Consider the following 72,089-nt stretch of genomic DNA (forward strand, 5'->3'; position numbering starts at 1 on the left):
GTTGTAAAAGGTTTTAATAACTATTTTTCCTGAATGCTGTGGAGATCAAGAGAGGTGGTATAATGAGCAACTCTGAGGTCCTTTGCAGCTCTAACATCCTAGAAGTCTCTGAGTAGAATGTGTTGGACAGTAAACTAGAGAGGACAGTTGCATCTGCAGGGCTGGGCCTTTAAATTGTTTGTTGAGTGCAGCAAAGACCATTCATTGTCTCTCTGGACCTGTTTTGCAGCTGAGCCTAAGAAGGAAAGACCCTGTTAAACAAGCTTGGACGCTTCAAGTAGGAAGCTGCAATGTGTAATGAACTACTGTCTCACACTTGGACTAAGACCAGCAGCCATTTAGCTGCTTTGTAGCTGGAGAGCTGGCAGAGTCTGGGCTGGAAGAAACACAGATGATAAAGCAGGGCTGCAAACAGTATGCACCTGGCCAGATGGCCATGGGTACTGCGGGAGGGAGGCTAGCCCACGTTTGTGACTGGTAGTATCATGCTTTTACAGATCGTGTATCACAGTTGATGGCAATAAACATAGTGTAACTACTGAGATTGATGGGCCTGCTAAAAATTTCGTCTGTGTGTGAAATGGGAGAATTTTGGACCTGATCTCCACAGCTGACTTCCAAGTCTTTTAATTGTAGTGCATTTTAGCTTCTATTATCATTAAGCTTTATACCCAAATTCAGCTGGGCCCCAGGTTGTTGTGGTTATTATTATAGCTGTCTTAGCCATTTGAAATCTTCATCTTCTATGGCACTGGCAGCTTCGGGCACAGAGCGGTTGCCAGGAGACAGCCCGAGGTGTATTATTGCATCATCAATGAGGAAGGTAGTTCTAACAAAGCTCTAAGCTCTTCACGGGCTCTAGACGGCAAATCTCTGATCCAAAACACAGTGCTTGAAAGTGAATGCAACAAATGGCAAGACCATGCTGTTATCAACTCCTTTAAAGGGTAAAGGGGCGACGGTTTTTAGGGGCTGACGGGGAAAGGGAACAAAGTTCTACGCTGTGTTTATGCTGTTCTATTCTGCCACAGGATTCTCCTTGTCATCCTGATACAGTGTGAGCAATATTGTATTTATTTGTGGTTTCTCTGTTGTTTACTGTCTAAGAGTATTTGTGGTGAATTTCAAGGTAGTTTTTGCAGTTTTGTCTTACGCAGTTTGGGAAAGTGATAGACAAATGTTGACTGGTCTAAGTTGGTGCCTTCTTTCAGGAATGGGGTAGTAGTTTTTTATATGGTGTTCATCTATATGAGTACTGCATTTTAGCTGGTGCACAAAGGGAAAGATTTCCTGGGTCTCACGGTAATAAGAACTGTTCCGTATTTGTATGGCATGTTATATTTTCCACTTTACTTATTTCATTATATTTTTATACCAATCCTGTAAGGTGAGCAAAGCAGGTATCATTTTCCCGATTGGGTAGATGAGGAAACTTCTAGTGCCCTGATTGAAATTCTGGTTTAGTTGATGCAGTTTGATTTAATGAATAGCCTTAGAGCTAGAAAGCTGGCTTCTTTTTCTGGCCATGCCACTATGAAACATTTATCAAAAGCAGTAGGTCCTTCCCACATTGTGGAGGAAGCTCAATAGATTTTCCCCAGTGAACTTAGAAATGTACTGTTCTTGGGAATCACCTACTTGGATCTATCTTATTTAACTTGGATTTGCTGTTCAACCATTCATTGCTCTTTGAAATTGAGCCGCATTTGCTGCCTCTTCTCACAGTATATGAGAAGAACCAAAATCTGTGATTCTACCTTCAGTCGTGCCCTTTCATTTATAAGGTGTGGGATGATGGCTAGAATGCTGGATTTGGGCTTAGGAAAACTTGAGTTCATATTTTGCCTCTGACACTTTGTAGTTGCATAACCATGGGCAAATCACACATCCTCTCTAAGCCCATTTCCTCACCTGTAAAATAGGGGTAACCTGGCAACGTCTCACTCTTGACTCATCACTCTTCCACACCCCATATATCCAATCAGTTGCCAAATCTGGTCATTTCTTTCTCCAGATTATCCCTCATACACCTCCCTTCCTCTTCTTTTACATGGCTACCACTCACGTTAGTTCAGACCCTCATTCTACTCTCACTTTGACTCTTGTGAATAGCCTACTAGTTGGACTCTCTGCCTCAAGTCTTCACTCATTCCAGTTCAGCCTGCACTCAGCTGCCAAAGTGACTTTCTTAATGTGCAGGTCTGACATTTTTACCTCCCTACACAACAAACTCCAGTGGCTCTCTGTTGCCTCTAGCATCAACTAAAGTCCTCTGTTCGACATTGAAAGTTCTTTGCAACTTGGCCCCTTCCCACCTTTCTAGTCTTATTATACTTCCTTCTTGACACTCTACATTCCAGCTGTACCTATCTATTCCATCTCTTGACTTTGCACTTGTCCCCCATGCTTAGAATATACTCCTTACCTCTGCCCCCTTAGAGTCCCTGGGTTCCTTCAAGACACAGTTTAAGTGTGACCTTCTTAATGAAATTTTCCCTGATTTCCAACACTGTCATGGCCCCCCTGCTCCCAAAATAATCTTGTATCCCTTTTGTGTGTATTGTGTATATACTCATACGTGTACATGTTGTCTCCCCCACTAGAATGTCAGCTCTTTGGAAATGGGGACTGTTTCCCTTTTGTCTTTTCATCTCTGGTACTTAGCACAGTGCCTCCTCATTCACAGTAGGTACTTAATGTTTGAGTAATTGATTGCCAATAATGATATTTGTACTTAGCTCACAGGGTGGTTGTGAGGCTCAAATTTTATATTGTTCGGATGATTTTCAGTTGTGTCCGACTCTTTGTGACTCCATTTGGGGTTTTCCTGGCAAAAATACTGGAGTAGTTTGCCATTTCCTTCTCCACCCCATTTTATAGATGAGGAAATGGAGGTGAACAGAGTAAAGTGACTTGCCCAGGGTCACACAGCTAGTGTCTGAAGCCAGATTGGAACTCGGGAAGATGAGTCTTCCTCATTTCAGGCCTGGCAGTCTATCCACTGCAGCACCACCTAACTGCCTATATGTATGTACATACAGGCCTATATGCACACATATGTATACATGTGTATATGCACTTTGTAATGTGTGACATTTTAAAGCCCTCTATAAAAGTCTTGTTATAGAAGCAATTTTCATAAAACTTTTAGGGAAAGCAAATGACTTAAAGACTTCTGCGTTCTAGAGTATCTTGAAAAGTGACTTGTTAGGGAAGAAATACGGACTTCATTTAGTTAACCTAAGGCTTCATTTCTTCTTACAGGCTAATCAATGTAAGAAACAATCCCTTTATGTATTATGGCTGAACAGGTTCCTGCTGTAGAACCTACACCCGTAATGAATGACATGCCTCTTCCACCTCATATGGTAAATGGGGACAACATGCAACAGGTGAGAATGAGTGGTCTTTGGTCATTTTCAAGCCTGCAAATATGTGGAGTCAAAACCCTTTCTTTGGCACTGTGTGTCCCAACAATTAGCTCATGTCTTTGGTTCTTCCTAAGTCATCATTACCAACAGTGGAATAATCATCCACACTAATTTTCAAAGACATCTCTTGGGTCCCATCTACTTGTGTGTAACTTTGTCCAAATATATAGAAAGTTTTGGTGTCCCAATGGTTAACAATTTGGGACTTTCTCCAAAATGTCAGAAAATGTTGATTTACAAACAATCATTCAGTATATTCATAGACAAATGTGTATATATATGTGATATTCACATATACGTATATATTTTTTAGCATTTTACTAACACTGATAAAGGTCTGATATCCAGCATATAGGGAATAAATATGCCAAAAGCTATTACTCATTGGAAAAGTGAAAATATAAACAAACTTCGCAAAAGAGGATCTCCAGGCTATTCACTGTATGAAGGACTGCTCCAAATTACTACTAATAAAGGCAAATTAAAACAACTCTTAGCAAAGATTATAAAATCTGGAATTGGTCAATGTTGGAAGGTCTGTGAAAAGACAGACACACTGTTGCTGGAACTGTGAATTGATCCAGTCATTCTAGAAAGCAATTTGGAATTATGCAGGGAAAAAAGTGACTAGAATATCCCTACCTTTTGACTCAGAGATCTCACTGCTAAGCATATAAGGAGGTCCAAGACAGAAGGGAAGGCTTCATCTATAGCACAGTATTCGTAGCAGCACATTTTTGACGTAGCAAAGAACTAAAAACAGTAGGTGCCTGTCAGTTGGGGAATGGATTAATCATTTGTGGTATGTGAATATAAGGGAATATCACCATGCCATAAAAGACATCCATAAAATAAAAATAAATTTTAAAAAATTGATTATTTGTAATAAGCTGACCAAAAGTCTTAGAGAAAGAGACATGTCTGGGTAATGTTTGTACTAGTTATCTAGATGGTACTCCAGTTCTTGACCCAGCATGGACCATTCATAGATTTAGAGCTCATACGTCATCTGATCCACTCCCTTTGCTTTATAAATGAGTAAACTCTAAGTTCAAAATGCTCTCCATTATTCTACAATGCCTCTTCTATAAAATTGCCTGGACATTGTAGTATCTTGAATAGATGACAAAGTAGATAATTTTATTGAAAACAAATGTTGTGCTTATAAAATAAAGATGCATTAAAAGGATGGTTTATCAGGGAAGTTTTTTGTTGCCTAAATAATAGGTTCATTCATGGAACAGTAGTGCAGTCTTCTGAAGCCAAAATGTTTGTAAAATAGCTCTTTAAGTGTCAAGTTGACTTCTAAAACCAACTTGTACTTGTCTAGAAGAAATTTTACTTTGAATAAAGGATAGGGGAATAACTTCCTCTCTTATCCCAATGCCCTCCATCACCTAAATAGTAAAATTAACTATGTTAACTGGTAAGATGGTCACCCTCTTATACCTGGCTAAAGATAGAGGTCTTAGAGCTTGGAGGTGAAAGGGACATTGGAAATCAACTAGTCTCAGGCTTTTTATTTTATAGATGAGAAAGCTGGAGCCCAGAGGAGTGCAATGTCCTCCCCAAAGTCACATAGCTAGAACAGAACCAGGATCAGTATCTCCTAACTCTTTCCACTGTATTTGATCCATTCTTTGGGGGACTCAAACAGATTGAACTTTATTCATAAGTGGAAGCAGTCTGATTGGGTATGAAGAATCAGTCCTTCCTGGATAGACCATTACTTCTGTCATCACCTAGATCAAGGGTGTTGTCAGAATGGTTGTGGCCTCTATATTCATTCTTGAAATTTCAAGTTGCCTTAACTTTCTTCTGACATCGTGGACATAATAATGATAGCAAATATCTATGTAGCTCTTTAAGGTTTACAAAGTGCCTTTCATATGGTATCTCATCAGATCCTCACAACAACTCTGGAAGGTAGGTGCTCTTACCCTCGTTTTACAGATGAGGAACTGAGATTCCAAGAGAGTAACTGACTTGCCCAGGATCACGAAGCTGGGAGGTGTCTGATGCAGGATTTAAACTCAGGTCTTGATTCTAAATTCAAGGCTCTAACCATCTAACTACAGAAACATAGCCGACTGACTCCAGACAATTTCATAGTTGTTAAGTTCAAATTTTTTATGTTTAAGGTGCCATTTTGAACAGCAGTGATTTTAGCTACTAGTACCTTCCAATTGTAATAATTTTACAAAAACAAAATACCTTAGACTTCACTTTTGTTGGTTTGATTAAATGATGAATTCAACTTTAGTAATCCATTGGTCTGTAACATAGCTGTCAAACATGCAGCCCAAACCAGATGCAAATGTTGTTGGGAAATACTTAACAAAATAAATAAAAACACAATAAAACAGAGATAATATTACATTTGAAAACTAAATCCATTTGCAGCCTACAGGACTCCTTATGTAGAGATTAATGGCCCCCATTTCTATTTGAGTTTGATGACCATTCCAGAGAAATCCAACTTTACACATGGAATGTCAGGCCTTTACTTCATATCTACAATGAAATGAAATCTCCCTCTCAGCAGAAAGGTGTGGGCCTACTAAGAGAAGATATTGTATACATTTTCAGATAAGGGTTTCTGTATTGGATGCTTTTGTTTAACTGATTTTCATTGTCACAAGGAAAGTTTCCATTGGAATGGGAGTGGGTGAGAAGGGATTCTGTTGTTAAAAACAAAAGGCCCCAATAAAATGTGTTTTAACAAATGGAAATGCTATGAAATCCATAGAGACTCCATTTAGCTTTTTACTTTGATAGCAGCTTGTTAAGAAGGCTTTGTTGAAATAGTCTTCCAACTTCATTTGTTTTGGTCACCAGCTGCACCAGTTTACATACGGAGGGCACTGTTAGTGTGCATTTTGTTGGTCATTAGTCACAGCTGCTAGCTCAGTACAGGAAATCTACAGGGTGACCATATAGTCTCCAGTGTACAGTTCATTGAGTATTCTGAGGCTCTGTAGCCAGAAATGAATTAAGGTTTTCTCTTTACACCTTTCATCACCTGTTTTCTCACGAGAAATTCTTATACGTTCACCCTGGATCATTATGATTCCAATTTTTAGCTGGAGAGGGGGTATGGTGAAAAAGTTGGGGGGGGGTGCTGTATGTACTTAAAGGAATTAATCTATTTAATTTCTCCTTTGGGCTAATTTAACTGGCCTAGCTACTTGTTCTTCTCTAGAGATCTGGATTGCTCCCAGTGGGCCCCCTTGACCATCCTGAGACCCTCATAAAATAAAGATAGACTCTTTTCTATTCATTAAGGACAACACACTTAACTATCTAACTCTTTTTTGTAGGTTATATTGGTACAAGTCAATCCTGGAGAAACATTCACCATTAGAACTGAGGATGGACACGTTCAGTGTATCCAAGGTAAGTGAAGGTTTAATCAAATGCGTGGTATTTGAATGAAACCAAATGTAGTGAATCAAAGAGCATGAAAAGATTTTAGAAACATTGGTGTTTTCGATAGCTGTATCAAACCTGTTTAATCATTCTTGGGTTAACACATACCTTAGTTGGAGGTTTATTACTATTAGCAGAACACCCAGGGCTTATGGTCCACATCTTGCCAACAGCTTCTGATAGATTAAGGTACTTAAGGTCAGTTAGTCAGTAAACATTTTTTAAGTACCTCCTATGTGCCAAGCCGTTAAGACACTTGAAATGAAATAATTCAGAAGTCATATTTCCAAGGTCTAATTCAAATGTTTTTCCTCTGCCACTCCTCCACAAGTCTCCATCCAGTCTTTCCTTGAAGGCCTCCATGAGGGGTGTCCCACTTCTTCCATAGGCAGTCCATTCTCCACACCAAGACAACTCTCATTGTTGGGAAGCATTTACTGATCTCTGGCCTAAATTGGTCTCTCCATAACCTCTGCTTGTTGCTCCTATTCTTGTCCTTTGGTGCCAAGCAGATCCAATCTAATGTCCCTTCTAAATGACCACCTTTCAGATATTTGAAGACAGCCATTATATTCACATCCCCCCCATGTCTCCGGGCTAAGCATCCTCAGTTCCTTCAAATGATCCCCTTATAGCGGGAACTTGAGGTCTTTCTCCATCCTGGACCCTCTTTACCTCCTTTGAAAACCCTTCAGCTTATCGATGCCCTCCCTAGAAGGTGGTGCCCACCACTGAAGCCAGCATTCTAGCTGGAGTCTGCCCAGGGCAGTGGACCTGTGGCCTCCTTATTCCTGGATGCTTGGCCTCTCTTAGTGGATCACATTTGCTTTCTTGGATACCACATCACTACCCTGACTCCACTAAAAACCTCAGATACGGTTCACATATGTACGTGACTTTTCAATTCTGATTATGAGTACTCTAGGTAATCTTTTCAAATTTGGTTGTAGGTATTTTACCATTCTAGGATTTCAAAACAAAGATCGAGTTCATATTCTTAGGGCTAAACACTAGTTTACTCCCTATTTCTGTTAAAGATGAGGATGATTGCATGTTTTAGTCTCCATGCTTTGTAACATTCTCAGGCATTTCCTTATATATATATTATAGGAATGTGTATATTTTTCATAATAAAATAGAATAGTAAAAAGTCAAATTTTCAAAGGGCTTTATAGTTTACAAATTTCTTCCCACCAGCCGTATGAGGTAGACAGTACAAGTACTACTCTCCCCATTTTAAAGATGAGACTGAGGCTCGAAGAACTTTAAGTGACTTGTCCAGGCTCAAATGGCTGATTAAATAGGCTTTGCATCTGGACTCGCACCCAAGTGTTCTGACTCCTAAGCCCAGCGTTCTTTCCATTTTACTACCACTAGTAAAGTAAGGGTGCATACAGTTGAAGTCTGGCACTTGTTATGTGACTAGCATTGGATCTTTATTTATTAATATGCTATTTATAAATAATAACATGTTAAGTTATAAAGTGGACTCTGGTGCTAGCAATGAAACAACCTAGGGTTTAAAGTCATTTAAGATATTATAGGTAACAGCACTGTCTCAAAGTACCATATTTTCTGTAGCACAATCCTAGCCTTCATTTACTTAAGTAGTTTAATAAGCTTAATAGGAAAAATAATGTGTAAGTATGTTATTGTAATAATGTGATCCTGTGTTGATTTGATATCAGTGTTTTTAATCATCCTACCGTAGGACCAGCCCACGTTCCTATGATGTCACTCAATGGCTCGATGCCGCCGATATTTGTTCCTCCTGGTTATATGTCTCAGGTATGTCATAAGATTTTATTTGGTACTTTGTGTCAAGGAATTTTTAGAGATTATTCATTCATTCAACAAATACTAAATGCCAAGGCGCTGTGGTGGGCCTTCGTGGAGTATACAGTAATGAAAACCAGTCCTTGCCCTCAAGGAGTATTTATAATCTCAATTTAATTAAAAGAAAAAGCAATTATGTAAAATATTTAATATTCTTTCTATTCTTATAATGAGTGAGTTTGGGAAAACCAGTTAGCTTTTCACTAAAACATTTGTCAACATGCTGCAGAACAGTAACCGTAGTGTTATTTGACCAATCCTTTAATAGAGCGTACTCAGTGCCTTAAATCAGAACTTTTTACATAGTGAGCTCAAAGCCAGTACTAGATCTAGGAATCTGAAGAAAAGGGAAAAGAAGAGATGTGCTAGTTAAGAAATGGTGCAGTATTTCTGTTAATGAGTCAATTCCCTTCAGGACATGGTATCAAACAGTGCTTAGAAAGTATGGCTTGAGCAATGCTGAAGATACTTAGGGGGGCTTCAGAGGAAAATTTCTCTAGAATTCTAAATAAAATGTATTGTTAAATGCAACATTGAGAATTTGGGGGTCCAATTAAATGGTTAACCATGAAAAGGAAATGAAGCTAATCACAATGTGCCCTTGCAGGTAGTAGTCCAAGTTCCCTAATATTTCGTGTGCCAGTATTTTTATTATGCTTAAAGGGCGTGTTTTGGTGTTTCCATCTCCCCACTGTAATGTTTCCTATCTGAAATCAGATTTGATTTTATGTTTTGAGTCTTCATTTAAAGCATTACTGGATACTTGGTCTTGTTAATCTATGGTAATAACTATTTTTTGATTTAAATGCTTTTTCAAAGTTTTACTAACATTAGCTATAGTGGTGGTAGAAGCCAGAGAGAGGAAGACGTCTGAGGGGATTAAAAATCCCCAGGAAAGCACAAGTAGGTGAGAGAAGAGGGTTCACAGTGGCTGTAGCAATTAGTGGTGGGGCTTAGGTTGCTGCTAAGAGTGCTGGATGCAGACATTTATATGATCTGCCAGGAAGAAGAAACCCGAGAAAACTGGAGAACTAGAGTTCAGAGAGTAGGAGACAAATGCTGCTACAAGTTTGCTCCTTGCAGTAAGCTTTGCAAAGCTCTTGGAAGCTGCACTTGTCCAAAAGGCTTGTGCTTCTTGATTGTACAGAGAATATTCCTGCTGAAAGTCCTACTTAGAAGTGAGGAGGGGGAAAGTGCCTGTATGTGGCATGTGAGCCAGTGGGGACGGGGTATCCTCCAGGAATTTAGCCCTGTGAGGTTTGCTCTTTTCATTCAAAAATGGAAGAGACAATCAGGGCAGTACTGTTGAACTCTGATCCATGTCACCATGTGGTTGGAGGGAATTAGTTTCTTGAAACATTTAGAACAAATTACACATATGAACAGCTTGAAAGTATTTTCAAATGTGTATATGGATAGTGTGTGCGTGCGCGCGCATACGCATCCAGAATTACATATGAAGTGTCCTGAAGGTCTCTGACCACTTTCATAATATTCTCTGAACTTGACAAATTGTCTTTTGCTAAACTTTCTCTGGGATCATCACACTTTTTCATTGTCACAAAGAATTTAAGACTTCGTTTTGGCATAACTACAATTTCCACATCTGTAATTTCTGTTTAGTTGAACAGGAAATGCTATGAGTTTTGTTTTACCTTAAAGTTAAGCTAAATATGCTTGCAGCTGAGGGTCTTCCAGGAACTTGGAAAACTAAATAAATGTTCTTTCTATATGTAACTTCTGGAAATTTCATGATTCATTGTAAATCATGGTACAATCTCATTTATACCTTATTAATGATAGTCGTCAAAACTTCCCTATGAGATAAGGAGCTTCATTTCTAGTTAATTAGAAAAATCTAACTTGATAAGGCTGAGAAAAAATCTAGTAAAATGATTGTAGTGATAGGGAAAGGAACTGCAGCACTGGTATAGCCAGGTGAGGAAGGTCCCTCCACCGAGGCCAGTGAGCACCTGCTTAGCATCTTATCCTGAGAGCTATCTAAAGTGGAGGCACCAAACACAGGCTCGGTTGTGGCCCCAACATCCCAAGTCAGCTGGAACCAGATTAAAATGTCATTGGGAAGCATTTAACGCAATCAAAATCCAATAAGACATAGATAACATTCGTTAGTATGCAGCCACAGGGATCTTTATATCCAGATTCTGCTCCCCCCCAACACCCCATTTCCATTTGAGTCTGACAGCCCTGGCCTAGACCACTAACAGGTTCAGCAACTTGATCACAGGACCAAAATGGATCAAAGGTAGGAATTGAACCCACTACCCTCTACCCACTACACTGTACTGCCTTTCAGTTTATTTATAAAAGAATTTATAGCCAGTTTTTCAGAGCTGACAGGTTTGTTGGTAATAATGTTAACCATTTCTTGTGATATGTAGTGATGTAAACACTGTTTTCCTTATTTTTCTAGCAGTAAATTTAATTTGTTAGAAATGGAAAGTGCTTTCATTCATTTTAATTCTGTGCAGTTTTAGAGAATGAAAGGAAATTTAACCCATTTTTAGCCACTGGCTACCAGAAACTACTGCTGTACATTTTAAAGCAGACAACTCAATCAAAAGCCTGTATTCCTTCACTGTCAGACTAATTAGAGAGCATTATCTTTATCTTATTCTTTCCTTAATAAAGCAGTATTGTGCCTAGGTCCTGTGGAGGGAGGAATGCAAAGCTCCACAAGAAGCCCCTGCCCTCAAGGACTCTGGCATCTAGTAGAGAAGCTTTGTGGTTGCTTGAATGGGCATTGCTCATTTCACAGAACTTGCTCTGTTTCCCAGCATCCTGATTCTGCCTTAATGACTTAGTCATACCTTCTATGTGGCAAATTAGGAATATCTCCAATTAAGTCACTGTATAATACATTTTGCTTTCATTAAGGAATTCTCTTTTGTCAAGTACTACATTATAATGTGGGCCTGAGATCTGTTTCTTTGACACCTGAACTTTCAAAAGGAAGAGAGCAAGTCCCTATGTGTTAGTGTCTACTTCTCATTAACAAGTTACTCAGAGATACAGATTATGTGTATGAGATGACAAATCTAGAGTTGAATAAGAAAAATAATGTGGAAGCATGCTATGTTATTCTGTTGTAGTAATACGATCCTGTGTTCTGTCTCAGGTGGTGGAAGAAAATGGAGTTCGAAAAATTGTAATTTTGCCACATTCTACTGAATACCACCCTCCCATGCATCCTCCTCCACATCTGCAACATTACATGCATCCACATCCTCCTATGCTTGCCCACCCTCCTCATCCAATGTATCCCCCAGTTCCGGGATCAGAATTGCATCCACCTCAGTATATGCACCAACATCCAATGCCGCCGCCACCACCACCACCACCACCACTGCCACAACCACGCATTTACCATGAATATGGTAAGATTGTTTGTTCTTAATAGAAAATGGTTTCAGTTGGTTGTAATCAGTCCCTTTTATCTTGGATACTTGTTCAAAAAAGTAAGGAGAGAGGTAAGACTTTAACAAATAATTATTGCATGATGTACATAAATCATAAGTGGTGAAAATGTTTATATCTGAAGTGAAAATTCCCATTGATTATGTACCTCACTGAAAGCTATACTTGGTACTACTTTTTTCACCTTATGATGTTACGAAACCATGATGGACAATTATAAAAACATTCTTATCTCTTAGAGATGTATAGTGAGAATTTTAAGGCTCTTGGAGGCCATATTGCCTGTTATCCTTAGGCCTTTCCTTTTAAAAGTGAGATCACATCTTGATCTTATAGGCGGTTTTCCCCTCTGTAATCCCAGCATGGAATCAAAACTGAAGCAAAATGAGAAGCATTTTAGAAGTTAAAGTACCCCTTCTGTCAGCCATGGGCCTTATTTGGTTATGTAAACAAGGGGTCTCAGACACTAATTGAACCCTATGAATTGAACACTATGAACACCTGGTCTGTTTCAGAGGCCCGTTCCCATGGAAGAACGCATTATATTCCTCGAGACGAAAGAACTGGCAAAATGCAAGAGCACTTGAAGAAGAGAATAAAGGACAGACATGCCATTGGGCATAACAACAACAACAACAAAGCCGGCGTCCCACCCTCTTCCCTGTCTAAAGTTCACAATTCTTACAATACTAATGTTGAGAACGGTTATGGAAAGGGCCATTATGTTGTAGAAGAACCTGTTAAGCAGAAACCAAGTGGGAAAGTGGTGAAGGACAGCCCAGCAGAAGATGCAAAAGCTGAAGGTAAGATCGGCCTTTTTACCTTATCGCCAAAGGAAAAAAACAACAGACTGAGAACCTCGGTGCATCTTAAAACATTTTCCCCTTTGATCCTTTTTACTGTCAGATTCCAAACGTTTTCTCTGAGCTGATCCATTTGAGCTGTAGTATGAACGCAGAGCCACAGTTCACCTGCTTTTTAAAAGCATAGGGAAGTTACTGTTCCAAAGTAATTGTCCTCTACTTTATGTGGCAGTGAATGCCAGCAATGAATACCACATGTGGTTTCTGCCACTTGTCTCCTGTTATTGACTTCCTGAAGTAGAGCCATGTGATAGAACAAATGGGCTTGGGTGACCACAGGATCCAAAGCTAGTTTGTTATGGGAATACATTCATTATGGGATTACTATTTAATCTCACACTTGCAAGGGAGAAAGAAATGAGGTCATTTTGCAGAACTAAGATACATGGGATTTTGTTTGCTTTTCATATGATTGAAAAAGTGTTTGGAAAATGTTGAAAATTGATTATGTCTCCATATAAAATTTTGCCAAAGGTCCCTAAGTGAGTCCCCATTTTTAAAATTTTCATCCAGTAAAATCAGTTCATATCCAGGATCCTAACCAATTCATTAGACAGTCTAGTTAATTTAGGAATTTCTGTTAATTTGCTACTATTAGGCCTCTTTAGTTTTTGTAGATTTGCTAATGTTTGAATTTTATATTTATAGCTGTCATTTCCCAAAGCCTTAATACATTATCCAGTTCATCAAGTTGTCAGTGCTAGAGTATTTCCTGCTCCTGGGAAGGACAAGAGATATGTAATGATAGTTAGCAGGACTGGAATGTCACACCCTAGAAGGTGCATACAGAAGCCACTTGGTTTTCCAACAAGAATTTTAAAACCTAAGAATGTTCTCTAATACAGCAAAGACAAAATGCATGGAAATTAAGCTTTTATTTGAAAAAAAGATACTGAATTTATATTACAAAGGGAGAACTGCTGTCTGGCATTAAGAGTGCTAGCCACAATTTGAAAGGTTCGTGGGTACAATTGTAGATGTAATGAGATTATGTGGCCTAAAAATGAGATAGACTATCACCTGAAGTGCACATGTGCATGTGTGTATGCGTGTGTGTGTGTGTGTGTGTGTGTGTGTGTGTGTGAGAGAGAGAGAGAGAGAGAGAGAGAGGCAGGCAGGGAAGGAGGTAGTGGTGGCAGTGAAGGGGCATGTGTCTGCTGCAGGATCCCTAGTAACTGTGCCAGAGACTACTATGGTTTTATAGAAAATAGGAGGCCAGGGGAATTCCTCATGCAAAAGTATAAAGAATCTCACCCCACCATCTCCTTGCCCTGCTTAGCCTGGTCTAAATAACACACATACAGAAAACCTACTCATCGTGTGCTATTGGCATGAATTCTCCATCCAGCATAAAAGCTTCCCATCGTAGGATCAGGTATCAACCCAACTGTTTCTGTGTCTTCCCAACCAACTCTGTGAATCCCAGGAACTTCTTAAATGAGGTGCTTTGCCAGCCACCAGTGTTTTCACTTCATTGCTCTCCCAGTTGGAGGTGGCTTCTCAGCATTCTTTGTAACATCGTTTTGTTTCCAACGTGGAGCACCTACTCTTTTCCTGTCATCTTTCAGTTCTGTCCTCATCAGGAGCTATTCAACCCAATTCGGTGAAAGGGAACCCTGTTTTAGGGATCGGGACTATGCCCCTGATACAGGTGGGCAAACAATCAGTGGTTTTCCATTCTCCATTTCAAAGTTCCCCTTCAGTAGTGAGGAAGATTGATTAGGCCAGATAAAAGAGCTTTCATCACTTTCTCTAAGCAAACTATTCAGAGTCTTTTGAGTGTTTGTTGAATCGAATGTTTATTTTTTTGAAATCAGTGGTTCTCTGGGGAATAAGAAGCCCAAATGAACATCTCATTTCGTTGTTGGTAGGTGCTCTGTCTCTCATGTCGGCTGTGGCTAATTCGCTCGTTTAGTTAGTGTGTGGTGTTAGGAGGCCATGGTCAGATGCTGGATTTGTATACAGGCCAGTTGTGATTTTGTACAGCCACAGTCTACCCTGACAATGCCAGCTGTCTCACAAATGTGTACAAAGGGCAACAAGCAGTCAGTATAAATCTAGCATTAGTACTGGGGAAATGCCTGAGAGCCCTGCTCTGCTGCCAGTGGGCCATCCCATCAGCCCCATACGTCAAAGTACAATGTTGTCATTTCTTGTTAGACTCTTCATATGTTGTAGCATAGACGTCTAAGACGTGTATCTTTCCTCCTGAGTGACGAAATATGGTCCTCTTTATTATTCTTTGCACCCAAACTATGTCTATTCCCATCAGTTTCCTTTTTTTTCATCTTTTTTAGCTCTAGCCTGTTTCTCTTCTCCAGGTTAATGCACTACTCTCATCAGTTAGCATAGACCCAGAGGCTTACTGCCTGAAAGAAGCCCTGATAGTTCACTCTGCATTATGCCATAACACTGGTAACTGTGTGAAGTTCTGGTGCAAGTTTTGTAGCCTCGTAAAAAGTCTTGTATCTTCTAGAGCTCATCCACTAAAGTCTAAACCAAAGGCAAGAATTGGGAATATGGTTCTAGAACATCACAGGCTAGAATGTAGATACTCATTTAGGGGAGAGGAGAATAATATTGAATAATGAGAAAGAGGGATTATCTTCTGCGTTTTGAATTCTTGACTAATCTAGGACAAAGATCTATTTGACTTTTAACCTTCTACTCAGCATTTGTGGGTATATTTCCTGTAGTGGACATGTCTTTTGTCTTCCATAAAATCTGTCTTTACTCCACATTTGAAGAATACTGCACGTGGCTGGAATGGCCAAGCTGTGACATACAGTACATGAGGGGCACTTAAGGTACACCACCATAATTAAATGGTCTCCTTCTCCTTTTGTGTCCTTTGTAAATTGACAACCTAACCATTTCCACTAAGTGGTTTGAAAATTTTCCATTTCAAATAGGCAGCTGGAAACAGGTCACAGCCTCCACTTAGTATATGATAGCAGAGGACCATAATTGGACTGGCTGGACCAGAGGATTTGTGCAGACACATGCAGGTTAATAGCGCTGCCTGTAAAATTGTATATCAGAGCAATTTAGAAAAGGGCAAAGAAAAAAGCCACAGAAACTAGATGTTCCAACAGAGTATATAAACCATTTATTCTAAAAAAGACCAAAAAACAACAAAAAAAATTTAGCCAGAATTTGCTAGGCAAGACTTCCACATCAAGAGTGAATGACAAAAGGGTTATAAGGAAGTGGTTCTTACCTAGCCACGGCTTGTGGCTAGAGAATCGACAGAGAGCTGGCCTTAGATCCAAGACTTGGGCTCAAGCCCTGCCTCTCACCTGCCTCGGCCCCATAACCCCCACCCCAAGCAAGCCACTTAGCCTGCCCCTCAGTGCCCTAGGCCATTCTGGAAACTAAGGTGCTGACTTGTATTGATAAAGGGAAGTTCTTCATTAGGGAGTTCTTTATATCAGTGAAATCTCAAGCTCTGGCCCTGTATCCTGTGGCCTAAAACCCAAGCATCAGCTGGGTATGGCCTGCAATTGATGGGGACCCTAAGTTACAAATTGAGAGGATAAGGAACAATCCTTAGTCTGGAATACCTGGGTTTCAGTTTCACCTCTGACACATGCTGTTTGTGTGACCCCGGGCAAGTTCAAGAAATTAGAGGGTAGGTATATTGGGAGAATGAGTTTCATCCTCTAAAGGTCCCTATGCCAATGAAATTTACAGGTTCGGTCCAAAAAGAATCTCAGTATGGCCTGGGGGCAGCTTGGAAATGGGAAAGCGTCTTTACAAGTTCCCAGTCTGGAGGGGGAAGGGTTTTTCTTTATAGAACAATTGTGATGTAAAACCAAAAGGTATCAACCGTCCCCACCTCCATTTTTAGAAGTCATCAGTTAGAAAAACAAGAGCTGAAAATACTTCCAGTAGAAGATAAGATACCTAGCCAGCTGGTGGGAATTTGGATCTCTTTCATATTGTCCAGAGGGATTGGACTGTCTGGTCTACCCTAGCCTATACTATGATTGCCACCAGGTAGGAAGCTCTGTCTCCCAATGCAAGCAGCAGTCTTGGAGAGTGGCCTGAGGGTGCTGGGCAGGTAAGTGGCTTCCTTAAGGTCAAGAAGCCAGCACTTGATAGTGGGGAGGACCTTGGATTCCATGGACTCCAGAGTTCATGGCTGGTTCTCTCTCCATTAAGCAAGCCTCTTGATCAGAGGGCCAGCAGACTGTGGCCTGAGAGCCACGTATAAACCCTTTTTAGCTGGGGCCAGTACAAAAATAGGCAGTGGCCTCTCCAGGATCCTGAACACAACTTCATAGAAGTGGAGAGCTGGGGTGGGAGCAGACCCCTGAGGAGGAAATTCACTCTAACTAGGCAGATCAGAAACTGTGCTGAAATTTATAGTCTTAGCTAACTGCTTAGAGTACAAGTAAGCAACCTATCCGGGGTCACACAGCCAGTACGTGTGAGAGGCAGGAATTTAACCCAGGCTGAAGAGTTCCGAGAGCTGAATCTAAGTGATGTCTAACTTAGGGTCCTCATCATTTTGGGTAACTCTGCCTGGAAGTAGCTCCCATGAATATTTAAAGATCAAACAAGATTCCTTGGTAGCTGTAAGCACTGGAAAGGACCTGGGGAAGCCATTAAGTCCAAGGCCCTCATTTTATGGAAGAAACCGAGGCACAGAGAGGTAAGAGACTTGCTAGGATAAAAAAACTAACAAGCATTAGAGGCAAGATTTGAACCCAGGTCTCCTGACTCTAGGACTCTATCCATTATACCACTCAGAGCCAGGATTTGACCCCAGGTTCTTTGACTCACTATCAAGCAAAGTATAAAATGGGGAGACAAATGTATGCTCAACAAAAGTGTTCTTAGTTGTTGCTGAAAATGTCACGTGCAAAGACTAAAAGAAAGCAAGTGTCCCTGTGGAGGGTGAGTTTCTCCCAGTCTTCCTTTGGGTTGATGACTTGGTCAATGGAAAAGGACAAGTGAGATTCATAGTTACTTCAGAGATTAGCCTAGCCATCTACACAGGAAAAAGTCCAGCTGATGAAGAAGGCCTGTTTCCCAGATCGGACAGGCAGCCCTTTGAGATAAGACTGCTACTTGGTGCAGTGTCCAGACCACAGTGCTGGACCTGAAGTCAGGAAAACCTGAATTCAAATCCCACCTCAAACACTTAGCAGCTATGTGACCCTGTGAAAATCACAACCGCTCTCAGCCTCAGTTTTCTCATCTGTAAAATGGAGACAAATAGCACCTATATCCCAGGGTGGTTATGAGGGTCAAATGAGATAAGACAAGTAAAGCACTTTGCAAACCTTAATGCTAGCTGCTCTTACCATCTTAGGCAATGCTAAGGGACGGTGAGCTGGTCCCAGAATCAAAGTAGTGGGCTGGTGCCCATTCAGGAATTTGTGTGGCACTCTCAGTGATTCCAAGGTGTCCCTTGCCATCAAAGCCCATCTTTTACAGAGCAATAGTCTTCCAGCAATGCTTTATGGCTGCAGATCTGGAAATGCCATAATCACTAAAGAATCAGATTTGCAGGTGCCCCGAAGGGCAATGGAAAGCTAGATGGTAAGCGTAAAGCTGGAGCACCAATGGCTTGATGTGAGAAATGGTGTAAAAGACATCAAGAGCATGTATGTCTGGAAAAGGAGATTGGGCGGTCATGTAGCACGGCTGAGGGCCCAGGTGCTTCCCAGATAGCCACAAAACACTCAGAGAACCAATAAGGAAGTTTCTGTGGAGTTCTCAGCAAAAGATGGATGAGAATGTCACAGGATAAGAAGGTGTAGTTGTTATGTGCCCACATCGAAGCGAGTGCCCACATCAATGAGATCAAAAATGTATTTCATGCGCACATATGTCTCTGTATAGACACACATGGGTATCTGGATAAGTATGAACTTGTAAATCAGATGAGGATGTGGTTATTCATTTGACAAAAGGCTCCTTCACTACAAAATAAGTCACGACAGGCTTCGTTTAAACAGATGTCATTAGTAACCATTAGACTGATTACAATACAGTAATATTTTCATTAAAGAGAATGTTCTGTCTTTTTTCTACCCAATTTTTTGGGGGTTTTTTTGTACATATAGGTCCTTTTCCTTTTTTATTTTTTTTTTATTTTTTTTATTTTTAGTTTACCACACACAGTTCTACATAATTTTGAGTTCCAGAATTTCTCCCCTCCCTCCCCCCTCCTTCCCCAAGACGGCATGGAATCTCATTTAACTACCATGTATAACTTCGTATTGAATTAATTTATATACTAGTCAAGCTGTGGAGAAGAATTATGACCAATGGAATGAATCATGAGAAAGAAGAAATGGAACCAAAAAAAAACCCCATAAACAAAAACAAAAGAGAAGCAAAAAAGGCGAGCATGTAGTGCGCCTCAATCTGTATTCAAACTTCACAGTTCTTTCCCTGGATGGAGATAGCATTCTCCATCGTGAGTCCCCTGGAGTTGTCCTTGCACCTTACGTTGCTGAGAAGAGCAAAGTATGTCAGGGTTGGTCCTCACAGAATCCATATATCTGTGGTTGTGTACAATGTTCTCCTGGCTCTGCTCCACTCTCTCAGCATTATGTCGTGTAGGTTTTTCCAGGTTGTTACAAAGTCCGTATCATCCCCATTTCTTATGGCACAATAGTGTTCCATTACCTTCATATACCACAGCTTGTTCAGCCATTCCCCAATTGATGGGCATCCCTTTGATTTCCAATTCTTGGCTACCACAAAAAGAGCCGCTATAAATATCCTTGTACATATGGGTCCTTTTCCTGCTTGTGTGATTTCTTTGGGATACACCAATTTTTTAAAAGATTGGAATGAGACTAAGAAAAATTGGTTTCAGAGAGTTGTTTAAAAAGTTATTTTCTCAGATTAATATACATTCAATCTACTTTTACACCTTTCTGCCATACTGTAGATTACTGACATTTCAAAGGACTGTATTTTAAGGTACATCAATATATATTGTATTTAAGAGGAGAAGAAAGCTTACTACTAAAGTTAAGAAATATTTTCAACTAGAATTGAAAGAAAAATGATTTTCTAGTTAACCTCCTGCCCTAAGCAGTCTGGTTAATGGAGTTTTTACTATAATTGGATGTGAAAATTTACTACTAATCTTACAAGTGTTCTTTTTCTAAAGGTGAAGAAATGTAGAGAGGTGAATTCCATTTTATAATGGGATACTTAGGGCCATGTATGACTATACTTCAAGCACTTCTTGAAAGAATTTTGTATTGTTTGTAGAATAATCTAGGATGATAACCAGTGGCAACTAATGTCATGTCCCTCCTCAAGAAATTCCTCCAAAGTCTCTCAGGGAATATAGGTTTGATGATATTATCCTAGAAGAGCCCCACCTCCCTCCTGTGTTTAACAGAACTGATAAACAAGCCCATTCCAGCACCTAGGAACCAAAGAGGGAAGCAGCAGGGTTCAAACACTCCATTTTCAAGAGTAGAAGAGAGAAAAGATTACAGAAGAAAAATGGTGTGTGCAAAAGAGAGAACCTAGCCCAAAATGCAGAATGTATTTATTACTGTGTACCTCAGACATTTCAAGGTAGTCCTGTTGGAAATGTTTTGTAAATATGTTTTATATTTTGTTGCCAAGTTGAAAATGTTTGATAAATATTTACCCCCAGTGAGCAGCACAGTATAGTTTATTGAAAAGATCACTAGACCATAAGTCGGGAGATCTCCATTTTCCTTTGAGTGACTTTGGGCAGGTTGTTCACCCTCTCTGGGCTGGAGGTTGGTCATCTGTAAGGTAAGAGAATTTGAATGGATGGTCTTTGAGGTCCCAAATAGTTCAGGTTGTTGAGGCCATGCTTCTCTGAAAGAGAACACGCTTCTATTGAAGTGAACTTCCCAGTGCTATGCTATCCTCTCATGTTGGGATGAGGCTAGTGGTAGAAAGACCAGTGGCCCGGATTTTGTAGCATGTGCCCTTTGAACCTGCCCTCTGTATTGTTTTGGCACTCCTGGTTAATCGATTTAGGAATAATCCAGTAGTGCTGAAGACTTGTATTGGTACTGTATGTTACTGGGCTATGAATCCTTGGTCCTCGAACTCCAGTTTGATTGCTTAATAGTGATGCTCAAGACCATCTTGCAAGAAGCAGGGAGAGGAAAGATCTTAGGATAGAAACATTCTCAGCAGAGGCCTTGACAAAATGTAAACATTGGAGAGTTATGACTGAGAAATAGGAAGCCTGGATTTAATTGCAGTATGTGGAAAAGGTCAAAGCAGGAAGGGTCTAGAGAAGAGAGAACAGTTATTTTAGAATGAATGTTGCTATAAAGCTTGCCGTAATAAAATTCTAATGTTTGAAACGACATAACATAATGGTTATGCCAATATTATGTTACACAAAAGTGAAGTGTTATTTCCCAAGGCTTACTCTTGCTCTGAAGAACAAATGATTTCTGAAAGTAGAAATGAAAAATAAAGTCCAGTAAAACAACAAATTCCTCAAAGATCAGCGTGTCCTTTGCTAACTCCCCGTGGAGCAGTAAGCAGAAGAAAGAGCTAATGTCAGTCAGAAAAAGCAGGCTCCTAGCTCACCTGAAAAAGGTGGGGGGAAGCTCTTCCCATTGCAGAGGCCCAATGAGTAGCAACTCCTCCCTTGCAGCTACTCTAGCCCTGAAAGGGTTACAAGGTGCTCTTAGAATACAGGACAGATTGGCACTTCATCTCTGTGGCTGCCCTCCTCTTTGCCCAAGTGTAACATACACTCCACTCTAACAATATTGTCAAGCAGGAAAGTTCCAAATAGCTTGGTGAGAAGGGCGACAGGAAACAAGGTTCCTCATAAGAATCAGAGAGAAATGAGTCCTTACTAGATATGAAGACATAAGTTTCAATACACGAGTGTGTCATGTCTATGACCATGTTGAGTTATGACAGGCTTGATACTGGGCTTCTCAGGGTTATCTGCGTTCACTGAATCATCTTCTCTAAGAATGGCATAATGGAAAGCAAGCATAAGGTTCATTTCCATCACTAATACCTTGAAAATAAAGCATCTGACCTTTTGGCCACTCGTCCAGTATTACCACAGGAAGTAGGAACTAAGCCGAAGTGTGTCATGGAGGTGACGGCTTAAGATTGGGATCATACAGCAAATGTCATGTCATGCTTGTCAGATCAAGACTTCGAGTCATGGCACGCAGGGATCTGTGGGAGCAATCAGCAGAGTGACAGAGAGGTGGTGCCCCTTTCAGTGTCTGACCTTTGCATTCCTCTGGTTTTGCTGTGTATTAGAAAAAGTGTGTTTAATGTTGAGTTTTAATACTTTGACAGCATAAAGTTGCAACTGTTGACCAGTATGTTGAGTATTTTCTTTTTCTTTTTTGGGGGAGGGGTGAACCATATAGAAAGTTGCTATGATAAAGAGGACATCAGGAACAGTGACAGTAACAGCTGTTTTCTCCACCTCCCACTCTGTCAGGACCACACCCAAAGGGCCACTTTATGTCTAGATGGAGCTTTCTTTTGGTTTCTGTGGAGGGCTTCCAGATGAGATTTTAAAGCACAACACTGCCCATAACTGTACCTCTTTGTATCTTCACTTATGAGACAGAAAATCAAGATACTCATTTTGCCCAGATTCTTCCTATCAGATCAGAGGACAATTTTTGAGCCCCTCTGCCCTTTCTGGAATAGCATGTGTTACATCCAGGCTACCCAGAGCCTTCCGAATGAGCACCTTTTCCCTTCAATTTAATTCCTCTGTTGTCTTATTATAGAGAATATTAAGGCTACCTTGTTAACACTGAAAAGTTCATCAGACTTTTTCAGTATGGTCCACCCTGGAGGCTTTTCAATGTTTTTTGAAATTGGAAAAAAATTAACGCTTCAGTGTCCATTTTCATTTAATCTTAACAAATTGAGGCCTTTAATTTCACATGTGCAAATTGGATGACTATTTTGATAGTGTAAGAAGTGCCTCCTGAAATAATCCTAATAGAAACAGGTAATTAGGAGGTTACAGGTGTGTTGCTTTGGCTTTAAAAAGCAAACCACTAATACCACCCAGAAAAACAAACCTGCCCCTGTTGTGCACAGCTTCTGCATTCCTGGATTTTTATCTTCAACGTGGTGGATTTGGTCTGTGCTTGGTTAGTTTTATGTGAAAGAAAGTCCTATTGGAGAACTGAATAGCAACATTCACAGAGCCTAAAAAAGGACTTTGGGGACTTAGGGGTTTTTTCTTCTGGATTTTGTTTTGGGTGTTTACAGTCCATAAACCTCAAATCCTCTGATTTACATTTATTTTTATACGATCTCCCTTAAAACCACCAATACTAATACCACCACACTCACTATTGGAAAGAACGAGGCATAATGAAGGGCAATAAGAAACAGAGGTGCTTTAGTTTGCCAGTTGATCTTCATGTAAAGGTTTTTGCTCAGCTAAAGTTAATTAGAAAAGATGCTCATATTGGAAAACCACACCCCCTTGTACTAAAAATGGTTTCCATACTATTATTCATTTAGCGTTGTTTTGGGCTTCTTAGACTATGCTATTATACTTTGGGCTAGCAGTATGACTGGCAATTAGATGATTAATAAAAGCCCTTTGGTGAAGAGCTCCTAATGAATCTGATTCCATCTTGTGGTTATAATTAGGTAATACACTACTATCTACTCCTTTTTTCCTTGTAATGATCTGTTTCTGTGTGTGTGTGTGTGTGTGTGTGTGTGTGTGTGTGTGTGTGGTTTTTTTTCCCTAGAACCTGAAAAAGAAATTAAAGAGTTGCAGGACCTCTTTAGCACTGGAAAACCCATAGTAAGTAATGCTAAATAGTTTCTCCAGACTTACTTTTCATGGCTTTTAAAAATAATTATGGTTTCTTTTTTCCTAGAGCAGAATGACAAACATGCAATCCAGTCGTGCCTTTTCATCAGTAAAATACAAAAAAATGTAAAGTCAGCGTGTGCTAAAGAAAGGGATAGTTATTATCTAATGAAAATATATAGTGTCTTCCGTCTAGAGAGGTAGCATTGATATAGTATAAAAATCCTGCCCTTGGGGTCAGAGGGACCTGGCTTTGAGGCCCCACTTTGGCCCTTACATATGTCAAGCACCTTCCCCAAACCTCAGCTTCCTCGAACAGAAAATGGGGATACTAATCCTTGCCTTCTCTCCCTCCCAGGTTTATGGTGAGGGAGCCATTTTGTAAACTGGAAGGCATATTATAAATGAGATGTTGCTACCTAGAACTAGATAACGCAGAGCTTCTCCCCCCAATCTCTTATGTCCTAAGGAGGAGGAGAGAGAGACCTGTGTTTTCACTGACCTAAGGACACTCCTAAGTGTGGAGACTCCATGTATCCAATGCAGCTTGGTCCCTTTTCTGCACCTTAGAGAGTCAGAGAATTGCCTAGAACACTGAGAGTTTGGTTAAGTGACTTGGCATGGGGTCACATAGCAAGTATGTGTGGGCTGGGGGAGACTTGACCAGCTCTCTATCCACTATGCCATACTGCCTCCTCTACAATGTAAAGAACAGGCAAAAAAAAATTGACTTTGATCAAGAGTGAGAAACAAAAATCTTTGAGAACTGATGATAATTATCAATTTTAAAAAAACCAACACTGAAGTTCTCCCTGACCAGACTATTGACTTTTAAATGTTTTCCCTAACACTTTATGGTTGCATGCATTAGAGAAGGGTTGACTTTCCACCTATGGGAATGAGCTGCTCCATTCCGAACAGACTTCCAAATGTTCAGATATATTTAAACAGTATAGTTACTGCAACCTGGAGCAAATCGCTTGAAATTAGTACCTTAATTTACTCATAATGACCTACTCCCCTTAAAAAAATTACACTTTAAGTATTCTGCGATCACTTATCAAAGCACTATTTAAATGCTAAATAGTAATCATACTAATGCCTTGTTAGAAATGATGTAAAGTGATGAAATACTGTACTCCAATTTAAATGGATAATGCCTTTAAATTAGTGCCCAAATTAATCTAGAAAAAAACTTTCCCATAAGTACACCTTTCTTCTATGCACAGGGGTGCCTGTTTGGCTTTTGACTCTTTTGCTTCTGGCTTTGATTACATATAGATGAGTTTTATTTAGAATTAAGTCAGATTTTTCGATCAGTTATCTGTGCTCGATGCTGGGGATGTGAGTACAAAGAATGGAACAATCCATACCCTCGTTCAGCTTACATTCTAATGGGGGAGATGGCAAGTACGCTCAAAAATCTATTCAGTGTGAGTAGAAAGTTGATAAAAACCAGCCTATATAACAAGGTGGTCTGGGAGGGCTGAGGCACTGGCGGCAGCGGTGGTGGGGGGCAGGAGAGTCAGGAAAGGCTTCATGCAAAACATGGTACCTGAGCTGCACCTTAAAGGAAGAGCAGCACTGTAGGAAGCAGAGGGAGGGAGAGAGGGCATTCCAGGCAGAGGAAAAAGCCAGTGAGAAGACAGAGCTGGCAGTGTCATGTGTGAGGAACAGAAGGGAGGCCAGGAGGGCTAGTAATGAGACTGGAAAGATAGGTTGGAGCAGGTCATGTAGAACTTTCAAAGCTAAACAGAGAAGTATATATTTTATCCTAAAGCCAACAGGAAGCCATTACAGGGAGGTGATTACACAGGGGTCTCACCTGCTCACATCTGCACTTAAGGGAAATTCCTCTGGCACAGTGGGTAGAGTGGACTGCAGTGGGGAGAGACTTGGGCCAGACCAATGAGGAAGCTCTTGTAACAATATAGACTAGAGGTGATGAGGGCCTGAACTCAGGTGACAGCTGTGTGAGTGGAGAAGAGGGATCCTGTACCAGAGATGTTGTGAGGATAGAAATGGCAAGATCTGGCAACTGACTGGACATGCAGGGTGAGGGGGAGTGGAGAGGCCAGGATAATACTGAGATTGAGAGCCTGAGACACTGGAAGAACGGTGGTGCCCCACTCTGACAGGGAAGTTCAGAAGAGAAGAGGGTTTAGGGAGAAAGAAGGAGCTTGGTTATAGACGTGTTAGACATGTCTCTGGTGTATCCAGGTTGAAATGGCAAATGGGCAACTGGTGATATGGTAATGAAGCTCAAGAGAGAGACTAGAGAAGGAGTCCCAGGAGAGAACTTTGGGGAACACCCACAATTGGCGGTACAGGGCAGATGATGAGCCCCCCAAGGAAGGACTGGCCAGACAGTGAAGTAGGCTTCTGTTTGTTTTTGATCAAGGTAACATTTTTTAGTTTGTATAACAATAAGCCTTAGTAAAAGTTATCTCAGACTACAAGTGTGTAGAAAATAAATAAGTGATTTCATATCCTTAAATATTGGAAAGACTTTTATAACTAGTACAATCAGCCTTCAGCACAATTTCCTGGCCATCTCAAGGGAGCACCCTAGAGTTGAGGGAGTTTAGAAATGTTGAGGTTTGAAGGAAGGACTTAGGTCAGATGGAGTGGATAGTACAAGCCCTAGGCATCTCCCTGCAAAGCTGGTCTACTGTGTGTATCCTCAACCTTCTGGCCACCCTGCAGAAATGCCTGACAATTAGGAAAAATTACTAATCTGGTATGAAGGTCTATCTCTGATCACTTAAGCCGGAGATAAGGGCTTCAATTTTCTTATCTCACAAATTGAGGACATGGGACTAATTAGTCTCTTCTTTTTTCATGTTGTCCCTCTCTTCCCTTCCCCAATGGAAGGTCCTGGGCAAGAACTCTTTATTTCTTTTGGTCTTTTAATCCCCAGCATCTAGCTCAGCACTGTACATAGTGCATACAAAGTGCTTATTAAATTAGATTGGAAAATAAAGGAATCTGGAAAGGAAAGATTGTATGACAAAGGAAGGGTTTCTCATATTTTTATTTAAGAAACAGAAGCCTGAATTTTCATTCCCAGTTTTCATGATTTCTATTAGGTTTCTAATATTCAAGCAAGATCAGCTGTCCTCTCTTGGAGTCATCTGGTAAATTCCCAGAATGAAGAAAATGCTAACCGTCCAGTATCATTTACATTTGAAGTGGCACTATCCAACTGTGGTAAAAGCGGAAAATTTAAAACTATTTACATGTAAGTCTGCCTCTTTTTTAGATTTCTATCACTCTAAGGATACTAAAATTTGACACAGTGATTGAAGCAGTTAATGACTTCATGATGCCATCTAAAAATTAATTTACTCAAGTTTGTCATGTGTAGTCTGAGATTCCAGTTGACTTAACAAGAACATTTGGATGGAGTTCTCCATTTAGTTGGTAAAAAAAAAAAAGCCACTGTTATCTCATAATTAGTGGCTGACATTTTAAAACTTCAAAAATTTCAAATAGAAACTTCTGAGGGGAATGGAGGTGAGAAAATTTTAAATTAAGATCCATTTTTTTAAAAAGTCTTATACATATTTATATAGTATACTTTTTAATTCCATGATACTTTTAAAAACAGATTTTCCCCTATGATACCTTTTATAAAAACAAACTTACCCAAATATACTGATTCAACACTAAAGCAGATTTATAGTTTAAGCAATACTTATCTGTCTACTTTTCTAATTGCCCTCCTAGCTCAACTCAGTGAATGCAAGAGCAGTTTCAGCATCTGGAATTAGACACCTTCTCATTCTTCTTCCTGTCTAGAAAGAAATGTGCCAGGGCCAGGCTATGGACATCAAAAAGTCAGGGCCTAGATCCAAACACGATGACATGCACCTTTGGGCACCTAGTACTGATGGAAAAGGGGACCAACCGCATGAGCCATTGTGTTTACTGCGGTAGAGAGGCCTATGCCCCAGGAAAACAAGGAATTATGCAGCTTCTTTAAAATACACTTATTATTTTTTGAAGCTCCATTTCAGAGTTATTTTCAATAAGCTAGGTAAATATAAATGTAATATTATGAGAAGATTTCACATTTCAACCCAAAATGGTAAAATTTTAATTTTGTAAAGCAGCATTAACTTGACCTTGGTATGCAAATGAAGTGTTTTCCATTACTACTAAAATTGTTTTCTTCATGTTTACAATTTGGGTTAATTACTCTAAATAACATCAGTGGGTGGTATGCTTACTTGGAAGAAAGGTTAATGTAAGCAATTAGGACTTGCTATTTGGCTTTTTAATCTGTTGAAGGTCTCATAAGTAATTTTAATTTTCACAGTGGGGATGAAGTGACAGTCAGCCTACCTGATCTCCAGCCAGCAACCGACTATCATGTAAGGTAGGTATGCATTCCTTCTCAGCCTGAGAAGCTTTGCCTCTTTGGCTGCCATAGATCATCATTAGGACGTTTTCTCTGAGGATAGCCCTAGCCCTCTTCCCAATAAAGCTACGGCATGATGACTCGTTTCATCCAGTGTAGAAGTGTGACATGTGGGGGGCAGCTTTCATCTGTTAAACTCAGATGGCTCCGTTAGTGCTAACTTCCTGGAGTTCACTCCTAAAATTCTGTCTGAAGACATGGGGAGGGGTGCTTTACAGTGTTTTCAAGCTCTGGGTTTAGAGTAGGTCCGAAATTCAATAGTGTAAGTTAAAATATTTTTAAAGCATTTTTATAATAACATATGCGTGTGTGTGTGTGTGTGTGTGTGTGTGTGTATATATATATATATATATATATATATATATATATATATTCAGAGTTTCAGCGACATACAGCTCTATAGAAGAATCTACTTCTGAAGTGATAAGCTTCACAACGGAGAGCTGTGAACCAGACCGTCCTGCTGTACCTAAGCTAGTCAACCGAACCAAGAACAGCCTGATTTTACAATGGAAGGTAAGAAACTTCCAGCACAACAGAGGCTTCAGCATGTCGTTGAACTGAAAGTAACCTGGATGTATCTTGAATTTCAAATGTGGCAAGTATTGGTTACTGAAGGATCTTTCTGGGTCAATGAAGAATCTTTTTATAAAAAATGTAATACAGAAGAGAATGGAAGACCTTTAGAAAGAATCACGGACAAGTTGGATAGCTTTGAAAGTTGCACGTTGAATTTATTTATCTATTTAGAAGAAAAGCAAGCTGTATATTATAGAGCCCCACAGCTTCATGTAGAACCTTGTTATACTGTATATATGGAAATACCATTTCATTTAGTGTTTAAGTTCAAGCCGAAAAGCATTTAAACGTGGCAGGTAGAATTATATATAGGGAGATAAAGTCGGCGTGCTGGAGGCACAACAAGGAAGTCTTTACAACATTCTTTTCATTAAAATAACAAGTGGCATTTATAGAAGTCTTTACAATTTGTAAATCATTTTACATGCATTATCGAATTTGTTTTATGATAAATGACTAACATGTTACAAAGATGGCTCAAAGCTACTGGCAGACAGCAATATGCCAGGTAGAACTTTCAAACATGGGATCTTATTTTCCAAACCTTGCCTAGGATATACAAAGCAATGCTTTTCACTGGCTCTTCTGGCAAGTTCTGTTCTCTATAATCACCTCTCCATGTCTTTCTTCCTCCTCCCTCCCATTTCCCCCTTCTCTGTGTCCCCCACCCCCAATATAACATCTTATATAAACTCAGACATGAAATTGAAAGTCTTGCCAGTGTATAAAATCACGTTCGTTTCTCTATAAAATGTACAAATGTCTTAACCTTTATTAACATGTTATTGCACTTTCTTGATCTTTCAGTGCATCTGCAAGTTCAGTAATGTGGGCATCCCCTCCATTAGTGCAGATCACGGCCTATCACATGTCTGGTCCATGCTCTTCTGTACATCTTATCTATTATCTCCACAGAGGAGCTATCCATTGTGCTGGAGGTCTTCCTCTAGGTTATGTTGTTTTTGGCTTTTTATACTTTCTGGGGAGCAGTAGAGCATTCAGGCTGTCTAGTATTGTCCCATTTGAGGATATAACTAGCCCTTTTCTTTTTCCAATCACACATTTCCTCAGTAATACCCCTTATGTCACATCTTGAGCATGGGTCACTACTGGATCACTACGTCTACCCTCCGTGTATCTCTTCAGTCCTTTTTCAGGTTACTCACAACTTTGATTCCTCTTCCCCTAATCAACTCAGGTCTCAGCTTGTCACCTATCCCAAATAAATGTGCCAGTGTACTAACTCAATGGACTAGGCATCCAACTCTATGTCATAGACTGGACAACAGAAATTTGTCCCATGTTATTTTTTTCCTGTGTAAATTGTTAGGCCCCTCTCTACCAGATCTCATTGTGGAAACCCACAAATATTCTGGGGCTTGATGCAGTCAGCACAATATTATCCACAAACAGAACCATCTGGAAGATGATTGCATTCTTGATAGCCTCAGTAATGTCATAGCATCCTGCTGTTCCATTCCATTTTTTAGCCCATATCAACCTTGTTTGCCTTTGGAATGTCTAAGCTGCCCTGTCTCAGCAGATTCAGCAATCACAAGAGCCCTTTCAATGAATTCAATTTAATGAAGGCTTTCTACCTAATTTGGTTGTTTTCAGATACACAAGTATTATATAATATCAGGTTTGCCAGTAGTTCAAGCTAAAATGTTAATCTTCCTCTTTAACAGAGGAGAAAATTAGACTTACTGGATGATTGACCATTTTTGAAAACTTCTGTGCCTTGTCAAGGGCTCATTTCTCCAACTTCAGACAATGGAGCAACGTTAGAGGAAGGAGGAAGTTCTTACAAGCTCACTAGGTGGGATGAGTCATGCACAAGTGTGAACTGCTTGTTCTCATCGCTCACCTGTTACCTATCGCCCGCCCGGCATTTTGCTTTTATATCAGCTTTTCACTCCTTTAAAAACAAAACAAGATGAGAAACAATATTGCCATCTTCTCCCAGACATCAGCGTGCTTTTTAAAATGGATGTGAGTGGGCTGGTGAGATGGTAACTTGGGGAAGACTACACAGGCTGGTATAAAACAACCACTTATTCCCTTTCAGATCTGTTGAAGGAAACCAGTAAAATCACACCATCCCAGAATGGGATGACAACCTTTCCTTGAATGCTGTCAACTGAATTTTTTTTAAATGGATATTTCTGCCTATTCCTCTTATTAGGTATAATAATAAAAGCATTGTGTTAGGTGCTGGAGGAATTACAAAACTTAGATAAGACAGAGCCCTGCCCTCATGGGTTTTACAGTCTAGTAGGTGCTATTATCAATAATGCTACATATGAATACATTAAAGAAGAATCTAAAAAAACCCAAAGTGTTCGATGACAACTCAAAGCGAAGGTTATTACTAAATAGGGGGATCAGAGAAGACTGTTAGCTTTCTGCTTTGTCTTCAGCCTAACTAGTAATTTTCACATTGTTTTTGGGGTGATGGACAAAAAGATCCCCCAGTTAGGATGAGAGTAAACAAGAGTACAAAAGGTATTTTATATGTTTTTATTTATATATTATATGATAATATATAATATATAATTACATAATAATAGATAACAATATATTTAATAACACTTTGTGCTTCCTATTTTTAAGTATGTTGCTTTCATTATAGAATTTTGCTTTCAAAAAAAGTACATAGCAATATAAACAGATTAACATATATTGTATATATCGTGACCTAGTGAATAGAGAGCTGGCCTCAGAGCCAGGAAGACCTGGGCTCAGGTCCCACCTCAGACACACATACTGGCTGGGCAAGTCAGTCAGCCTCTCAGCACTCCGAGACTCTAAATTGCAGAGAAGGGGCTAACGTGCCTTCCTAGGCCCAGTCCCTATCCCTACGTGTATGAATCTTTTATTACATATGCTATTAGTTATACTGTATATTAGTATATTGAATGAAAAAAGCTGTAGCCCTAATTTTATTTTTATGTATTATTTTAGGGATCTAATGATAATGGCTCCAAAATAATCAGTTTTCTTTTAGAATGGGATGAGGTAAGCATTTCGTGCATGTATTTTTTTTTATTTTTGTTTTGGTTTTTTTGTGCATGTATTTTATAAATGATAAAATGTCACTGAGATTTCGCAAGATTAAATGGAATGTTACAGAGAAAACAAAGTTGTAGCTGAGTGGAATTAAGGTTTAGTCAAAATAAATATTTCCACGTTCAGCATAGGGACCAAAGGGGTGATGGTGTATACCTTTAGCTCTCCCAGATAAGAAAAGAGAAGTGAGTTTGCACCATTTAAACTCCGGCTGTCATTACTGGGAGAGTATGTCCTTTGGACTGAGAACTATTCTGTAGTCACTGGTATAGTTGGCAAGAATTCCCATGGCCGGATGTCTGATAATCTGTTTGAGATCCTTAGCAAAGAATCTCTTTGGATTCTGTTTTATGTGACATGGGGTCAGATAACTTACAAATCACTGATCCACTATCTAAATGTTATCACAGTGCAAATACCTGAGCACTTGTAAAAGTCCAAGCGCTCAGATGTGCTGGGTTGTTTGACTTCAATTAAGTTTGGGCATCATCTCTGGATTTCATTGCCCTCAGCCACCCCCATCCCCATTGGCAAAGGAAATCAATCATTCGCTGCCATGACTTTTTATTGTTAGAATATATTAACTAATAGAGTGGTAAGATAGACTTTTCAGCTTACGTTCTCTAATGGTCTTTTGTTTCCTGTTTGCCTTTAGTTTCTTTATTATTTTGATTCAAAAAACCCACTTTCAGTAGCATAAGAAAATAGTATTTTGCACTGTAACGTAGATGACTATTGCTCAACTATGAATATATGGTAAATTTTCACTGATCCATGAAACTTTTACTACCAAAGGTCTTTATTTGGTAAAACTTGTACATTTTAACCAGCTCTCCCTTCTCAACTTACCTCTTTCTCTTCCACTTTTCCTTCTTCTTCCTCTTCCACTTCTTGTTCTTCAAGCCCCACCTTTCTTGCTGCATCATCTTCCAACACCCACCCACTCCTACCCTCCCTCCAGTAAATAGCCCACAGAATAGTTTAAGTTGGGAAACATTGTCCTCGATAGGAGGCTTTAAACACAGCAACTAATATATCATATTTGTGTGTGTTTCAGGGGAAGCCTGGAACCTTCAAAGAATGTTATTTTGGTCACCTTAAGCAGTACAAGCTAACCAAGCTGTCTCCTTCCACAAAATATTCATTTAGATTAGCTGCTAAAAATAACTTGGGAATAAGGTAAATTATAGGACTTGTAATTTTTTTCAAAGTTTATACTTGGGGAAAAAAACAACTACTGATTTTATTCATCAATCTATTTTTTCCAGTGAATTCAGTGAAACTGTTGCCTTTAGCACAACAGGAAGTGTCCCTCCACCACCTCCTCCCCCTCAGCTAAATCAAGCAGGAATTACTACTCTGTCCCTAGAATGGAGCCCTCCTCCTGGGGCTGTTACTGAGGAATCTCAGTTCACTTACACACTGGAGATGGAGGAAGAAGGATCTGTAAGTTGCCCTTCTGTATGACATATGATTTTTGCTATCTGTTTGGAGGATAATGGACCCATTGACACATGTGACCTAGGCTACTTTGGCTGGTCACTATAGCTCTTAGATCTCAGTCTCTTTACCTGCCTCCTAAACCATGACAGAGCTTTTCCAGTCTGAACTTTAAATCTATTTTTAATTATTAGTGGAAACTGATTAGTCACTGATAAGTACACAATTTTCTCCTTTCTAGGGTCATGGTTTCAAGGCTAAATATAATGGAGAAGAACCCTCATGCACTTTAAAAAATCTTCGGAGGAGCACTTCATATAAATTTAGGGTATGTGCCTGCAATTGTATATTTTTGTGTATTGGGGTCATTCATTTTTAATCTAAATATGTTTTTAAATGTTTACAAATAATATTAAAGATGAACAACCAATGAAATGTTTTTTCTGATGATCTGCATTTAAAAATTGAATTTCAATGCATAAAACGTCCTAACTTTGCAGTCACTTTCTCTAACATCCCCATTAGGAATCAGTTTGCCCACCTGTTCCCATTGTGTGTTCTCTCCTCTGCAAGTTCTCCTTTCTGTGCTTTTTTTTGTTTTGCATTATTTCATAGAGCTCTGGCCATGTTTCTTCATGTTTGTCATACTTTAAGGGAATGTTATTTGTATGATCACATTCCCTTACATTAATGTAACGCAAGTTATTCAACTATTCTGCTTCTGCCATCACACATCATGCTGCTATAAAAACTGTTGAAGGAAGAGTTCTTTTTGATTCTTCGTAATAGAACAGTGGAGCTATTGGGCCTAAGGGCAGTATTACCTCTGTAACCTTTCCTCTGTACAGCCAGATTTTGCTTTTCCAAAAAAAATTCTCCTAATCCACAATTCCGCCAGCAGTGGCTTAATGCACCTGTTTCTCTATAACCCCTCCAGCCCTGAGTTTTATTGTTTTTAATTATTCTTGTCAATTTGATGGATGTGAGTTGTTTTAATTTGCATCTCTTTATTAGTGAGGTAGAGCATTTTCACATGATTAATAACACTTTGTGCTTCCTATTTTTAAGTATGAGTTGTTTTCATTATTTTCTGTAGTGATGAAAATACACTTTTCTAATTACATCTTGTTTCCAAAGTAACCTCCTTTGTAAAATTTGGCAGAATCTATTCAGGTATTTGAGGCATATAATGAATGTTTCCACTGATCAGCCAATGTATTCTCTCTACTCAAACAGCTCTTTGCCCACAATAGTGAAGGAAAAAGTAACCCAAGTGAAGAAGTGGAATACACCACATACCCAGATAAGCCGGGGCCCCCAAGTAAACCATACACAAAGGGGAAGATCCGTGCATACAATGTGAAAGTCGCATGGGGTAATATTTCTATTTTTAACAATCTACCCTAATTTCCCTAAACAGTAACATTAATGCAATGAAAAATGTTTGGTCTGATTGTTTGTCTTTACTTTATTCTCTTAATCATTCTGACATAAAATGGTTCCTACACAGTGTATTTTAGTAGTTAATTACATTGTCATTCTCACATATCAAGACAACAAAAGTGGCAGTTTGTCTTCTAATTCAGATCATGAAATTGTTGTGTTTTATGGTGGACTGGGGAATAATTTTTCTCATAGAAAAGGCCCGATTAAGAGGGGAGACTTAGTGATCAGTGATTCTCGGGCTGACAAGCAATTATTGACATACAGATTGTTTTCTTTCTGTATCTGGGTCAGTGTTTTTGGTGTTCTCATATAAGCTTTTCTAGAGAGCTTAAAGATGTTACTCAAGCATCTTTTATTATAAATGTTCTGGATGAGAAGCAGTGGGGGTGTAACAGCTAGAGGGCTGGCCTCCGAGTCATGGAAATCTGGGTTCAGGTTCTGCCTTTGGACGGATGGCCAAGTCACTTCAACTCTCCATGCCTCTAGATGACCTGAGAGAATTCTAGATTTAGTGCTGGAAGGAACCCACGAGGTCACCTGTCTACCCCCTCCCTCATTTCACAGGTGAGGAAACTGAGGCCAAGAAAGTGAAGTCAGTTGGCCAGAGTTACCCAAGGCAGAGCTGGGATTTGAACCCATGTGCTCTGACTCCTAATCGAGCTCTCTTTCCTCCCCATCATGTTGTGTCAGTGGAGGGAAGGCCTAATACTATATTTGTTAATCACCAGTCATTTCTAAATAGTTACAATACTAAGCAAAGTTCCACATTGGCATTTGACAAAAATTTATGGCATTAACTAATATAGTATAACGATAAAGACTTTTTTGTTTATTTAAGAATAACTTGTATTTGAAAAATGTCATTTCAGATCCACCTAAAGATAATGGAGGAGCAGAAATTTCAAAGTATGTTTTAGAAATTTCTGAAGCTTCAAATGGTAAGGATGCTTTATGGTCTGTTTTTGATTATAAGGTCAGTTCTGCTCTAGAATTATTTTATTACATATAATTGGAATATATGTGTTATATTCATTTTCTAAGGTTATTTCTTAATAACACATAAAAATCATAGACTCACACAAAATTTTATTAAGTTATTTATAAATGGATTGGATATTTTATGTCTCTCCCATAGGAAGTATGTGGAATGTAATATATGATGGCACTTTAAGAGAACACGTATGTGACCATCTCCGACCTGGTACTTCATATAAATTGAGAGTATACTGCTTTGGAATTGCAGGGCAAAGCCAGGTAAGGAGAAAAATTAAAATATTTAAAGATTTAAGTACTAAACTATATAATTATCCAAATTCATCCCAAAAGAAATTGAACTTGCGTTTCAGTGTAGATGTAATGTGTTGTTTCCTTCCGTCAGGCCTCAGATATCCTGTCCATTCACACATCTGCTGTTCCTCCTGGGCCTTGCCGGTCTCCATACTTGGCTAACAGGGCTAAGCCCAGAGAAATCAGCCTGCATTGGGGTAAGATACCATTTAGTGACCCAATATTTTAAATTTAAATGGGAAAGTGGGTGGGGGAAAAGAGGGAGAGAAGAAAATTACCTTAGAGCTGTAAAGAAAAACATGAATTACTTACTGCATTAGGGTACAATTTTGGGTATAGTTAGTCTGAATATATTAATTTAAAATAAAAATTCAAACCACAGTGTAGTTACCCCTTTATAACTTGGCATTTAGGAAAAGAACAGTCTTTTATACAATGGTTGTTTATGTGATTCACATTTTTGTCTAGTAATGGAAGCAGGAGTCTTTTAGTGACTTACTTGAATTTCTTTCCTTTTACATTTTTCCTAAAAAAGTTTTATGTAAACTGAATCATATTCTTTGAACTGAGTCCCCTCATAACTTCAGAGCTGCCTTGTGATAGTCACTTGGCATTTTTTCTGTCCTAGCCCTTTCCATCCAATGCATTTCAGTTCACTAGGATAAAACTTTACAGGAATCTGCTGTGATTCCATTTGTGATGTGAATCATGGCTCCCTGATTCATCCATTTTGTAAATGCCGACATTTGATAATTGGATTTGTTCAAAATAAAAGCATACCTGTGTTGTTGTGTTTTCGATAACGATATTGGGTCTATATTTAAGTATTGAATAAACAGACCATCCCCTGCCCTTTAGCAGTAATGAATGTGACCTTAGCAAGTTGTTCTGTTGGTAAGAATTGTGGGTCAGACAGTGGAGGGTGGTAGGAAGCTGGGCGGCAGTTAGGAGACAGAGCTACTGGGCCACTAAGTAGTGATGTCAATTTAGGCCAGAGTTTCTTCATTTTCTTAAGTAAAAGGCCTGTCCTATAGATTTTTTTAAAGTCCTCCTGTCTTCAGTGATTCCTCTTTTGGAGGAAATACCTGGAAATGGTACAATATGTGCAGCTTTCTTTTATTGATTTCATCAGTTGTAGGAAGCTCCCTCCCCGTTATAAAACTGACTTTGGTAATGTGTGGATACCTTTTATTGCAATTCATAGCCTTTGAGAATTGCCTGGGACAGTGAAAGGTTTGGCCAATTCTCCGCACCAGGCGGGCATCCGAGGTACATTTGAACCCAAGGTCTTCCCACAGACACGCCGAGCTGCTTCTCAAGGGAACTAAATTGAATAGAATTTGAAATTTCCCATTACTTTAGCCAACATTTTAACAAGCTGTAATCACTTTTAGAATTCTTCCTAATGATTTCTCAGAGAGCCCTAAAAACTATTTTGTAAAATAAAGTGTTAAAAGTGGTTTCTAAATGCTTACTTTGTCATTTCCTAGCTCCTCCCGTTGTGAATGGGGGAGCTGAAATAATTGACTATGTAGTAGACATGGCTGAGTCCGACCAAGCTGAGTGCAGAAGAGTGTACCAAGGCCCAGGCTTGAGATGCACAGTGAGCAATCTGCTTCCTGGGAGGACCTACAGCTTCTGGATTAAAGCAGCCAATAAGACTGGGGTAAGTGCTCTGCTCAATTCAGACCTATCTGTATTCCTCTTTCAATTAGCATGAACTTTCAGTGTGTCTTTTAATGCTGTTTGTCCTTTTTGTAGTTTGGACCTTATTCAGCCAAGTCTCAGATCTCCACAGCCCCAGGACCTCCCGATCAGTGTGGCATACCTCTGTTAACCTGTAAGACTGCTACCAGTGTGGCTGTGAGCTGGGAGGTATGTTCTCAAGCTTTATTCTCTTTGTGTTGCTCATATAAAAGCTGAGTGGTCCTGTTAGTTCTCCTTGAGGTCTGGGGCTTTCTCTAAGGCATCACATTAAGGTCTGGAATTCAGGGTCTAGACTCTTCTTTCTAGAAGGCCCCCAGGATAAGGCAACCATGGAACCATTGGCACATGTCCTGTTTTCCAGTTCATGTTTGAGGTGGGTAATAAATTTGGAGAACAAACTCTGTTTTATCAGTAAATAACTAGTTGAAATTTTCATGTAATACAGCTATGATGATAAAATCAGATCCCTTTGCAGAATTTCATAGTACAAAGAATTAGTATAGTACCAAAAATACATGTAATTCTAATTTCGACATTAGATGAATATGAGATATGTTTTTTCTTTGTGTTGGGGGGGGGGGGGTTGTTTGCTTTTGTTTTGGTGGTATTTGTTGTTTCTAATAAACATACCAGAATGCATCCTGGATACTTATTCTAACATTACTCAAAACATTCTTTAAATTCCTCTTTTGGAGTTGCCTTCAAAGCCATTTAATTTTGTAGGAAGAATGTGGCTGGCTAGCAACAGCCTGGGGAAGATTGTGGAAGTAATCAGATTAGGGAGCAGTTGTTTGGATTTGGAGGTTTTTGGGGGGGTGTTAAACCAAATTAGATGTTTCTTTCTCTCCAGACTTTAGCAGAGGGCTCACAGCAAAGACAGGGTACCTTAATTTAATAGTATTATTGTGTGATGATTGGTAATCTTTAAAAGCTTAGGCTTGGAAAAAGCTGAGTCAGTCACATAAACGAGAGGAAAATTCATGTGCCCCTCTCATGTCCAGGCCATGTCAAGAGATATAGAGAAAGGCATTTTAGGTGGATCCCTTGTGTAGGGCATAGACAAGAGCCACAAAGGATGGGTCGCTATGAATGGGTCATGCTCTGCATCAACAGAAAGAATACCAGGTCCCAGATCCATTACATTACCCTCCCCCTCTCTCCTCTCTCTGGAGAGGAGAGAGGAGGGGAGGGGAGAAGAAGATTAGGGTTAAGGTAATAGTCTTCCTTTCTTGTTTTATCTCCTCCCTCCCCTGAGAGAGGAGGGGGAGAAGAGAAGACAGGAGAGGAAAGCAGAGGGAAGTTGGAGGAGAGAGGAGGGAGATAGGGGAGGGGACTACTCACAGGTTGTGTTTGTCCTTCCTTCTAGAAGAGGACCATGACAGGACCCATTCCTCTCCTCTCTTACCTGAGGGTGCTTTGCCCAAAGGAAGATACATTTATACTTCTCAAAGACCAAGCCTTAACCCCAATTCACTCTGAAGCTCATAGATTGGACAATAGGTCCTCCTAGCACAGAGTGATTGTAAATACCAAATAGTGACTGTTTCTCTTTTGGCCAGGAAACCTGACAGTCTTCCCCTCCCTTCCCCAAGCTGCTTCCAGGTATCAGGAGGGGATGGGCCCACTTCCCCAAACCACATTTTAAGAAGGACTCTAGGGGAGGGAATCCACAGTAGGAAAAGGCCTTGGCTGTGCCACATGAGGATTGTTGGAAGGAACTTGGGATGTTCAGCCTAGGAAAAATAACTTTGAGGAGACATAATAGCTGTCTTCAAGTATTTGAAGGGATGTCACCTGGAAGAGAGACTAGACTGATTCTCCTTGGCCCCAGGGGGCTAAACTAGGAGCAAGAGGTAGAAAATGCACAAAAGTAAATTGAGGCACAAGGTAAAAGAAAAGCTTCCTAATGCTTTGAGCTATTCCCAAATGGAATGGGCTGCCCTGGGAGCAAAGATCCCACTTGAGGGCTGCAACAAAATCTTGAGAATCTCTTGTTGAGGATTTTTTAGAAGAGATTCTTGTTCAGATAAAGATTGGATTAGATGGGCTCCAGGGTCCCTTTACACTCTGGAGATTCTGTGACTCACAGCCTCGTTTCTTGGAATATGACTGACAGTAGAGTTGAATCTTGCTGAAATAACTAGACGTTTCTTCAGATCTTAAATTTTGTTAGTGAACCCCACCCCCTTAGAAATTCAGTAGATGATTCTGAAAAAGATGATGTCGGTGCAAAATACATTCTACGGCAGCCACCTCGGTTCTTAACCTCTCTAAACTTAGCTAGGCTGGTTCTCAGCTGGCCTTCCTGCAGTCTGTCACTAGGCCCCTATTTGAGGCCTTTCTAGCTTGGTTGAACTTGGTACAGCCTCTGGGAATAACTGACATTTATGTACCCCTTAAAGAGACCCCAGGGTTACCTTTAAGTAGGACATTAATGGAGGCTTTACTGAATAGCAGGAAAAAAAATTAAATCCCTTTTGCTTCTAAGCTTAACAATCCAATTTAACAAGCATTTATTAGTTGCCAGGCACCACGCTAGGAGATACAAAGACAAAATGAAACATTCCCTCTGCTCAAGGAGCCTGTGTTCTATCAGAAAGAAACAGCATGTACACATACAGATACAAAATATATACAGAGTCATTTCTAGTGGGAGGATGTGTGGGTCTAGTCTAAAGGACTGTTTGTTAATAATAAACTTGAGATTCCTGATGGCAGAATGCAACGGTGAGGCCGGAACAGCAGAGACAGTGGAAGGATGGGGCAGAAACGGAGGGTTTGTGAGAGGGCGCAGCCTCTACAACTCAGAATCACCACAGGAAGGAAAGGAGCATTTCTTAACTGCCTACTATGTTCTAGACACTGTACTAAGCACTTTTTACAAATATCTCATTTGTTCTCCCAACAGCCCTTGAAGGTAGATGCTATATAATTATCCCCATTTTATGGTTAAGAAAACACAAACAGAGGTTAAGCCCAGGGTCCCATAGCTAGTGTCTGAGACCTGATTTAAACTAAGGGCTTTCTAAGTCTAGGCCCAGTGTTCTATCCACTGCAGCGCCTGCCTAGCTGCTTCTAGGGCAATGGATTGTCATACCTTTCACTGATTTGATTATCAGTCTGGAAAAAAAAAAAGATGTTTGGGGCCTGGAGGCGGTGGGCTGGAGTCAGCCACGTGAAGCAAGCTTGGGGTTCACGTCTTGGCCCCAGCCTGTCGAGGTGGGGATTTGGTGTAATCCTGGGGCCAGGCTAATTACAGACAGGTGGTAATGTGGTGAATAGAACTCTGGACTAGAAGTCGCCACCTGGGTCTGAGGCCCATCCTTACAGCTAATTGGCTGTGACTTTGAACAAATCATTTAATCCTTCTAGATTTCAGTTTTCTTATCTATAAAATCAGGAAATTAGATGAGATAATTTCTCAGGTCTAATGATAAAATGACTGTGTAAATCAATTTTCAACCATATTCATAGGACACAAACTGACATTTATATATATATACTTTTAAAGTTTACAAAGGTTTCCAAATCGTCTCATTAACCTGTACTTCCTTGAGTTGGATTCCGTTTTCAATTAAAAGCTTTCTTTCTCCCAGGAGTTGATTAGCCCATTACTCTACGAGAATAATTTGTGCCAAATGACTGCTCTCCAGCTGGGGTCAGGGAATCAATAGGGCTGGTAGCTGGCCTCCAACTCATTTATCACAGTTCAGGTCAGCCAGGGGAGTAGTCAGGTAATGTGAAATCGTTTTTCCCTCCTTCCTCTCTTGGCTCCCCACATCAAGCTTGTTAACGTATGCTGCCCGTTCTTCCTGTATATGATTTCTCAAACTTCACCTCTTTCTTCATTTCTGTCAGTCTTTTAACACATCCTAACCATCTCTCCTTATGACTAGAATAGCCTCTCTGTCCCAGAGAAGGTTAGCACTGGAAAGGCCCAGAGGATGCCTATGCCAAGCCCTTCATTCTACAGAGGAAGAAACTGAGACCCAAAGGAGGGCCTCCTGGCCTTTCCCTGCTCATGGTCACACTCCTAATTGGTGGCAAAACCAAGGCTAGAAGAGATCCTGCACTCCCACGTACATTTTAGCTGTCATGTTATTCATCCTCTAATTTGGCCTATATGCAACAAGAAGCATGAGCTTCAGGGGACCATCGAACTTTGAGCTGAGAGCCCTCAGGAGTCATCCAAACCAACTGCCTCATTCTTTTATTATTTCTTTTGATTGGTGCTTTTTGTTTTTATATCACCTTGATTTCTGAACGTGTCCCTCCCTAGCAAGCATCCTTGTAAACAATGAAAAAAGTTAAAAAATTAAAACTAGCTTTTTTTTAACTTCTTCAATTAAACATAATTTAAAAAAAAGTTCAGGCTAAACTAACCAACACATCAACTAAGCCTGATGGTCATGGGGGGATGTAGCAGCGCATACACACCCACAGTCTCCAAAAGGGAGGAAGCTGCATCTGCTTCTCACTTCTTTGGGTCCAAGACTGGTCATTCAAATTTAGAATCATCGTATATGCTGACTTCCTAGTTCTGCATTGCTTCATTTGGCCTCCCATGTGTTTCTGAACTCTTTACATTTAGGGGTGTTTTTTACTGCACGAGAATACTTCATCATAATCACACACCACGATTTGTTTATCCATTTCCCAATAATGGGATTCTATTTCCCATTCTTTGCTACTACACAAAGTGCTATGTGTATATAGGACTTGGCTTTTTGTCATTGGCTTCCTTGAGGTGTATGCCTAACAGTGAGAAGTATGACCATTTAGTCTATAAAGTCTATAACCTGAGGGCAGCTAGGTGACACAGTGGATAGAGCGCCAGGCCTGGAGACAAGAAGACTCATCTTCCTGAGTTCAAATCTGGCCACCAACACTTACTAGCTGTGTGACCCTGGACAAGGCACTTAACCCTATTTGCCTCAATTTCCTCACCTATAAAATGATCTAGAGAAGGAAATGGCAAACTACTGTGGTATCTTTGTCCATGAAAACCCCAAATGGGGTCACAAAGAGTTGGACACAACTGAAAAATGACTCAACAACAGCAAAAATCTTATTACTCCCTCCTCCCTCCATAGAGAGATGAGGAAACTGAGGCTGAAAAAAGAAAATGACTTGCCCAAGCTCACACAGGTAGTAAGTGGCCAAGCAAAGACTCAAACCAGGTTTTTCTGATTCTAATTCCAGGATTGTTCCCACTACTGCACTGCTTCCTCCAATTCAGTCATCACTTTGAGAATGTTAGAGCAGCTCATTTTAGATCAAAGATTAGTGCAACACACTGCCCCCTCATTTTACAACTTAGCCAAGAAACCTAGCCAGATTCTAGAATGCTTCTCTGCTGCCTCTTGAATCAACTAAAACCTGCCTGCTCAGTCTTTTCCTTGACCTCCCTATCCTCAGCTTGGCTAACAGGGGCCTGTCCCACGCTTTCATCGCTTCCTCAGGATGCTCTGCAGCTTTCTGCCTCTGCCACCAGCCAGTGCGTTTTTCCTTCTCGAAAATGCTCTCTCCTCTATTCCAAACCATGCCTATTTCTCCTTTCCTTCAAGATCTCATTCTAAAGGCTTTCATAAAATCTAAAACCCCCAAATTCCTGCCCTCATTTTCTCATCTCCCAAACTACAGCTGAATGCATAGGCCTGTGTAGAGAGCTAGGCTGGTGTTTTCCAGGCCCACTTGTTTCTGGCCACTTGGCTTGGTTTGCATTTATGTTGGTAATGAGTCTCCTAGTAAGTTTCTGGAGGGAAGGGAGTGCTGCTGCATCTCCTGGAGTGAACTGATGAGGCACTCAAATTTTGTCTTTGGTACATCTTTCAGGTTCCTATGTGCAATGGTGCCGAAATTTGTGATTACAGACTGGAGTGGGGCAAACTAGAAGGATCAATGCACGTAATATACACTGGCCCTTGCTTGAACTATGAAGTAAAAGGTCTTACCCCTGCAACTACCTATTTTTGCAGAGTCCAGGTATCTACAACCAAGTGACATTTTCCTCCCAAGTTAGAATTCACTTGATACCATGACCGTCGATGAGTACTAACCTATGTACAGCCTTCCTCTGCCACACTGATCTCCTACCAGAATTACTACTTGGTCCAGAAGGGCTTCTGAGGCATGTGGAAGCAGAGAAGAGGAACATGAGGAAGAATCCGTAATAATCTTGCTTCCCTGACCTCTAGTGTCTCCCCCTCTGGCATCTTCCCCAAATGACCTTGCACTATTCTTTCTATTCCCTGTGGTGTCTTTCCCAAGTAGATGCTCAGGAAATAATGAGAGGAATGAAGCTCACTTCTTTGTTCCAAACCCCCCATTAATTCATTCATCTAAGCTCCTCCTGAGCCTGGCCTCTACCACCCAGCCCTATCTCCCACATGGACACTCTACAACAGCCAAACCATGGCCCAAAGATGCCTCTCAATTGCCTGCTTCAATGTTTTGGCTCACATAGTTGCCCTGCCTGAAATACCCCCTTCCCTGATCTATCCAAATCCTACCGGTCCATCCTTCAAAACCTAATTCAGATCTCAAGTCCTCTAGGAACCTTCCCCACCCTCAGCCAGAAGCACTATCTTCTTTTTCTGAACTCCTATAAAGCACTCATTCAGGAGTTTTTACTGCTTAATTTTGTGAATTATTTATAGTTAGACGTATTGCAAGTTCTTTCAGGAACCATGTCATATACTTGTCCTATTCCCCAGCACCTAGCACAGTGCTTTGTATAGAACAGAGGCTTAGGAAATGTTAATGGGTCTGAGAAGAGGACATATAATTTGTGAGAGTAGCCTTTAAGAGTTAAGACCTGTTAGGAGTGTTCTACAGATCCTTCAAGTTCGTGTAAGGGTTAATTAACTCTGGTTGGGAGATGAAAGGTGAGCCCTTCAGTTCCCTGCCCCTCTTGCAAGGGGGGATCATAGCAGCCACCAAAAATGAGTGGGAGCCAGACAAACTAGCAAGAGGGGAATCCCAATAAAGTGGTGAGCCTTGGAACTGGAACCACTGGGAAACAGAGAAGATCAGAGTTTTTGGCCTAGAAGTCACGAAGCCACACTGTTCAGATCTCATGAGCAAAGAAAGCCATGTGATGTTAGGTAGCCATTTCAGTTTGGGCATTTCCTCTATTTGTAAGAGATGAATGCATTTCGAGTATAGACATCCAAAAATTTTTCTACTCAGTTGGAAGATCAAACTCATTACTCCTTCATTCCTGCTTCCACATGTCCACATATCTCAGGAGGTCTAACATGGCCCTGGGACCCTAATTAATCAGCATGTATAAGGAAAGACCATTTCCTGGCCATTCCTCTATCTGTCCAACTTAGAAACAGCCCCCTGTCATTTCATAATGGGGAGGGTTTTATAGGAAAGAAGAGCTTAGCTTATTCTGCTTAGCTTGGGAATATAATGATGGCTGTAGAATAGATCAGAAGTTCCAGAATCAGGCTGAAAAGGAAGTTTTTCAGCCTTAATTACCCATCTGTATGTGCTTCACTGAGCTAGCTATACAATCTGTAAACAGCTTGTCAGCTTTCTTCTGGATTCTATTTAGCACTGGGGATTAAGGGTTTGGGCTCATGGCAAGGGAATTTTTTTTTAATGTTGTAAGATTTAGGAACAAAAACCAGTATGCTGCTGGTGGACTTTAAAAGTACCTCCTTTTCAGGCCGTGAATATGGCTGGAATTGGCATGTTTGGGGGAACAGGCATAGTAACAACACCAGCGTCGGTGCCAGGAGCAATGGCACTGCCACGACTACTTGAAGGAAAGATCCCCCTTCCCTTGGCATCAACTTGCCTCGCTCTTCAGTGGGATGAACCCAACTGCCATGGGTCTGAGATCACTGGATATAACATAGAATATGGGGAAAGACAGATTGTGACTGTTGATCGAGTCACAAGCTATACCCTAGAAAACCTGCAGCCAGACACTGTATATAGGTAAGTTTCTCATGTTACTCGGGGCCTTACTATTTATAGATGCCATGGGACTGCCTGGTTTTGTTGTATATTTGTATTTCAATAATGTTAAGTACATTAGGCACCTGCTGTCACGTACAACTATTAGTCTCCTCCATTGTGGAACGCCATCTGTCTGGGATTCTGTATTCTTTGTTTTCTTCTCCCCATTTAGCATCTATTGAGGGAAAAGACCGCTCACAGCAGGGGGCGAGAGGGACAGAGCTAGTGGACTGCAGACTCATTATAATGAATGATGATGAAGAGTACTTGACTTGGAGTCAAAAGAGGCCTGGGGTTGACTCTTACCTCTGCCACTTGTGATCTCTGGGACTCCAGACCACTTATTTAATCTCTCTGAGCTTCGGTTTGCTCATGTGGAAAATGAGGATAATGTACCACCTACCTCCTAGGAGTGTTGTACAGCTCAAATAAGATAATGTGTGTAAAGTGCTTGGCAAACAACATCAACTATTCAGATCTATAACATGGGCTTCCAGTGTCCACACTACATAGTGCATCTTCAGTGTATTTTGAGTTGTATGCAAATCCATATATACTAAATTGATTAGAGGCCAATGTGGATTTCATTTCTTTGTGGATCAGTTAGCTTTGCTATACGCAGGTACCTTAGCCCTAGCTGACCTGCATATGCCATGATTTCAGGTCCTCTCATCCACCTATGAGACCTTAGAAGAGTCAGTTTATCTCTTTGGCCTCAAAGAGATGACCTCTAGGGTCATATGATGCTGTGACCATATGAGTTGTCTTCTGAATGTAACCGGTTTGTTAATGACCTTCCTAAAACATGGCATGCAGAACTGAGGGCCCCACTAGCCTTCCATTATAAGAGGATTTGTTCTGGGAACTTTGGGTTTGGTTAAAGGGCCGCACCCAAGGACCTAAAGGGCCACATGTAGCTTCGAGGCCATGGGTTCCCCTCCCCAGAACTAGACCCACAACTCAGAATCAATCCCCTCTGACTCTTCGCTCTCTCTCACCCAGTTGGTTGCTAAATCTTATTCATTCTGCCTTCCTAATATCCCTTGTGTCTTCCCTGCTTCAGAACACAAGTTATATTCACAAATCCTAAGCAGCTTTGGGAGCTGACACCAGGTCTCTTTCAAAGATACTGCTGTCTGGCTATAATTCCCCCCATTTTATACTTGGGTAATTGACTGCTTTTACCTGAGTTCAGGACTTTCCATTGGTCACAGGGTCATAGATTTAGAACTGGAAGGAACCTTAGCTGTCTCCACCCCTTGTTTTATGTACAATGCCCAGAAAGGTGAAGAGACTGCCCAACATCACATAGGCAGAGGCAGGATTTGAATCCAGGTCCTCTGACTTGGTCCAATGCCCTTTCCAATATACTGTACTGCCTCTCTCCCTACTCAGTGTATACTTCTTAGCCTCAGCCCATTTCACTACCCTTTCAAGATAATTTTGTATCTCAGTTCTGGAGAGTCATTCCCTGCTCTCTATCATTAAATTCGACTTAAATTTGTTTATATGAATTCAAATTCACAACAAACACACAAATACAAGAATTGCTTTCATTTTGCTAATATTTAGTCTACTTGCCAACAACTCAGAAATGTATGTGGCTTTGAAGAAAGGGGAGAACTGGTGTCCTCACCTACCTTGTTTCTCTTGCTGTCTCAAAGCCCTTGATAGAATGAGTGATCACAAAACCAATACAAGTATGCCATACCTATGTCATTTATTGTTCCTGAAAAAGCACAATTTCAGGCTAGATGTTTCAGGAAGCAGTTAATTCTATAGCAAGTTACCACCTAAATGATATTACAATGGGTTTTAATTGTAATGTATAAGTGACAGTACCACAAAAAACCCCGTTAATCATGACCGGATTATACACATGTATCTTGCTAGAGATTTGATCATAAAAGGTGTTCATTTTTAGAAGTGTGAAGAAAATCCCCCTTTTTACTTCCAAAGATTGGTGGGCTTTATCTGCCACTCATTCATCACTGGAAGAACTCAAGGCAAAACCTGAGCTGGATTTTCTCCTCTCTCCACTATGACCTATAAGTTTGTTGTCTGTGAGAGCGGTAAACATGATTATTCTTGAGAAAAATTTAAAACTACTGATGAAGAATAATGCTCACCAATGATGATAAAGTTAGTATTTTCCTTCATAAAAATTTGCCCTCCAAATTCCAGAAAGGAAAGATCAGTGGATTATAAATCTTTGGTACTGGTGAATTAACATTTTTTTCTCTCCTTCCCTATCTAGAATTAGAATACAAGCTATCAATAGTTTGGGACAGAGTCCTTTTAGCCAATCAATTAAAGCCAAAACAAAGCCACTACCTCCAGATCCTCCTGTCCTTGAGTGTGTGTGCTTCAGCTACCAGAGTCTAAAACTGAAATGGGGGGACGGGCCCAACAGAATTTCACTCTCCAACTCCATACACTTCAACTTGCAAATGGAAGATAAGACTGGCAGGTGAGAGCTTTCTTTTTTTAATATGTGTGAAAAATCTGTTCATGGATTCAAGCTTCATCTCCTGTTTTCTGTATGCCACGGTGGCTTTACAAACTCATCATGTCTTTTATCCTGTCAATATACTCTCTTTGATTCTCTTCTTACCTTTTGGGATGGGTTCTACAAAGTCCTCATACTCCCCTCCCTTGAGGGTTCCCATCTTGACTTCCCTTTTCCTACTAGTGATGCTGTAGGGATGAGTCCCCATGGGGATAAGGGGAAGTATAACAAAGTCATTAAACCAGTCCTTGGGGCTAATTTCCCAAGATAACCTGTGCTCGGAGGGGCTTCATCTTAAGTCTGTAAGGAGACCTTAATGTCTGTTTACAGACAAATAGTAGGCAACGCTTGACTGAATACTCTATTCTTGTAAAGATATTGGACCTTAAGGTCATGGGTGAGGAGAAGTGAATCAAGGCACAGTACATGGAGGCTAAAGAGGAAGAGGTGGGATCTGATGTTAACTCCTTGTGCATCAACAAAGCTGAGATGGACTCGAGTAGGAACTGACCCTTGATGAGACAAATAGCAAGTAGTGCCATCCAGCTGTAGCACACACTGCCATCATGCAGCATCCACAGGGAGGGGGAGAGCTCCCCGTAAGGTACCTGCCATATTGTCCTTCCAGTCACCTAGGCTTGAAAACATGGAATCATCTAAGGGCTCCCCAGTGAGTCACCAAGTCCTTTTCATTCTTCACAATCATCTCTCTTTCAGCCATTGTTATATTCCCATTCCCCGCCTACCACCCTTATGGCTTCGTGCCTGGCTTCTTCCCTGTGCAGTTCATTCCATGCCTCGTAATCACATTCGTCTCTTTTATCATATCATCTCACTGTCATCCTAAAAACTTTTAATGGTTCTGTATTCCCATAGGATGGAGTCCAGATTCTAAAGCTTCATATTGCAAATTCTCCTCAGTCATTATTCCCCACCTCAGATCCCCTACTCTGGCCATACTGTCTGTCCCTCAAATGTGCCATTCTCCTGTACCTTACCTAACACAGTGGCCTCCTGTCAGTGCCCCACCTCACACATACAAATCCTGCCCCTCATTTAGGACCCAATTCACGTCTTACCTCTTCTCTGGAATCTTCCTCTCCAATCACTCAAGCCTACAGAGATTTCTCCATTTTTTGAACTCCTGTTAACATTCTGTTACTTATTTTGGCACTCAAGTGTGTGTGTCCATTCCTGCTACCTCACTAGGCTGTAAGTTCCTAGAGGACATTTTATGATGTTTCTTTACATATTCCCCATGGTGCATTGTAAAACAGTTTACTGTTACAAGCATTTATTTTGTGTATAGATAGATACACACACACACACACACACACACACACACACACACACACACACCCCTACCGGCCAGATGCTAGGGATAGAAAGACAAAAACAAAACCATCCCTACCCAGAGCTGACATTCCACTGGGGACTGAATGGATCCAACATGGAGGGTCATGCATGTATTAAGCACCTGCAGTATGCTAAGTTCTGGGGATACAAAGGAAAAGCAAGGGGGGAAAGTGCCTAGTCTCAGGGAGTCGAAACGGGGAGCAAACATGAAAACAACTGCGGACAAACAAGACAGAGACAGAATGAGTCAGGGTAGTCACATAAAGAAGGTACTAAGGAGAACTGGGAAGGGCTTCTCAAAGGAGAGAGGTAAGCTATGGTTTGAAGGAGACCAAGGAAACTGGGAAGCAGATGAGGAGGGGGAGAGAGTGAAAACGCCAGGTATAGGATGGTGGTGTGTGAATGAATCCTATAGTAGAAGGAGTGGAGTAGAGTATGAGAAGCCTGGAGACAACAAAGTATTTGTCATCTCTGCCTTCAACATCTACCCTCCTGCCTCCCACCCCATGAGCAACAGAGAGAATCAGAAAGGCCTCTTGGAGGAGGTGACATTTGAGGTGAGTCTTGAATGAATTATTTTATAGAAACAATAAGAGACCCATAAAAGCTCATAAATTCAAAGTTTGATCCAAAAAAAACAGTTTTGAAGCCTCTACTTTGTGTTCAGAACTGAGAGTGAAGAGATGAAAGATAGCCTTCCAATCTACTGGGGGGCGGCGGGAGTGGGGTGAGAGAGATGGAATATGGACACAAATAACTGAGTGTGCTAAGTTCAAAGAAGAGGCCCACATAGAGATGGGGAAGATATTATGGAGGAAAAAACCCTTAAGCTGAATCATGCAAGAAGAGATTTAAACAGTTGCGAGGGGGAGGATACCTGTTCTAGGCATGCATTGCAAACCTGGACAAAGATAAAAGGCAGGACAAGAATAAGGGGAAAGGTGAGTCATCCAACTGGGCTGGAATATAGGCTACTTGAAGAAGAGTGAGCTGAGGTCAAGAAGATAATCTGTGGTGGGCCTCTGAATGCTAGGATAAGAAGTTGATACTTGTTACGGTAGGCACTGAAGACATTAAGGCAGAGACATGACGTGATCAGGGCCACAAACCAAGACAATTACTTGGGCAACAGTGTGAAGAATGGATTAGGGATGAGAGAGACTGTGTGGTGGAAAACTAGTTAAAAGGTTGTTGAAAATAGTAAAAGGAAAGTTCTGAAGGCCTAGACAGGGGGGTGGGGGTAGGAGAGGAGACAAGAGATTACTGAAGTACAATCGATAAGACTTGACGATGGATTGGAGATAGGAAAAGAGAGAAGAAAAAGTCAGAAAAGACAACGTTTTCAAGTCTGGGTGACTAGGAAGTTAGTGGGCCATCCTTAGGAATAAAGAAGGTAGGGGAGGAAAGCAAGATACTGAATTCAGTTCTAGGTAGGATTTTGTGTTGTGTTATGGACAGCCAAGTGGAAAGAGCCAGCAGGTATTTGAAAATGCAGACTCACGCTCTGAGAACAGGCTGGGGTTGGAAGTATTTGGGAGTCATCTACAGAGGGGCGAGTCCATTCATCAAAGGTCTGTTCGGTTCATTTATTCCCACGGCTAAGAGATGACAGGAGACAAAAGGATTTCAGAGTCAGGACCTCAAATGCCTTCTTGTCTCTTTGCCATACCCGACATGTCTACTTCCATACAGCCTGCTCCACTTTGGGATGGCCCTAATGGTTGGAAGTTTAAGCCCAAATCTGCCTCTTTTCAACTTCTATCCCTGTTTCTAGTTCTGACCTCCGGGGCCAACAAGAATAAGTTTCATCCTTCTATTTCAGATCCCTTCCAATACTTTAAAACAATTCTCATCTCCACCTACCCCCACCCCTGCCACAAAGTCTTATCTTCTTCAAGTTGCCAAGTGAAAGAATACAGAAAAAGAAATGTGAAAGACAGAGCCTTGGGAGAGACACCCATGTTGGAGGAACCAGAGGAGAACTCCAAGGGATGTGAGAACCATGAGAGGTTCACAGCCCCAAAGAAAGTGTCAGGAAGGGGAAGAGAGTAGTGAACAGTGCCCATTCCAATTTGGAAAACAAAAACTTTGAAAGAGCGAAGTCACTAAGCAACCTTGGAAGAAAGGGTCTGAGTAAAGTAGTGGTTATGGAAACCAAGCATTTAGAGTGGAGGTGTGTAGACTGCTCTTTTTAAAAAAAAATTGTCCATAAAGAGGAAGAATTATAGCTTGAGGAGTCAGGTTCTAGGCTGAGGGGAAGGAACTAGTAGAGAGGGGGTAATCGAAGATTCAAAGAGAAATAGTGTATTTAATGGAAGAAACATAAGAGGTATGAGATTCGAGGGTACAGGTGGAAGGGTTAGCTTTGACAAGAAGAACCACCTCATCTTCCAGGAAGACCGAGGAAAGGAACAAAGTCGGGGTGTGGTCATAGCTTCAGATGAGAGAAAAATCAGCAGTGACAGAGCTCCCAGGGGACAGAGGGCTCCACTCAGTGGGAGGGGAAGTCCTCAGATGAGAATGAGCAGGTGAAAGACTCAGAATTTATACACACACACACACACACACACACACTGACTTACAAATACTTCATCCTATTTTCTCCCCTCCAGGTCTGCTACTTCTCTCTAAATCTGTACATTTTTCATATGTCATCATGGTTCAATCAAATGTTGAATATCCCCTTCCACTGCCAAGTTTAACACCTTGACATTCACAGCTGGAGCCAAATTACAGGCCTGTTTATGTATTTATTATGTGACCCTGACAGTGATTTTCTTAAAACCAAACTCCATCGGTTTGTATCCCTAGTGAGTAAACACTGCCTTGTGTTGGAATAAAACCTAAACAAAATACCTGAAAAGCCAATGAGTAAAAAGTGGCAGGTTGCTAAATATTGTGACCCAGTCTCTATGAGAATGTCACTAATGTTTTGGAAGAGCGCTTTTAGAAGTTTTAACAAAAGTTGTGAATTTCAAGAAAGAATTCTAGTATTTAAACCTTTAGATAAAAACTAACCAGTAACTCATAGACCTAAGTTTGTATGAGCAAAAATGGGGGAGTGTTTAATTAACTAGTGTTTTAATTAATGAGAATGTTGAATTAGTGCTGCTTTCTTTTTCTTTCAGATTTGTCACACTTCTTAATGGCCCTTGTCACACATACAAAGTTCAAAGACTGAGCGAATGTACTACTTATAACTTTAAAATACAGGCATATAATGAAGCTGGGGAAGGACCATTTTCTGATGTTTATACCTTCACTACAACCAAATCTCCACCAGCCCCACTCAAAGGTAAATATTTTAACTGTCATTAAACGTTATCTTCATTTGAGCTTCTAGACCTAATATATAAAAAATTAGCCAGAAAGATTTAAGGATTTAACAATCTCAAGGCAATGTTGCCACTAGTAAGACCAAGTAGCTTAATTCTATGAGGTTCCTTAAAATAGGCTCTCATCTAGTGGGACAAAAGGCCTCTTCCAGTGACTCACAACGACATGAAAAGTGACTCTAGGTTTTCCAAAGCTTTGGCAGCACAAGCTTCAGGAGAGCTCTATTACTAAGAGGAAAAGGCTTCAAGTGTGGGGGGAACACCAGTCTATCTTTTGTCTGACTCTTGAAGACCATCTATAAATCAGAGAGAGGTTATGGTCCATGTCACTGGCAAGAAGACCCACAACCAGTGACATCACAGACCCAAGTAAGTGTCAAGGCTATTTGGAGGGCAATATCACTATCGAGAAGTAATTCAGTGAGACTCCTTGAAAGACAGCTTTGTACTATATAAAACAGATTCCTTTTTAACAACTGTATGTGGTATCTAAAAGGTCAAAAACTTGGCTGATGGCAGATGTGTAACTGAGGATGGTTATGGTCTGTTCTGTATTGCTGGAGGGAGTAACCAAATTGACAAGATCACAAATTGCTGAAGTATTTGAAAAGCTTTTTAAAAAAAAAAAAGTTATTCCTTAATAGATGAAAATGCCAGTAGGAGATGAGCTTTGAAGGCTTTTCCCAGTCATGAGCTTCGTTCAGTCGCTTTCTACACAGTCTTCCTGGTCATCCTCCTAACTCCTGGTCCATCTGCTGACCAGGGTTAGTAAAGTGTGACCATACAGATTTTTCCTGCTGTGCAAAGCCAAGTGCCTCATAGCACTAATAAGCCCTGCAGTCTGGTTGTGTCAGCTCCTTGCTCTAACTGGGCTGGACATTTGAGCAATAATTCTAGCGCACAGCAGGTATTCAAATGCTAATAGTAAAAAAATATATACAGACTAGACCTACAATTTCATTGGTGTTTAAGAGAACTTCCAAGTAAGGAAACACCCTCCACCAATGCAGGTTAGCACCTTCTCTGCAATGTATTGTCTTATCAAGTTGCCTAGAGCACTAGAGGGTAGGTGACTTGCCCAGGGTCACACAACCACTTTGTGTCAGAAGCAGGACTTGAACCCAGAGGTCCCTGGCTTGCTCCCTTTCCTCTACTATATGGGGATAATAATGGCACGTGTGATCTCCTTTGATCCTTGCTTTGGAAGATATGTAAATAGAATGTAGGGGATCTGTGCTCTCATTGGTAGGAATACTCCCTCCACTAGAGAAGATTACAGCCCAATTAAGGTAAGGATTATCCCAAAATCATAAAACATAGAAGTGCTACAATTGACTGGTCATGCCCTCAAAAACACAGATGACCAGAAAATGAGGGTGAGGGTTAACAACAAATGGACAAGCTGAGTGTTCCACTGGGAATAATAGGACCAGAGGAAGACCTCCAGCACATTGAATAGATCTTCTCTAGAGAATTTACCAAAAGACCTATGGAGATAAGAGTTGGAGGTATGAGAATGTGTGGCCAGATAACAATCTGCCCCACTGATGAGAGAGAGAGGGAGGGAGGGAGGGGCGGGGAGAGGGGGAGAGAGAGAGAGAGAGAGAGAGAGAGAGAGAGAGAGAGAGAGAGAGAGAGAGAGAGCGCACGGATCCATTGAAATCAATGAGATGGGAAATGCCAAGACCTTGCTGGATGACTCAAAACATATTTTAACTGACTTAGAATGCTTAAATTCCTGGAGTTTTCCTTAAACTATTAAGATCCTTGGATGTAGTATATTGAAAGGTTTTTACAATTAGAATCATAAAATTAATGAAGGTATTTATGGTGGATCATTTTTGAGAGGATCTGATAAATTTCAAATTCTCTAAGGAAAATGGAATTTAGAAGGTGTCTCCCTTTTTTTCCAGCACCCAAAATATGTCAACTGGGAGAAAATCTTTGTGAGGTTACATGGGAGCCTCTACCCCCTATGAAAGGAGACAGCATTGTTTACACTCTCCAGCTTCTCAGTGGGAGAGGAGCCGATCAGGTAACTTTGGGCAAAGCCTTGTTCTTGAGATTTCTATTATGATATTTTGTTGGTCTATAAGGTATTCTGTCAGGAAATTCATCTTGCCTAATTTTATCTCACCTATCCCTTTCCCTGAGAGATCTAGCCCCTATAGAGACACACAGGCCTCTGTAGAAATAGTTTCTTCTTTCATCTGTCTGGTCCATAGCTTACAATATGCATCTCTATGAAAGCCTGTTCCCCAAACGAATGGAAATTAAGGTATTGAACAGATATAATTATTTCAGTAAACAGAACTGCTTCAATAATAAATAATTTGGACATTAGAGATTTTGGTTATTCCCTGTGAAACTGGATCATAAGTATCTTCAAATTCCTTTTTCTTTAGGTATACAAGGGGCCAGATACCTCGTTCTGTTTCACGAATTTTCAAACCAACTGTGAATATCGATTCCGGGTGTGTGCTGGCCGACAATATCAACAAAATGGTGGATTACAAGAACTGTTAGGAGCATACAGTCCCAGTACAGTATTCTCATCTCAGAAGAAAGCGATAGACCCACCCCAGGATGAATCAATAGCAGAAAATAAAAACAAAAAGAGGTGTTTAACCGATGATCAATTCGCTTTCATTCTGGTTGTGGCATTTGCAATTATTGCTGTGTTGTGTGCTGTTGCCATTCAGTACTTTCTAATCAAATAAATTAGGTAAAAGTATTTAGCAGAGTCTGTACATTTCTGGTTATTTGGCAAATTCTATCTCAAATCATAGCTGGAGATGGTTGTGTAAGATTCATGTGTAGATTTCTTTCTCAAATGTCACCTAAAAGCTAGGGATTATCCAGCCAAAGCCTTGCCATGGATATGTAATTGGCATTAAAATACTCCTGGGTCTTTTGTAACCAGGTTTTACTGTAAGAGAACAGCAGAAGGACTGCCTTAATTTGTAACTGCTTGGCTCAGAACATCCAACAAGGTAGAAAAACAGATTTGGATTGAAGTCTTTTTAAGTACATTTGAGAAAGTGGTAGAAGTTTTTGGTTTCTTAAGAAAGATTTGATATAGTTTAGAATTCGTGATTCAATGATAAGTGTTTCTTTTGAGCATAGTATTGTTACATAGAACACTTCTAAATCTTTTACTGAAAATATTGCCTGCCTTGATTTGTGGTTTTGTGAAATGAATACTTTACAATTTTGTTTTAATGTTGAGATTAAATATTTAATATCATTTAAAGTACTATGCGAGGGTACCAATAATTTTGGAACTTTACTTATGACAAGACATAGACAGAGAGAAATGTACTGTATGTGTCAGACTACTTGCATTCTTCTGAAATATTGTAAAATGCGTCTTATAACCCTCTGTACTGTGATTTTTTTCAAAGTAATGTTTCCAGCCTTTGCTAATCAGTTTTGGCCCAGTGCACACTTCACTCTGCAATGAAGAAGATGGTAGCACTCAGTGCTTCTGACAAAATGTCTGCAGCAGCACTTGGGGTTTTTTTGGGGGGTGGGGTGGTAAGAGAAGGGGCACAGTCTTTCAGGAGTGCATTAATGGCAAATATTTTACTCTTTTGACTCAAAGTTAAGCAAATGATTTTGTACTATTCTTAGCCTAAACAGAAAATTCAACATTTGTGTATGTCCCTCTGACTTAATTAAAATAATGTTTTACATGCAATAACTCACGTTTTTACGGTAGCATTTACAAAGCATTTTTAAAAGATCTGTTCTCAAAAATAAATAGTTTTGTATCTTGATCTGTTACAATTTGTCATTATTAAACAACTTTGAGGACTTTGCAGAGAAGACACTGTGCACTTCATATGGCTGACTGGTCCTTCTCAAGCCTTTTATTGCAAATGTTTTAAAATTGTCCACTTCTGCAAGGTTTATTTTGTGAATCTGAAAGCTGGAAGCCCCAAATTTTGAATGTTTTATGTCTCAATTAACTTGACATGAGATCATATGTTACAAATATTTGCATATTCTGTGACATTTTGTATCTTTCTGTGTGCATCACAAGTTGCACCGGTTTGTAGCATGTTTTCTATAAGTAGTGTGCTGAACTTTAAATCTTTCAAAAGATAGAACTCAATGTTTTAAGAATGTTGCTAAGATGGCAGCTGTTCCAAACAACTAAGGTTTGAGATAATATATTTGAGGTGTGGAAAACATACAAGAATTTTTCTTTGAAAACAGCTTATGGTGCAATCGGAATTAACATTTTCCAAAATACATTAATTTTGTATTGTATTTATTTTTATCAAGTTCTGGAAAATGTACGTTTGAATGTATTAGTAGCACAACGTAACCATTTATCACACAATCGATGCCTTTTCCCCCACATTCAGTTTTATACAGATATTTAAGATTATGTTTGATGAATTTGTTCTGCCCTTTTTTCTTAAAAAAATTTATAAAATAATCTGCCTTCAGCAAATATTTATTTTTCCCTAAAAGAAAAAGGAAAAAAGCTGCATTGAAAACAGAACCTGCTTAGAGAGATTTTTTTGCAAGTAAGAGATTTTAGAGATTAAAAATTGGGCTGAGTACATACTAAGCAAAATTCTAACTTTATAGAAAATTTAAATGCTTTAGGATTGTCTCAGAAAGTATGTTTCACATAACTACAAAAAAAGTTGAGTAGATTTTGCAATGACAGACATTCCAAATTGATACATCTTAGTGGTATGGATATATTAGATCTCTCCTGCTTTTATTTCCCTTGTATTGCAATTGGTTTAAAGCATCTCAAACTTATGTCAACACTGCCATACATATATGTTAACTAAATTGTAACTATGAAATAGATAATATATTTTAAATGGCCAATAAAAATTATAAAAATTATCCAGGTGTGCTTATGGTGATTTTTATACTAAAAACCAGTCTTCCTTTTAAATCTTGAGGTCAGTTGTTCTGAACTTTCTCTCCTCAAGCCTTCCAACCCCAATACACTGAACCATACATGACCTTGCCTTCCTTTCAGTCAATGAGTATTAAATTCCAGGCATCATGCCTTTGGGGATGTGAGTACAAAGAATGGAACAATCCATACCCTCATTCAGCTTACATTCTAATGGGGGAGATGGCATGTACGCTCAAAAATCTATTCAGTGTGAGTAGAAAGTTGATAAAAACCAGCCTATATAACAAGGTGGTCTGGGAGGGCTGAGGCACTGGCGGCAGCGGCGGTGGGGGGCAGGAGAGTCAGGAAAGGCTTCATGCAAAACATGGTACCTGAGCTGCACCTTAAAGGAAGAGCAGCACTGTAGGAAGCAGAGGGAGGGAGGGAGGGCATTCCAGGCAGAGGAAAAAGCCAGTGAGAAGACAGAGCTGGCAGTGTCATGTGTGAGGAACAGAAGGGAGGCCAGGAGGGCTAGTAATGAGACTGGAAAGATAGGTTGGAGCAGGTCATGTAGAACTTTCAAAGCTAAACAGAGAAGTATATATTTTATCCTAAAGCCAACAGGAAGCCATTACAGGGAGGTGATTACACAGGGGTCTCACCTGCTCACATCTGCACTTAAGGGAAATTCCTCTGGCACAGTGTGTAGAATGGACTGCAGTGGGGAGAGACTTGGGCCAGACCAATGAGGAAGCTGTTGTAACAATATAGACTAGAGGTGATGAGGGCCTGAACTCAGGTGACAGCTGTGTGAGTGGAGAAGAGGGATCCTGTACCAGAGATGTTATAAGGATAGAAATGGCAAGATCTGGCAACTGACTGGACATGCAGGGTGAGGGGGAGTGGAGAGGCCAGGATAATACTGAGACTGAGAGCCTGAGACACTGGAAGAATGGTGGTGCCCCACTCTGACAGGGAAGTTCAGAAGAGAAGAGGGTTTAGGGAGAAAGAAGGAGCTTGGTTATAGACGTGTTAGACATGTCTCTGGTGTTTGCAGGTTGAAATGGCAAATGGGCAATTGGTGATATGGTAATGAAGCTCAAGGGAAAGACTGGGTATGCTGAAAGGTCCCACAGACAATAAACTAATATCAATATTCAGAATATGCACCAAGTGGTATAACATCTAAATTCCTAAACAAAAAGTGAAAAGTTACAGGGAGAAATAGGTAATAAAACCTAATAATGGAGGACCTCAATGTACCCTTTGCAGAACTAGATAAACCTAACCAAAAAAATAAGAAAGGAGTCAAGTACCTTAGGAAAATTTTAGAAAAGTTAGATATGACAGACCTCTGACAATTATTGAGCAGGAATAGAAAGGAGTATATATTTCACAACTGTGCATGGCATCTTTACAAAAATGACCACATACTGGGGTATAAACCCCCCAAAAAATACTCAAAAGCAGAAGTACTAAACACATCTTTTACTGAGCATAATGTAATAAAAATTGTATTCAATAAAGGTCTGCTGAAGAAATTATTTTCAAAAATTAGAAATGAGGGGCAGCTAGATGGTGCAGTGAGTAGAGCACCAGCCCTGGAGTCAGGAAGACCTGAGTTCAAATCCAGCCTCAGACACTTGACACATGTACTAGCTGTGTTACCTTGGGCAAGTCACTTAACCCCAACTGCCCTGCCCAAAAAAAAGCAAAAAAAATTAGAAATTAAATTATCTAATTCTAGAAATGGTGAGTCAAAGAATAAATCATAGGAAATATAGACTATTTCATGAAAGATAAGGACAACAATGCAACTACATATCAAAATTTTGGGGATGGAGGCAAAACAATCCTATGGGGAAATTTTGTATCATAAAAGGTTTGAAACATTTTCATCAATAAAATAAAGAACAGATCAATAAAGTGGGTATACAACTAAAAAAGTGAGAAAACTCATTTTTTTAAAAAAGTTAAACACCAAAGTAGAAAGCATGAAGATAAATGGATTAACAGAATTAAAAGCAAAAAAACTAATTGCTAAATAAAACTAAGCTGGGTTTTAAAAATCAATGAAATAGATAAACCATTAGGTCATTTGATTTTTTAAAAGAGTGAAACCAAATTATTAATATCAAAAATGAAAAGGGTGAATTCACAACAAATGAAATAAAGGAAATTATTAGAAACTATACTGCCTAATTATGTGCAAATAAAACTGATGAGCTAAATGAAGTGAATGAATAGTTACAAAAATATGAAATTCCCAGACTAACATAACAAGAAACAGAGGACTTGCTAACCCAATCTCAGAAAAAGAAACTAAACAAGCCATAAATGAGATCCCAAGGAAAAAAGGGATCAGATCAATTTACAGGTGAATTTTTTCAAACATTCAGATAACTAATTCCAATATCATATAAGCTGTTTGAAAAAATAGGAAAAGAAGGGAATCTGACCAAATTCCTTCTATGCTACAAATATGGTCTTGATATCAAAACCAGAAAGAGTCAAAAAAGAGGAAGAAAACCACAAACTAATATATCCCTAATAAAAACTAATACAAAAAATTCAAATGAAATAACAGCAAGGAGACAAGAGCATATCACAAAGATTATATATTATAACCAGCTTGGATTTATACAAGGAATAAAGGGTTAGTTCTATATTAGAAAACTATCAACATAATAGATCATATTAATAAGAACAACAAAAGAATCATATTCTATCAGCAGGTGCAGAAAAAGCTTTTGACAAGATACAATACTCATTCCTATTTTGAAAAACACCACCACTAGAAAGCATAGAAATAAATGGACCTTTTCTTAAGATGATGAGGAGTATCTACCTAAAACCAAGAGCCAGCCTTATATGTAATGGTGATAAACTAGAGGACTTTCCAAAAAGATTAGGAATAAAGCCAGGATGCCCATTATTACCACTATTATTTGATACAGCAACAGAAATGCTATTAGCTAAATAAGACAAAAAAAAGAAATAAGACTGAATAAGTTTAGGCAGAGAGAAAACAATATTATTGTACTGCTTTTTACAGATGATATGATGGTTATTTAGAGATCCCTAGACAGTCAGCTAAGAAATAAAGTGAAAGAATTAGTAATTTCAGCAAAGTTGTAAGATATAAAATAAATCCACATAAATTGTCAGCATTTCTGTATATTACCAATAAAACCCAGCAGGAAAAGACATAGAGAAAGTCCATTCATTTTATATAACTACAGAATGTTCAAAATACTCAGGAGTCTGCCCTAAGACATACACAGAAATTATATGAATATAACTTATAAAACACTCTATGCAAATAAAGACAGACATAAATAATTGGAGAAATATTCATTGCTTTTGGTTAGGTCAAGCCAATGTAATAAAGATAACAATATTATCTAAATTAATTTAGTTATTCAGTGTCATATCAAGCCACCAAAGGATTACTATGTAGAGCTAAAAAAGTTATTAAATTCACCTAGAGGAACAAAAGGCAGGTAGGTGGTGTAGTGCTAGGCCTGGAATCAGGAAGACTCATCTTCCTGAGTTCAAATCTGGTCTCATACATAAACTAGTTATGTGACTCTGGACAAGGCATTTAACCCTGTTTGCCTTGGTTTCCTCATCTGTAAAATGAGAAGGAAATGGCAAACCACTCCATGTTCTTTGCCAAGAAAACCCCAAATGAGGTCACAAAGAGTCCGACATGGCTGAACAACAAACTCCTAGCTGTAAAACAATAAATCTATGCTAAATCTTTACCATAACCCAAAGAGATCAAAGAGGAAAAGAACATATATTTATACACACAGACACACACATAAGTGTGTTTGTGTATAGCTGCTCTTTTTGTGGTGGCAAAGAAGTAGGAGCCAAGGTGGTAGCCATCAACTGGGAATGGCCGAACATTTTACAGAATATGAATTGATAGAATATTTTTGTGCTGGAGCCTGTTTGTACCTGCTCACCAATCATTAAATTTTCAGTGTGAAAATTTACATCTCATAAATAGGCAAATGCTACAAGTTAAGGTTTGATTTCTAGATTTTAAAAAGTAGTGGGACCCAGCAATAGCACTACTAGATCTATACCCCGAAGAAATCAAAGAAAGCGAAAAGGACCTATATGTACAAACATATTTATAGGAGGTCTTTTTGTAAAGTTGGAAATTGAGGGGATGCCCATCAATTGGGGAATGGCTGAACAAGTTGTAGCATATGCTTGTAACCGAATACTATTGTCCTATAAGAAATTATGAGGGGGGGGTAGTTTCAGAAAAACCTGAGAAGTTTTATATGAGCTCATGCAAAGTGAAGTGAGCAGAACCAGGAGAACACTGTACACAGTGACAGCAACACTGTATGATGATCGACTGTGAAAGACTTAGCTCTTCCGATGAAGGCAATGATCCAAGACAATTCCAAAGGACTCATGATGAAAAACGCTATCCACCTCCAGAGAGAGAAATGATAAACTCTGAGTGCAGGCTAAAGCAGACTTTTTTTCTTTATTTTTCTTGTTTTGTGTGTGCATCTACATGTGAGTGTGCGTGTGTTTTCTTTTACAACATGGCTAATATGGAAATTTATTTTGAATGACTTCACATATATAATCAAGAACATATTACTTGCCTTCTCAAGGGGTAGAGGAAGGGCAGGAGAAAAGGAGAGAATTTGAAACTCAAAATTTTTAAAAGTGAATGTTTTAAATTTTTTTAATATAATTTGGAAATATTTAATGAAATAAAAATATTTTTTTTAAAGTGATGACAAAAATGTTAAGATTAGAGATCAAATTTAAAAGTATGTCAATGGTTCCACTTTTTTTCTACACAGAGCCAATTGTTAAACATTTACCAGCACACCCTTGGCTAGAAGAAATAATTAAGGTAATGGTTTCAGAGAAACCTAGCAACAATGCATGAACCAATCCAGAGTGAAATACAACCAAGAGAACAATTGGCACCAATTTCGACAGTAATAACAATATTACGACCAACAACTTTAAGAGACTTAAGAACTCCGATCAACACAATGGTCAACGATGGTTCTAGAGAAGCCATGACAAAGAGGTGACAGACTCAGGGTACAGATGGAGACATGGGGTTTTCAGACACAGCCAAAGCAGGAATTTGTTTTGCTTGATTATGGATATGCGTTATTCTTCTATAAAATGAGGATGACAACACCCACCTCTCAGGGTTGTTTGTGAAGATAAAATGAGATAATGTTTTTGAAGCGCTTTGAAAACCTGAAAGCACTAAAAATGCTGGAGATTATTTTATTGTTGTTGTTAGGAGAGTCCTGTTTTTCTTTTCCTTTTTTCCAAGGTGGGGGGAGGGAGATGGGAAGGGACAACAGAGGTTTTTGTTCATTGAAAAAAAATAAATTGAATTTTAAAAAAATACATAGGCACACTAATATACTGTTGATGGAACTGTGAATTAGTCTAAACATCCTGGAAAGCAATTTGAAATTACATTGAGAAAAGTAATGGAAAAAATGTTAATAATGCAGATAAAACTTAAAAGTGTGTTTGCATACTTTTCTTGAGAGCCAGTGGTTAAATATTTACTAGCACACTCCTGTGTGTACCCCAAGGATTATATGGAACTCCATATTTATTTATATGATACGCATATATATACATACACACATGCATATGTATATGACAGACATCACTCCTGTCCCAAAGCTCATTGCTATGGGACTCTCTCCTTATAGGTGCAGATGAAGGCCCTGTCCGACATGAGGGCCAGGGCAGGGTTGGTTAGTGGCCATCATCAAGCTTTGAGTCTCGTTCAAGCATAGAATCCCTTCAGGAGCTCCTGGCTTCCAGCTTCAAGAGAGAAGGTACAAGAAGCCGATCCCACTTCAGACTCTGGGAAGACATGAGAGGAGCTGGCAGTCTCCATTGTGGCACTATCTCCAGCCCCCTACTCTAGAGATTTGGGGGAATCTTCCCTTGGGTGAGACCCAGCTCACTCTCTCTTGGTTGAGCCATCAATGGGAGAGTTCCTTCCCTCTGTATCGGCTGGTATATATTCTCATTTGTGTGTGCGTATGCACACACACACACATATACATACACATACACACACATTCTGTTTTGCCACAATGTAGATAAAAGGGTGTCTTTGCTATTCCCTATGTATTCACTGTGGAACTGGTATTAGGAAGGAAAGGGATCAAGCCTTGGATATAGGGCTTGGGGTCCCCTTCCCTCCAAAACGATCAAAAGTCAGCTGGAGCCTGATCATATGCCCAAGACTAACAATTGTTAAAGGGAACAGATAGACTTCTAGGCTGGTACCCCCCTCGCTGAGGAGAGCCAAGTGGTGGCCTCTGGCCTGGAATGAAAGTCTCCCTTGGAGAAGGGTGGAGGGAGTGGGGGGAGGAGAAGAAAAGAGGTTAGGGATGGCCTCTGAGCCACTCACATACAGGCACAACACCCTTGACACATGTGGAGCTCTGTCCCTAGGAATATAATTTGTGGTCACTTAGGGTTGCAAGATATGATTGATGGGGAGGGAGGCCTACTTTTTTCCCTACTTTCTATCCTGTGCTGCTTCAGTGGTTTGGTTTTTGGTTTTTTTTTCCTCAGAACTAGCCCATGGAGTTTTAGATGGAAGTTCAAATCACCTAAGGTTTTTACTGAACAGCCAATAAAAGTCCTCAGCCCAAGCCTGATAAGGCTCACAGTTTAGGTTTTGATGGCTTAGAATAAGTGTAAATAGGTACTGCTTTTAACTTATAGCCTGATTTATATTTTGTATTTGTAAGCTAACAATTTTCTGGGAGAAAACTTGGGGGAGCTTTCTCTCCAAGAATGACTTTTCTGCAATGGTAAATCCTAAGGCCATCTTTTTTTTTTTTGGTCTCAATTCTTACCTAGCCCTCAGTGATGAATGGGCACTACCTCAGGCAAACAAAGTGAGGCCAGGAAAAAGTCCTTGAGTTAGAAGAAAGTCTTTGCCATTTCCTTGTGGTCAGGTTTATTTCCCAAGTGGGATTTTGTCTGCTGATCCTGGGAAACACTTTCGTTTGCATTTTTTCTTTTATTTTTCTTTTCATAGGAAGTCGAATTATTTTAGAGCCACAATTTTGTTTCTTCCTGGTTATATCCTGGAAGTATTTTCAATATAATTTTGCTTTTGTTTTATTGGGTTTTTAAGAGGTACATCTAGCTTATCTTTGCTTGGCTCCATCCTACTGTGAACGCAATTGCTGCATTGATGGATAGGGTGTTGTTCGTGAAAGTCTGAATGCTACCTGAAAAAGTCATCGTGACTGTTCTCACAATTTGAATTCAGGTCTTATCGGTTCTACTGCATTGCTTTAGCATGGTATATAGGGCTTGGGGTCCCCCAATAGATCACTGTGGGTACAATACTGTACATTTGTTCATTGCCTTAATATTTGTCTATTAACGTGGGCACACATGGAGAGATCTCCAGAGAAGACAAGAGCTAAGCCAGCTTTTGCAGAGGAAAAGCATGGATATGTCCTAATGTCAGAAATAGCTGGGGCCCTCAAGAATGAAGACATTTTCAGGATTGGGGATTGGAAGTGTAGACAATCAAGGCCACTGATGTTAAGACAGGTGAAATGACTCCAAAATGTCTTCTAAGCCTGTTGGATAATTTGGACACTAGAGGAATAACAGCAGGAAGTTATTCCTGGGTTGTCTATCCTCTAAAGATAAAGAATTGCTTAAAGAAGTTGGAGCCCTTGAATCAGAGGAGGCATGCAACCCTCCAGAGACACTGAGGCACAATTATTCCCAAGAGCCCTACTTCGTCTAGAAGTAATGCAGAGGTCACATTACCTGCGCTATACAATTACCACAGGCTCCAAATTGGTATTTTCTCTGAGCATGAACCATGACCCCAAGGAGAACAATTGAGGGAGACCAATTGGACAGATAAGAGTGTACCTGGAATGGTTGGGCCCCTGAAGCAGACACAGAGTTGAGACTGTCACACAGCCTAAGGGAGAGACAGCTGCAGGGGCAGTGGATACTCTCACAGAGGCAAGGCCAGATATGTAAATAATATCTATAATATTTGAGGGAGCAGAAGAACCCAATACTAATATTTTCTCTACTCCTGGGCAGCACAAAGGAGAAAAGCCTATTTAGTTCCTCCTCGGGGTTGAACAACATGTGCAGAGACTGATGTAGAGACAGGCTCAGTGGCTCCTGAGAATGCAGAACGAAGGACACTGCCCACATCGTGCTAGTACATGACCTTCTGGCCACTGATATCATCAGAGCTATGGAGATGCAAAAACCACTGTCAACAATGGCGGAGGTGAGACAGATACTGCTGAGCTTCCAGGATCAATATAATCCACAGGGCTCAACTTCAGCAGCCTGTGGGCCACAGGAGCAAAGCAGAACGACAGCATCCCCAGTGACAATCGGGTGAGACAGGGAGCAGGGCACAATCCCATTCTCCTTGGAGAGATGGAAGCCCGCAGGAATGAAGAGCCTAGTATCAGATCTTCTCCAGCAGGTGACTGATCGTCAGAGTAAGATCTAGTCACCTTCGGTTATAATTGCAGATTAGATGGCCATACTTAGGTTGGATGTACTGGCAAGAGAATACAGTGTTGATCATGAAGAAGTTAAAATCTTCTGATCAAGCTTCAGGAAACCAGAGTGGGGCCAGGGAAGAAGGTCACCCTAAACCCCAAGGGCAGTCACTTTGAGCTTATCATCAATTCCACATGGATTCATAGGACCTTGTGCAGAGGTGATACTAAAAGTTTAAAACATGGACTGCAATGCATGGACAATGCATCTCAAGCTAATATCATTTTTCTAATCTTTTTATAACAAGTATTTGGGTAAAATAACTTTACAGCCTGAACTTAGTGATCTGAGTGATAAGGACTGGCCATACCTGGGATATTTTTCCTGAAGAAGCTGTTGATGTCAAGAGAAAAGTAGACAACCTGGTTCTGGTAGGTCCAGACCATCCAATGCTCAGTGGATGTCAGCACAGATTGGAACTAATTCTAGTCTTTTCCAAATTCCAACAGGATACTGAAAGTGACAAGCTGGGAGTCAATACCTATGTACTTTGACTACCCATGCAGACTGTACAGAGGTCTACAAGAGGACTGAGGCAAGGGGTTTCGGTTCTGGTGAACATCACACAAGTCCCAATTGTTCTGTGCTGGATCCTAAGGTATTTGACTTTGGGGACTCCCTAGTACCACAAGAGTGAAAGGAGAGCTTGAGGCTGAGACTGAGCGAGAGGAGTGTTTTCACTGCATGAGTGGGATGTGGGATGTGCAACCCACAGAATGCAGCTCCCCAATTTCCAACCATTCTGAGAAAGGTCTAGGAGAATTCCTCTCTCTGTGATGAAGGATCTCAGAAACCAGCTCAAAGAAATGTTAGTTAATGGCATCACCAAAAAATCCAGCAGCCCTAACACATCACCCATGGTGGCGGTACCTAAGAAAAATGAAAAGACGCGGATGTGTGCTGATTACCAAACTTTGAATAAAAAGACTAAAGTGAACCAATACACTCTGCTGTGGGTACACGCTGCATTGGATTGGTTTTCAGTCTTGGACTTGCACAGTACATTCTACCAGCTTCCTATGTCTGAAGAAGATAAAAGAAACGACTCCTTTCATTCATCCAGGGCCATACAAGTTAGCTGACTGTTGGAAAGCCAACCCATACAACATTATTAAGAGACTGAACAACTTGCTTGTTTACAAAACAGCCCCAAAGAATGGAGGGGACCCTGTCAGGACTCTTCACTGAAACTACCTATTGCCCACAAAAGAGACAGCTGGACTTTCTAACGAGCAAATGGAGAGAATCGATGGACATTCACCAACCCTTGACCATCTGGACGAATCCAGTGAAGGAAACAGAGTGGATTATTGCAGGGCAGGAGAGCTAACCCCAGGGGCAGCTCCTTCCAAGCCCCAAACTGCCACAGAGGGTCATAGGGTATAGATTCAACCCACAGAACATGAAAATGCACAGAGCCAAGCTAGCATGGAAGCCAGTCCAGTTGTAGACACACAAATCTACAATGATCCTGATGGTCTGCCCATGGTATAGGAGCTGCAAGATGAGTGACAGGAGAATGAGGCTAATATGATGTTACAGATAAGCTGGGAGATATATGTCTCTAGTCAACAATACCAAAGACTGCTCATGTGAAAAGTGACTGGCATATAATTCCTTATGTTTCCTACTGTACATACGAATTACTGCATGCTTGAAAAGGCTTGTTTTTATTTTGCTGTTATGTTTATTTGACTACGTTTCATGTTATGTTCAGGCTACAGCAATGTCTGCCAATTGAATTGGTTCATATATAAGCTGCTGCTCAGAGTTAAGCTGTACTTTATCTATAGGCCTAATGGTATTGGTACCATTGCCACTGGCTGGCTTTGCTCTGTTGATCAGCCACACTATGTGCTATGGATATGCATGTGCTTCCAAAATGTGTGTGCTAGATATCCTGTATGTAGTTAGACATGTTGTCACTGAAGTGTCCTTGTAAGTGGTGCTCTCTATAGTGCCATCCATGTCTACTGCATGTATCGTTCCAATGCATTTGTTTTATTTCGGTTTCAACAGGACCAAAGGAATTGTTGCTTGTCTGTGATGCCAGGATAATCATCCTTCTTGTTTCAAAGTCCTGATGTTTGTGTTCATGCTGTATATTTACAGGTTTATGACCTGCCCCAGCTGATCTTTGCAAGGGATTGCCAGAGTTTCAGCCCAGCGGAGGAACGTAACCCCTGTCCCAAAGCTCATTTTTCTTGTAATAAAGATGATGTTTATTTAGAACGACAAAACAAAAAATAATTAATTCACTTATCAAATATAAATAGATAAAACAAACAATACCAAGTAGAAAGAATAAATAGAAAAAGGCCGAGTACCAGAAAGATGGACTGCTCGTCTTCTTAACTAGGCCATGATTAATTCTGCTCTAGTTCTTTCTCTTTCTTTTTTTTAGAGGTATTTCCAGCATATCATTTATTTATTTTTTTAAATTAAGATTTTTTATTTTTAGTTTACAACACTCAGTTCCACATAATCTCAAGCTCCTGATTTTCTTCCCACCCCTCCCCCCTCCCTCCCCGAGATGGCATGGAATCCGATATATCTTCTACATATAACTTCACATTAAACTTATTTACACAATAGTCAAGTTGTAAAGAAAAATTATAACCAACAGAATGAATCATGAGAAAGAATAAACAGCACCAAAAAAAAAAAACACAAGAGAAGGAAAAAAAAGAAAAAGAGAGAGAGTAAATTGTTTGCCGCAGTCTGCATTCAGACTCCACAGTTCTTTCTCTGGATGTGGATAGCTCTTTCCATCATGAGTCCTTTGGAGCTGTCTTTAAACGTTGTATTGCTGAGAAGAGCCAAGTCTATCAAAGTTAGTCATCACAGAATCAATATTTCTGTGGTTGTGTGTACAAAATTGTGTACAATTTCTCCTGGTTCTGCTCCTCTCACTCAGCATTATATCATGTAGGTTTTTCTAGGTTGTTATGAAGTCCGTATCTTCCCCATTTCTTATAGCACAATAGTATTCCATTACATTCATATACCCAACTTGTTTAGCCATTCCCCAATTGATGGGCATCCCCTTGATTTCCAATTCTTTGCTACCACAAAAAGAGCTGCTATAAATATTTTTGTACATACAGGTCCCTTTCCTATTTGTGTGATCTCTTTGGGATAGAGCCCTAGAAGTGGTAATGCTGGGTCAATGGGTATGAACATTTTTATAGCCCTTTGGGCATAGTTCCAAATTGCTCTCCAGAATGGCTGGATCAGTTCACAACTCCACCAGCAATGTAACAATGTTCCAATTTTCCCACATCCTCTCCAGCATTTATCATTTTCCTGTTTTGTCATTTTAACCAATCTGACAGGAGAGATGTGGTACCTAAGAGTTGTTTTGATTTGCATTTCTCTAATCAATAGTGATTTAGAGCATTTTTTCATATGCCTATAGATATCTTTAATTTCTTCCTCTGAAAACTGCCTGTTCATATCCTTTAACCATTTCTCAATTGGGGAATGACTTGTATTCCCATAAATTTGGCTCAGTTCCCTGTGTATTTTAGAGATGGGGCCTTTATCAGAGACACTGGGTTGTAAAGATTTTCTCCCAATTTTCTGCTTCTCACCTAATCTTTGTTGCATTGGCTTTGTTTATACAAAAACTTTTCAATTTAACATAATCAAAATTATCCATTTTGCATTTTGTAATGCTCTCTATCTCTTATCGTGTCATAAATTCTTTCCTTTCCCATAAATATGATAGGTAAACTATTCCTTGCTCTCCCAAATTGCTTATAGTATCAGCCTTTATTCCTAAATCATGAACCCATTTTGACTTTATTTTGGTATACGGTGTAAGATATTGATCTATGCCTAGTTTCTGCCCTACCATTTCCCAATTTTCCCAGCAGTTCTTGTGAAATAGTGAATTCTTAGCCCAGAAGCTGGATTCTTAGGGTTTATCAAAGAGTAGATTGCTATAGTCGTTGACTGCTGCATCTTGTGTACCTATCCTATTCCACTGATCCACCACTGTTTCTTAGCCAGTGCCAGGTAGTTTTGAGGACTGCTTCTGCATAGTACAGTTTAATATCTGGTATGGCTAGGCCACCTTCCCTAGCATTTCTTTTCATTAATTCCCTAGATATTCTAGACCTCTTGTTCTTCCAGATGAATTTTGTTATTATTTTATCCAGCCCTGTAAAATAATTTTTGGTAGCTCGATTGGTATGGAGCTGAATAAGTAAATTAATTTAGGCAAAACTGTCATTGTTATTATATTAGCTCGGCCTAACCACAAGAAATTGATGTTTTTCCACTTATTTAGATCTGACTTTATTTGTGTGAAAAGTGTTTCATAATTATGTTCATATGGGCCCTGGGTTTGTCTGGGCAGGTAGACTCTCAAATATTTTATACTGTCTAGAGTAACTTTAAATGGAATTTCTCTATCTCTTGCTGTTGGGCTTTGTTAGTAATGTATAGGAATGCCGAGGATTTATGTGGGTTTATTTTATATCCTGCAACTTTGCTAAAGTTGTTTATTATTTCAAGTAGCTTTTCACTTGATTCTCTAGGATACTCTAAGTAAATCATCATATCATCTGCAAAAAGTGATAATTTAGTTTCTTCTTTGCCTATTCTAATTCCTTCAATTTCTTTTTCTTCTCTTATTGCTACTGCTAACATTTCTAGTACCAAATTGAATAACAGGGGTGATAATGGACATCCTTGTTTCACCCCTGATCTTACTGGGAATGCATCTAGCTTATCCCCATTACAAATAATGCTTATTGATGGTTTTAGGTAGATTCTATTTATAATTTTAAGGATGGCTCCATTTATTCCTATGCTTTCTAGTGTTTTTAATAGGAACGGGTGTTGTATTTTGTCAAAGGCTTTTTCTGCATCCATTGAGATGATCATATGATTTCTGCTAGTTTTGTTGTTGATATGATCAATTATGCTGATAGCTTTCCTAATAATGAACCAGCCTTGTATTCCAGGAATAAATCCTACCTGGTCATAGTGTATTATTCTGGTGATAAGTTGCTGCAATCTTTTTGCTAATATTTTATTTAAAATTTTTGCATCAATATTCATTAGGGAAATTGGTCTATAATTTTCTTTCTCTGTTTTGACTCTTCCTGGTTTGGGTGTTAGTACCATATTTGTGTCATAAAAAGAATTTGGTAGGACTCCTTCTTCACCTATTTTCCCAAATAGTCTACAAAGTATAGGAATTAATTGTTCTTTAAATGTTTGATAGAATTCACATGTCCAAAGGTCATTTTTCAAGCATAGAGTCACTTCAGGCTTTCCAGGCTTCCAGCTTCAAGAGAAGATGGAAGAAGCTAACCCCACTTCAACTGTCCCTGAAGTAAAAGACTCTGGGAATATCTGAGAAGAGTAGGCAATCTCTATCATGTCCCTATCTCCAGCCTGCTGCACTAGAGACTTGGGGGAGTTTCCCCTTGGGTGGGATCCACAACTCTCTCTCTTGTATCAGCTGAGTTACCTCTCTACCAACGAGAGAGTTTCTTCATCCTGTATTGTCTGGTACATGTTTTCACTTTATATATATGTATGTGTGTGTATTTATATATATGTGTGTGTGTATATATGCATATATATATATATCTTCTCTGATTTCTGTTTTGCTATGATTTGGATAAAGGGGTTTCTTTGCTATTTGCTATCTATGTTCATTGTGGAATTGGTATTAGGAGGG

The 72,089-nt window shown here is 39.9% G+C and overlaps 1 protein-coding gene across 1 annotated transcript; it reads left to right on the top strand.

Annotated features, from left to right (window-relative positions):
- The first annotated feature begins 3,286 nt into the window (after positions 1-3,286).
- LOC118832575 (fibronectin type-III domain-containing protein 3A-like) lies at positions 3,287-57,772 on the top strand. Its single transcript, XM_036739867.1, has 25 exons — positions 3,287-3,392; positions 6,752-6,827; positions 8,572-8,648; positions 11,836-12,094; positions 12,650-12,937; positions 23,731-23,786; positions 26,885-27,036; positions 28,117-28,176; positions 28,596-28,734; positions 31,762-31,815; positions 32,924-33,045; positions 33,135-33,312; positions 33,548-33,634; positions 34,543-34,681; positions 35,622-35,690; positions 35,888-36,006; positions 36,131-36,236; positions 37,530-37,705; positions 37,801-37,914; positions 43,582-43,731; positions 45,425-45,699; positions 47,978-48,190; positions 52,714-52,880; positions 54,834-54,955; positions 55,326-57,772. Exons 1-25 carry the CDS (start codon positions 3,300-3,302, stop codon positions 55,638-55,640), a joined length of 3,606 nt encoding a protein of 1,201 aa, XP_036595762.1. The 5' UTR covers positions 3,287-3,299; the 3' UTR covers positions 55,641-57,772.
- The last annotated feature ends 14,317 nt before the right edge of the window (positions 57,773-72,089 follow it).

Source organism: Trichosurus vulpecula, chromosome X, assembly GCF_011100635.1.
Source record: "Trichosurus vulpecula isolate mTriVul1 chromosome X, mTriVul1.pri, whole genome shotgun sequence".
Taxonomy (NCBI): Eukaryota; Metazoa; Chordata; class Mammalia; order Diprotodontia; family Phalangeridae; genus Trichosurus; species Trichosurus vulpecula.

Bases quoted from the DNA above. Each gene is read 5' to 3' on its own strand.
- LOC118832575 (XM_036739867.1), top strand. From the start codon at position 3,300: ATGGCTGAACAGGTTCCTGCTGTAGAACCTACACCCGTAATGAATGAC. The intron at 36,007-36,130 runs GTAAGGAGAAAA...TCCTTCCGTCAG, and splicing joins GAATTGCAGGGCAAAGCCAG to GCCTCAGATATCCTGTCCAT. The intron at 52,881-54,833 runs GTAAATATTTTA...CTTTTTTTCCAG, and splicing joins TCCACCAGCCCCACTCAAAG to CACCCAAAATATGTCAACTG.